The sequence below is a fragment of the Lupinus angustifolius genome, chromosome LG12, assembly GCF_001865875.1.
Source record: "Lupinus angustifolius cultivar Tanjil chromosome LG12, LupAngTanjil_v1.0, whole genome shotgun sequence".
Lineage (NCBI taxonomy): Eukaryota > Viridiplantae > Streptophyta > Magnoliopsida > Fabales > Fabaceae > Lupinus > Lupinus angustifolius.
The window spans coordinates 13,552,788-13,621,261 of NC_032020.1; the positions used below are offsets into that span (position 1 = coordinate 13,552,788).

The 68,474-nt window shown below is 33.1% G+C and overlaps 8 protein-coding genes and 2 pseudogenes across 8 annotated transcripts; 4 read left to right on the plus strand and 6 right to left on the minus strand.

The window, feature by feature from the left end:
* The window catches only part of LOC109362014, a 9,920-nt pseudogene extending 5,298 nt beyond the window's left edge, over positions 1 to 4,622 (plus strand).
* On the minus strand, positions 5,219 to 5,783 carry LOC109362442 (histone H3.2). The gene has a single exon (XM_019608238.1). It carries the CDS (start codon positions 5,707 to 5,709, stop codon positions 5,299 to 5,301), a length of 411 nt encoding a protein of 136 aa, XP_019463783.1. The 5' UTR covers positions 5,710 to 5,783; the 3' UTR covers positions 5,219 to 5,298.
* On the minus strand, positions 7,676 to 10,571 carry LOC109362441 (actin-7-like). Its single transcript, XM_019608236.1, has 5 exons — positions 10,446 to 10,571; positions 9,343 to 9,413; positions 8,848 to 9,241; positions 8,152 to 8,765; positions 7,676 to 8,072 (listed from the first exon to the last, which is right to left on the minus strand). Exons 2-5 carry the CDS (start codon positions 9,400 to 9,402, stop codon positions 8,007 to 8,009), a joined length of 1,134 nt encoding a protein of 377 aa, XP_019463781.1. The 5' UTR covers positions 9,403 to 9,413; positions 10,446 to 10,571; the 3' UTR covers positions 7,676 to 8,006.
* LOC109361903 lies at positions 13,829 to 14,753 on the minus strand (annotated as a pseudogene).
* LOC109361904 (RING-H2 finger protein ATL78-like) lies at positions 17,099 to 17,746 on the minus strand. Its single transcript, XM_019607431.1, has one exon. The coding sequence runs from the start codon at positions 17,648 to 17,650 to the stop codon at positions 17,099 to 17,101; it is 552 nt and encodes a 183-aa protein (XP_019462976.1). The 5' UTR covers positions 17,651 to 17,746.
* Positions 25,264 to 26,068, minus strand: LOC109362052 (RING-H2 finger protein ATL78-like). The gene has a single exon (XM_019607624.1). The coding sequence runs from the start codon at positions 26,003 to 26,005 to the stop codon at positions 25,331 to 25,333; it is 675 nt and encodes a 224-aa protein (XP_019463169.1). The 5' UTR covers positions 26,006 to 26,068; the 3' UTR covers positions 25,264 to 25,330.
* On the plus strand, positions 31,234 to 36,174 carry LOC109361451 (autophagy-related protein 13b-like). Its single transcript, XM_019606906.1, has 4 exons — positions 31,234 to 31,516; positions 31,915 to 33,343; positions 33,427 to 33,605; positions 35,548 to 36,174. The coding sequence occupies exons 2-4, from the start codon at positions 31,973 to 31,975 to the stop codon at positions 35,903 to 35,905; spliced, it is 1,908 nt and encodes a 635-aa protein (XP_019462451.1). The 5' UTR covers positions 31,234 to 31,516; positions 31,915 to 31,972; the 3' UTR covers positions 35,906 to 36,174.
* LOC109362916 (dnaJ homolog subfamily C member 2) lies at positions 39,514 to 40,704 on the minus strand. Its single transcript, XM_019609007.1, has one exon. It carries the CDS (start codon positions 40,639 to 40,641, stop codon positions 39,721 to 39,723), a length of 921 nt encoding a protein of 306 aa, XP_019464552.1. The 5' UTR covers positions 40,642 to 40,704; the 3' UTR covers positions 39,514 to 39,720.
* LOC109363024 (probable serine/threonine-protein kinase WNK7) lies at positions 45,188 to 48,844 on the plus strand. The gene is made up of 8 exons (XM_019609183.1): positions 45,188 to 45,289; positions 45,439 to 45,549; positions 45,665 to 45,702; positions 46,201 to 46,428; positions 46,525 to 46,745; positions 46,937 to 47,094; positions 47,183 to 47,612; positions 47,684 to 48,844. The coding sequence occupies exons 2-8, from the start codon at positions 45,445 to 45,447 to the stop codon at positions 48,607 to 48,609; spliced, it is 2,106 nt and encodes a 701-aa protein (XP_019464728.1). The 5' UTR covers positions 45,188 to 45,289; positions 45,439 to 45,444; the 3' UTR covers positions 48,610 to 48,844.
* LOC109361447 (U-box domain-containing protein 28-like) lies at positions 66,016 to 67,471 on the plus strand. Its single transcript, XM_019606903.1, has one exon. It carries the CDS (start codon positions 66,120 to 66,122, stop codon positions 67,374 to 67,376), a length of 1,257 nt encoding a protein of 418 aa, XP_019462448.1. The 5' UTR covers positions 66,016 to 66,119; the 3' UTR covers positions 67,377 to 67,471.

Sequence of the window (68,474 nt, forward strand, 5' to 3'; positions counted from 1 at the left end):
AAGTGCCAGATCCAAATCCATACAGCCGAGAATGATTTCTACTTATTTGAGCAGAAAAATTTGTCTCATTCAGCAGTGGGATGTTACTGATTTGAGCAGAAAAATTTGCACCATTGGTAAAAGACACTGAATCCATATAACAAAGAATTAATAACATGTTCAAATCTAAACAAACAAGTCATGTAATATATTTAAAACAAGACATGTTCACATAATAGATCCATCATAAGATACCTAGCACAACATAAATTTCTAGTCTTCGGACAGAGAAATTAATTTGTAAGTGGTACTCTTAATGTAATGATCAAATATTAACAATTAGTTCTGTCAAATAATACTCTTTCTTTGGAGCGACTATTATTCACATGGAAAAAAAACTTTATAATTGTTACATATTTATCATCACATGTATGTTATTATTTGGCCAAATTGTGTCTTCCTTTGGGCCGAACACATTTCGCATTCCACAATAGAGGTTACTTTGACAACATATTGCATCAATTAATCCAAAATAATTACTAGACAAAAGAATAAGCAATATGGGTCCATTACAAAAAATTAATATCATATATGTAGAATAATGAATTCAGGGAATAAAATTCACAGTGTTAAATATCTATCAATATCATATGTACCCAATTCACGAAAAGTGCAGCAAAAGAAACTTGGCGAACAAAGTCAGCATGCACTGTGTTGTATAGTGCCAAAAAAATACCCCTTCACTGTTCAATATACTCTTTGGCTTATAATTTTTCACCAACTGCTGTGGCTGCATTTAATCCATGATTAAATGTTCAAGTATGAATAGCTAGTTATATTAAAAGAATGAGTTATCGCACTCTGGAAGCATGTATCCAAATGTTACAACAAGATGTATTGATCTTTCAAATTAGAGATGTGCTTTAAGTCTAATATGGTTTCGGTCAAGGTTTCTACTTTGTAACAATTGTATGAAGTCGAAGGATCAGTACCACTGTTACTTTTGGCAACAGCCATAATAATTTTCTTATCCCCCAATAACCGACAAATAACAATCAATTCACCCTATGAATTCTCTTTTTGAAATCTCTTTCAGGCTTTCAGCATACAGAGAGAAATCTCATGCTTGTAATAAAACAAAACAAAGAATTGTGCCCAATGCAATATATCTCAATTTCATTCACGTTACTTCAAAATCATGTACATCAACAAGGTGTAGAATATATAATTCATGTCTATCAACAACAACAAAATTCAACAACAATCAGATTACATAAATTCTCAAATTAAACCCTAAATTCTCAATCTTTATAACATAACAGCGGAAGCATAATTCAATAATCCTCAAATTAAAATTAGGGTTCATACAAGATTTGGGAAAACACCTTTAATGGAGAATCATAAAATTCAGAACTTATGCTCTGATACCATTTGTTGGAAATTCCTTATGATTGGTAAAATACCAATAATAGGATCTTGAATTTCATGATTCTCACGCACATATATGAATCAAAGGGTGCAATGTCATACCTGAATCCATGTTCATGGATGTGCTCATTTGATCAACGTTTTTGAAATAGGTTTTGTGGTATGATGGCCTTCCTCAACCAAATCTCTGATTCCTCTTGGGACTTGCGTTTTCACTCTGATCGAGAGAAGAGAAAACTGAATTTTGATTTGGTGTATTAGGATCATAACATTCCTTATGTGTTAACTTATAGGGTTCTCATTATCCCCTATGGGTTAACCTGATGGTTATTCACTCATTAAGCTCATATCTGTTATAAGCTTTTAGAAATCTAAAGGGTGTCACTAATTAGATCACTTATAATATAACCCCGAAAATAAATAGTTGATATCATTGTATCAAATATATGATGCTCACCTTAATTAGAAATTTATAATTTCTAACAACACGTGCTATCACTTGCAGATTGCGTCAAGATGGCAGCCTTGTTGGTAGAGATGGCAAAACGGGCATTGTCCACGGGCGTGCCCGCATAGTCCGCATTTTTTGCGGGCAGGGCGTACAAATTTTACATATTTGTCCCTTTTGCCCGGCTCGTTTTGCCCGCCAAGTTCACGGGCATTTCCATTGGGCATGCGGGCGGCGCTCGTAAACATAATTTAAGAAAAAATTAAGAAAATTTTAAATAAATTACGATGTAATGTGATTTTTAATCCCTAAAAAATTATAATCTAATGTAAAATATCAAAAAAATTGTTAATTTTTTATCTTCAACTACTTTATTTAATTTCATTTCATTTATTACATGAATTTTTTATTTTTTTTAATTATTCAACAATGTTTGCGGGCCGCCCGCAAACCCATTAAACCGTTTTAAAACAGACAGGACATTGAATTTTGTCCGTTAAACTAATGCGGGCATGCCCACGTCCACTTCAATTTTTGCGGGCATTTGCGGGCGCGAGCTAAACAGGTTGGGCAACCCGTTTTGCCATCTCTACTTGTTGGTGTCCTGAGCATTGACAACTCGAAAAGTGACAGGGAACTACTTCAGATGTCTCATTCATAGGACATTGTTGGTAAGGATATATGAATCCTCGAGTTTTTGCAGACCATTCTTAAGGCTATGTTTGATTGGGGGTGAAAAGTGAAGGAAAGAAAAGGAGAGGAGGGAAAGTTGATGGATTTATGTGTTTTCCCTCATTTGGTTTACAAAGAAAAGTGGGATGGAAAGTAAAGTATTGTGTGGCCCCACAAAAAACTTTTCCACCCCATTTTGGAGAGAAAGTGATGAAAAAGTAACCATCAATATGAAATTACAATCTTACTCATAAAGTTATGATGTACTATGATACAAGGTAAACAAATAGAACAGATTAAGTGACTTTGGAATTTACATAAATAATATTTTAATTAATTTATTTTAATATGAATATATTTTTATATATCATTATTTATAGAAATATTTAATTCTAAAATAAAATTGAATATTTGTATTTCTTTAGTTATGAATATTTATGTCATTTTTTCTCATTATATGTTTTCTTTCCTCTATCTATTTTCTATTTTTCCTTCGTACCAAACAATTAAAAAATCATTCTACTTCCCACCATTTTGCTTTCCTCAAACTTTTATTCCTTAAGTATTCTTTATCTTATTTTCTCTTACAAGCCAAACATAGTGTAAAGTTGAAGTACATGATTCCTTTTTCATCTAACGTATTGATCTTATACGTGGGGTATCATGTAAGACATCACATGAATGGGTTGATAAAACAAAGGACCTGGGAAGAATTTCCACGTAAGTATATGCAGTTTGATGTCAGTATTGCCCCTTTCCTTTTTATTTATTATTGGGCCACTTAATTTACATTTCATGCAGGGGATATATTGTAGGTTGTTGCTTATGATTTTGGAATGAAGCATAATATACTAAGGCGCCTGGCATCTTATGGCTGTAAAATCACTGTTGTGCCATCAACATGGCCGGCATCAAATACTTTGAAAATGAAGCCAGATGGGGTACTTTTCAGTAGGAATGGCAACAGGGCGGATCGGGTATTTGTTATACCAAACCCGAAATTTAAATTCAATCCCATCGGGTTTTCCCCGTTAAATTTGGGTTCGGTTCGGGTGGGTAATCACGGGTTCGGTTTTTGTTGTCATCTCTATTTTTTCAGCAATGGCCCTGGGGATCCATCAGCCGTTCCATATGCTGTTGAGACGGTACCTGTTTTTGGAATTTGCATGGGCCATCAATTGCTAGGACAGGATTTGGGAGGCAAGACCTTTAAGATGAAATTTGGTCACCATGGAGGAAATCATCCAGTCCGTAACCTTCGAACTGATCATGTTGAAATCAGTGCTCAGGTATATGATGGAATGAACTTCTTTACTTTTTTTGCACTAATAATGTGAAATGAGTGTAATTAAAAAATATTGTTTGGCCGGATCATTTATTTTTACCAATAGAAAGCAGCATGAAGTAATCTATTTATACAAATAAAGATTCTGCTTGATTGTTGTAGCTCTTTGATATGTCTCTGTATAATCTTGGTAGTTAATATGTGAATTGGCAGAACCACAACTACGCAGTTGTCCCTACAACGCTGCCAGAAGGAGTGGAGGTTACTCATATCAATCTTAATGATGGAAGTTGTGCTGGTCTTGCATTCCCTGCTCAACGGATAATGTCTCTTCAATACCACCCTGAAGCATCCCCAGGGCCTCATGATTCTGATTACAGTATGACACTTTTAACTTCTGTGTGTGAAATGATGAAAATCCACACTCTTGAGAAATTTTAGGTTGAAGAGCAGGATTTGTTTTTAAGGATAGGATAGGATGCCACTTCAACTAACTGCATTACTTCTTTTTGTTATGGTTTACTTCAAGTTGGATTTGAATTTGGTGAATTCATACTAATGATATTGTTCATATCTGCAGCATTTAGGGAGTTTGTAGAACTAATGAAATGGAATATCGACAAGAAACGTGACCTCCAATTATCAGCGGTGTCTGCTTCGGGTGCATAATGCTCGAAGCAGGATGAAAAGAATTTAGTGGAATGTGTAGGTTGAAGTTGGTCTTCTTCTATTATATTGTCCAAAGAGGGTTGGTTGAGGTTTACCTTTTTCCCATTTTTGTACCAAGGTCAAGCATGTCTAAGATTGTTATAAGCACCAATTGAGGGCTCTCTGTATTACACTACTACTGTTAAGAGAGTTATAACGAGTTCAGAAGTTTTATTATCTCCAATCCATTGATAGTGTGCAACAATCCAACTATTTTAACTTGAGTTCAATTCAAAGAATTATTTTTTATTCAAATAGTAATTTAAACACAAGAAAATGAGCAGTGAACTTTTTTAGCTCAACTTATACAGTGAAACTTCTGCAAAGCTCCAATTAACTTTTAACAAAACAAATTTCAAGAGGGTAAAAGTTGGCGAATAGACGGTAACCAAATTATAACATTACTCTTGGGATTTGTTTCCATAAGGGATTTAAAGGGTGTATTTTTTTCAGAGCAAATAAATTATAATTTTCATGAAATTTTCTATTGGGATGTTTGATAAAAGGGTTGTGAAAACTCACAAACATACTCTAACTGGGGTTTTCAAACACAACGCACATCAAAGGAGAACGGCTGTTTTGATAATTAGGCATTAACAGGATACTTCAAATTAAACCAAGTCAGTAATGAACAAAGGTAACATTTCATCTTGTTAAGAAGCCTGGATTCAGGCATAAACAGCATATTGGTTTCAAAGCACTAAACATTAACACATTGCAACAACATGGTTGAGATAACCACAACAATAAATCCTAAATTATGAGCACGAATAAAACCCTAAGCCCTCTCTCCCCTAATTCTCCTAGCAAGTTGAATATCCTTAGGCATAATAGTAACCCTCTTGGCATGAATAGCGCAGAGATTGGTATCTTCAAAGAGGCCAACAAGGTAAGCCTCAGCAGCTTCCTGAAGTGCAGAAACAGCACTGCTCTGGAATCTCAGATCCGTTTTGAAATCTTGAGCGATTTCACGAACAAGGCGCTGGAATGGAAGCTTTCGGATCAAAAGCTCAGTGCTCTTCTGATACTTCCTGATTTCTCTCAATGCAACGGTTCCAGGCCTGAATCTGTGTGGCTTCTTCACTCCGCCGGTTGCCGGAGCTGATTTCCTGGCGGCCTTGGTTGCTAGCTGCTTCCTTGGAGCCTTGCCTCCGGTGGATTTGCGAGCAGTTTGCTTGGTACGTGCCATGGGAATTTCGTAGAAGGTTGCAGAATTGATTTGAAAAGTGAATTAATGTAAGAATGAGAATGGGTGATTTGGTTTATGAGGGAAAGGGTGTATTTATAATTTGGGAGATTTGGATTTTGGAGGGATTGTGATTTGGGGGATTTTCGAAACCAAAATTTGGAATTGGAGCGATCCGAGTGAGGATGAATCGGACGGTTTTGGAGATGGGATTGTTGGTGTTTAACGACGGTTGGGATTAAGTTATGAGATATCACACGGATTCTTGTATTTTTTTGTTTTTGGAGGGTTCACTACTTAACTTTGGTTTCGCGCTTGCCTGCACCTATTTCATCTTTTGGCCTATTTGAAATTTTAAGGTCTTTTGTTTTCCCGGCAAGGGATACGCGGGCTCTTTTCCTTTAATTTTTGTATTTTATATAAGAATATTGTTTTAATTGTATTTATAAATGAGTTTAAAACAATTCTTTAATTTTTTATTTCTCAGAAAAAAATTATGTGGAGAGGTTGATATTAGATCAAGCAAATTAAAACATACAAAAACTAAAATCAAAGTATTGTTCGTGGTTTGCTGAAACTATTTTTTTAAATGTTTGGATTATTTTACATTTTTTAACATATAATCAAACTAATTCATATTTTGCATTAAGGTTGGAGTCAATGTTATTTCAAAACTTGATTAGCTACTTAACTTGATAAACTTGGTTTATGAATGAATTTAGTTGAATATGAGCTAAAAAATAAAGATCTTTAAATAAGTGAAACAAACTTGAGCAAAATACAGTTTGACTTATTCGGTTTATGAGATCACTCGATTATATATATATACAAAGTGTAACTCAAGTGTAAAAAAAATCATATAAAAATAACAAATCAATATCATTAATGGATGATTAAAATAAAATTAGTTAATAGTCATTTCACTTAAAAAAAGAAAAGTCATGTACACTTATCTTATATTGGCAATTTGAATAAGCTATTGTTGTATATATTAGTGTTTTTTATTTCCCATCTAATTGTTCTCACTTGATTTATTTTTAGACATATCCATCTAAATAATCTTCAATGCATGAATTTTAATTAGCAACTATATATTATTAAAATTCACAATCTTTCTGAAACCCACTATAAAGAATCCATCAAACAGGCCTTTAAATTTGTGTATAGTGATCAATTAGGGCTAACTTTAAATTGTTCTATTCACTTTAAATCAGCTAGAAGTTGATATTCAGTAAGTTAGAGCCGATGGAAATTAGTGAGCAAAAAGTACATGAGCAATACACAAGGAAGATTGATTGCAACGACAATGCACCTCTGCACCCATTAGGATTGCTTCATTCCTTTCGATGCTGCAGCCTAGTGCTACTATCATTTGTCTTGGGGCCACAATAAACGTGATTGAATGTGTTAGAAAATTATATGATTCACATCGCGACATTAAGATTCAAAGACCCCAAAAAGGCAAAAAGTGTCGTTGCTCTAAATCTTGGAAAGAGAAATGGGTACAAAAGAAAAGTTTGATGTTTACTTCATGTTACCTTTTTTACTACTAATGATATTGTTCATCTTTTTGGGTAAGAAACTAATCCATTTCTTTGTGATTACTCCTCCTAATAAGTATTACTCTCCGAAATTGAACATTCGACTGTAATGTTTACGTCAATGTAGTTTTTGTTCAAGATATATACTAACTAGTTTTTCTAATACCACTTGCCCTCTGTCAACTTGGTTAGATTGTAAAAGCGATAGTAGTTGTAATTTGTAAATTACGGATCGTAGAGGGACACAATGTCAGATCCAAAGTCGCAAATATTGCAACGGATAAGCCCAGGTAATGTTAAAAGCATAAGAGTGAAGACCTAAATTTCTCCAGACCAAGTACTTCATCATATATAAACCAAATGTGAATGTATGAGCAAAGTAATTGAAAATATTATAAAATTTCTCGATACATATCACTATTAACATTAATGTAAAAGAATCCTTATAATATAGAGTTCAAATAAACCAAAAAAATGGGAAAAGAAGACATCACAATCACTCTCTTGCCACAAACAACATACTTCAGAAGTTGGCATGGATGAACCATGGATAGCCCAAGGCAAGAAATGTCTCTACCTCTCTGCCGAACACAATCCAGAGCGCCAAACATATATGAAGCATCATGCTGAGAATAGACCCTCTTTATATGATATTTCCTCAACTCTTGTCCGTGGCAACATTGTTAACATTACATGACAGGAAAAAGCAACTAGAGCAAAAAATAAATCACCATGAAAGCAATAAAGCATGTTTTGAACTTAGAAGCACTTCCTGTGGACAATGGATGGACCAGACTCGTCATATTCACCCTTTGATATCCACATCTGCAAAACCAAAACATGTTTTAGATCAATATAAAATGGCTCAAACTTGGAAGATATAATTAATGATACAATAAATCACCTGCTGGAAGGTGCTGAGGGATGCAAGAATCGATCCTCCGATCCAGACACTATACTTTCTCTCTGGTGGAGCCACAACCTTAATCTTCATGCTGCTAGGAGCAAGAGCTGTAATCTCCTTGCTCATCCGGTCTGCAATGCCAGGGAACATAGTAGAACCACCACTAAGAACAATGTTGCCATACAGATCCTTTCTGATATCCACGTCACACTTCATGATAGAGTTGTAGGTGGTCTCATGAATTCCAGCAGCTTCCATTCCAATCATAGATGGCTGGAAAAGAACCTCTGGGCAACGGAATCTCTCAGCTCCAATTGTGATAACTTGTCCATCAGGAAGCTCATAGCTTTTCTCAACTGCAGAACCAGGCTTGGCAGTCTCAAGTTCTTGTTCATAATCAAGGGCAATATATGCAAGCTTCTCCTTCATATCACGAACAATTTCTCGCTCAGCAGAGGTGGTGAACATGTACCCTCTCTCAGTGAGGATCTTCATCAGTGAATCAGTTAGATCACGACCAGCAAGATCCAAACGAAGGATGGCATGGGGGAGTGCATAGCCCTCATAGATTGGGACAGTGTGACTCACACCATCACCAGAGTCCAAAACAATACCTGTTTTAAAAGGAACTGATTCAGGGACAACTGATGCAATCATGATAAAAGAATGAGTTAAAACATATGGTAATATACAAACCAGTTGTGCGTCCACTTGCATATAGAGAGAGGACAGCCTGGATGGCAACATACATGGCAGGCACACTGAAGGTCTCAAACATGATTTGGGTCATCTTTTCTCTGTTGGCCTTTGGGTTGAGAGGAGCCTCAGTGAGAAGCACCGGGTGCTCCTCAGGAGCAATACGAAGTTCATTGTAAAATGTGTGATGCCAAATCTTCTCCATGTCATCCCAGTTGCTGACTATACCATGCTCAATAGGGTACTTCAGAGTAAGAATACCTCTTTTTGATTGGGCTTCATCACCGACATAGGCATCCTTTTGACCCATCCCAACCATAACACCTGTGTGTCGAGGACGACCAATAATACTGGGAAACACAGCCCTGGGTGCATCATCACCAGCAAATCCTGCCTGCATCACATTTAAATCAATGGTTCAGTAATGAATCAAGACTCACAAATCACAACCATAAACACATGAATATATAAAGCCACTAACTACCAAATACTAACCTTGACCATTCCAGTTCCATTGTCACAAACAAGGGGTTGAATATCCTCTGTGTCAGCCATCTTTTATCAACCTGCATAAAGCAACAGGCGCCACAATATCAGTACAAACAACATTCTACGAACAACTGGTATAGAACCCAGCCATTTACCCTTTACATCAATCTTCCAAGATTAGGATTTATTGCAAAGATCTATTTCAAAACAGATACAACAGTATTTGTAATCAACTAGAAAAAGCGGCATTGTATTAGTAGGAAAAAAGTGAAATGATAATTGAGGATACATGATCTATACATTATTCAAAATGTCATAGAATAACTGTTCCACACTATAGACCCAAGAGTTAAGCATACGGAACTTGTAATTTAAGATTCTCAATTAGAATATGCAACAACAACAGAACACCAATAGGGATGACAAAAATATACTCACCCATGGAAAAAATACATTCCAATAGTTGTACTAATAACTTATGGTGAAGACAAGTATCATGATATATACTCACATTTTAATAAATTTATTTTTTAATAAATATTTTATACATATTATAATTGTTCATTACTTTGAGATTATATAATTTATTTTATGATCCATTTCAGTAATTTAACTATACTAAAAAAATTACCGTATACATTTTTCATTGAAATTATATTTGTTATATAAATATATAATTAAAATTGAAAATGCGAACAAATATATAATTCCTGCATCGTCTCATTTCCATACTAAACTCGGAGAGAGAACCAACATACACATGTAACAGAACAAATCATTCAGGTCTCTGAGCTGTAGTAAACCGGAACTACATAGAGTGGGTTCTAAGCAATATACATCAATAAACTATCCATTTTCAGCAATCAAGTGATGAGAATCATAATAAAAACCAAAACACGGTTCTACTAAAATATGACCTTATCTTACAGAGAGAAACACTTGCAAGCAAATCTAAAGATGCATTTTCGAACTGATACAAAAGAATCGGCAAAATGAAACGCGTAGTTTTGCACCTTTTTTATAGTTGAGAAGTAAAAAGCAAGAATAAAATTGACTAGAGTAGTAGAAAATGAATGGGATCTAAGAGGAGTTGGATATAGAATTATTACCTCTGAGATAAGAGAAGAGAAAAAAGGTGGAAGAAGACGATGAGTTCGACACTTGAGAAAGGGAATGGAGGGTGAGAAATGACACGAGAGAAGCGATGGATTTATATACACATAGATAGTAGGGTGGGTCCGTTACGGTCTGTTCGAAAAGTGGAAAATGATCGTCTATAATGCTATCTGTTATTGTTGGTGAACACAACTACACAAGGTAAAATTTAATACAATTTTAAAAACAAATTAAAGGATAAATATTTTAATATATATCAGATAATTATAATTTTTAGCAATAAGTAGCGTGACAGAAGGAATAATAATACAGGTCATGTTATTTAGAAATGAAAAGTAGATGTATCGTGACCATAAAAAATAAAAATAATAGAAGTAAGTCTATGGTGAATTTGATTGATGTATAATATTTATGTCCATGAATTGGCTTGTTCCAGCTGGATGGGGCACAAGCCCTATGCTGAAATTAAAGACCAACATAATTAGACTCGTCCAACCCAGATAAAAGAGATAAGTTAGGTTCAATAATTTATCCAATCAACTTTTAGATATATGAATCACGGAAGTCTCATTTTCCATTTCATATTTTTCCAAACTAAAATAGGAATGCTGTTGAACGCTGTTTTTTTACTAACAATAAAAACAAGGTATTCCCTCACCTAGTGGCTGAGCTTTACTAGGGCATGTGGGGACAGCTACCTAAGGGGATTTTACAAATTTTATTAAAATATATTTTTTTACCTTTTAAGGATATTTGTTATCCTAAAAAATGTGTTATTTATATGTATCATCTAATTATTAAACTTTTAAATTATAAAAATTGATACATAGAGTAACACGCTTCTTTGAAATCAGATATATAATTATTTTACCTACACTCAAATGATATTTTTACGTAGATATTAGTTGAAACTCACATTTCTTTAATTTGTAACTTAATAAATAAATACAGTCTAACTTATGTGATACTTCTAAAAATTATAAATAATGAAAATTATCTTACACATGTAGATGTTGATATTGCTTATAATAATATAATTTCATTTGAGCTCGTAATGATTTTACATTTGATGAAAATTATTATGTATGTATTGATAATATATACTCTAAGGATACTTATAAGAGTATAAAATCTATGCACTGTCAGTATAAAGATTTATACACATGCATTTCATCATCTATCATTTATTTATATTAATTTTTTTGAAAAGTCAACAACAATTAAATATCAATGGTAGATAATGCAGTAACAATATATAAAACTCATACATTGTCTACTTATAATCAATTAATATTGATAACAAATGTATTTTTTGTCTAAACATTTTATCCTATCAATGACAATAAATAAAAGAAGATTAGTTTGATATGCCCAATTTCAAAATATGACAAAGGTTTTAAATAGCAGTTTTAAAATTTTGCAAATTTCTATGTTTCAAAGTTCAAACAATTATGAGTGTTTGTGGTTGATGGGTATATAGTTACAATACAGTCTAAACTACTTGGAAAACTTTGACATATCCGATGTTTATAATTAATTATGGTGGACTCATATTTAAAACCTTGAATAGGAAACAAGGTAAGAAACCAGCAAAGCTGTCAAGTTTGGACTTTGAGGGAAGGGCAACTGTGCACACATCATCATCATGTCTTTTTAGGAGGAAGAAAAAAACCACTTCTCACCTGGAGTTGTGGTGTGCTTATAATTGCATCGTGTTGGCCTATTAGAGTTTGATACACTTAATTAATATTGGACTCACAACAACAATATGACAAATTTAAGACTTGGTTCAAATGTGAATTTCTTTTGTTATCAAATGACCTGTAATCTAATTTTTAATGATTACCAATATAATAAATAGTAGAGTTTACGAGTTTAAGTAGTTCAATTACATTACTTTGTTACTTTTTTATTCTTTATAATAAATTTCATCCAACTAAGATATAATAATCTTCCTGAAAAACATATCCATCTTGCTCAAAATAAAAGATTTCTTCATTGAAATCAATAATTGGTTACAATTTTAAAACGAATAGATCGTGTCTCCCATCATTTATCACACTTTCCATTATATGCCCGATTCTTAATTCTTAAAGAATATGTTGGAACCCTTATTTTGATTCTATGGTCGCCGCTTGTCACGGATACCACGTCTCATCTACCCAATTACATGCGCTGTCTTTTATTGCATGTCCACCTGAATTGCTAAGGGGAAATGAATCATCTATACCGTAACTTTTTTTGTTCTTAGGTTCTGAATCAATTAAATTTCACAAAATAATATTAAAATATTAATTTCTGTTTTTATAATATTTTTTAAATGAATAAGTTTTCTCATGAAACAGGGTATGCATTAAGTGGATCCATTCCCTATAAAATATAATTTTTAAATTTCCTTTTTTTATAATTATCTCGGACATAGAATGGGAATAGGTGATCCAGTTGGTTGGAAACTCGGAATACCCCAACTTCAAGTCTCCCAACAAGTAGCAAGGTATATTTAAAATTTTATTTATAAAAATGTAGATTGAAGTAATATTAGAAAGAATCTATGATCTTTACAAATAAGCATGTTAAAAATTTAGCATGAACTATACAGTGTCAATTTGAAATGAGAGACAGGTGGGTTTTCAGATTTAGAGGGTTTGCTATATTTTTTGTAAAGGATTTTCGTATAATCTTCTTGGGCTTTGGTTGGACTAAGTATTTCTAAGCTGGTTATAGCTTTTGCCCATTTCATTGTCCATTATGTATGTTTCCCTCAGTGTATTGGCCTTATGTAATAAAATTATTAAATCGGTCCTTTATTTCTTAATTTGGGTATGAAACAGAAAAAAACTTGTAGAATTAATTTAGGATCTAGTTCTGATTAAACCATACTTGGTATGCCTCCAACATTCTTACTAATCCATTGTATTCTTACTTACGATCTAATTCCGATTAAACTATATAATTTTTGCATTGTTATGGTTGAAAGTAAGTTTTACATCGCTCACCTCATTATCTTTAAATACTTGTTGGACTACTTTTCTCATTGTCAATTGGTTTTGAGATGAAACCTTAACATGATATCAGAGTCGGAACTCAGCTTTTTTCTTTTAGTTATGGGTCAAATGTAACCTTTCGTCTGATCCAGCAAGTTTACGTGGAGGGAGCATGTTGGAAAGTAAATCTTACACTACTACTCTCATTGTCAATTGGTTTTGAGATAAAACCGGCTAATAATCCATTGTATTTGAAGAGGTTTGATGTAATGATTTCAACCACATTACCAAACTAAAGGAAGTGAAGCCGATTTAGTTTTTTCACTTGTTAATTATAGCCAACAGAAAAACATGCATGGTGTATTTTCAAGGAGTTTAGTTCAGGTCAATAGGATAATGTTGCCCCTTTCACTACTTCCAGAAAACATTAGAACCACACTTGTATTTATCCTTTCCTTCGCACTCAAGTTCCAAATCATCAGAAATAAAGGGCACTTTCTGCATCAATTAAAAGAAAGATAGGAAAAAAAGAAAAGAGTCAGTGTCAGGCAATAAAGGACAAAGAAAATTCTTAAACATCAAAATAGAGATAGCAAAAGGTGTCTTTTTTACTTCATTATGTATTTTGAAACATGTGTATATAAGAAGATATAAAGTAAGAGACATAAATAGATATATGATATTATGATATTCAGAACTTAATATTTAAATATTCATAACAGCATTATTAAGCACAAAGGATTGAGATGCACCTTTTGCTTTGTAAGATCTTGGCAACCAGTGAAGTTTTCAGGGAATTTGCAAGTGCCATATTGCACAGTCTATGCTCTAGCAAAATTTGTTCCACTTGTAGTGGTTGACACCACGTCCTGAACCAAAACTCCATTAGTTCCATAAACTTTTCCTTCTTATAAACTCTTACCTTTTCATGTCATTCAGTTCCTAGAGAAATCATACAAATTAAACTATACTTATAACGACAATTAACAATATAAACAACAGCAAAAATAATGTAAAACCATGATTATTTAGCATAGGCAACTGAAGGCATGGAAGTCTTAGCATTGAGCTCTGAGCATCCAGCACCAGATATGGTGTAGCTACAAGCCATGACACTAGAGTTCATGGTAGCCATGGAGGAAGGTTTTTGTGATCTTGATCAGTGTTGTAAAGAAAATTAACTTTATTTTCAAATGAAGTGATTAGTCTTGGAGGGTATTCTATTTTTTCCTTGTGTGAGGCTAAGGTATGTGACAAGGAGTGATGTGTTAAAGGGTGTAGCCGATAGAATAAAGATCGTGGTAGGAGTGTGGATAAGGTGATATTGCCTCACTCTTTATTGGCAAATCTTGTTGTCCTTGCCATTGTTAAGGAATAAAAATCTATAGTCTCAGATTTTGTCTCATATGTTGTCCCATAACAATGAAATATATTATATTAATTAAAAATTTACTATTGTTGTTATCATTGACGTAGTGCAGCGTGTGAGGCATGATCTTGAACACCATATCTCTGTTTATTTGTAAGTAACTTCAATTTATATGGTGTATATTATTCTAGGACCCACTTGAAAAAACAGAGATAGCACTTCATACCTTTCCGTAACTATTTGAAGCAGAAGGGCAGGGGTGAAGGTAACATTGTCATTGAACATTGTGAAGTGTCATGAAACCAAATGAGTTGAGCCACTATTGGATATTAGCTAAAAGAAAAATAATAATGAAAAGACTTTCTTGAGCCAAATAAAAAGGAAGTGATTAGAGATTATCTCGAAGAAAGAGAGAATTTCTAGCCAAGTAAAAAGAAGTAGATATGATGAAACCATAATCAATGCTCTTTTTCTTTGCCCATATAACCTTCAAGAGCTTTGACTATTAATAGGAGTTCTTCAAGTCATTGTAAGACACACCAAATACTTAGCTCAGTACAAATTCTCTATTATTGTTATCTTCTTCTAATATTGTGAGAAATACTTGAATAAAAATGAAATTGGGTGTACTCGGGCTTTGGGAAGTGGTGAAACACTAATAATTCTTTTTATCACAGTGAAATATTCTTGTTGTTCTTCAGCCGTGGACGTAGGTAAATTACCGAACCATATTAATTTTTCGGTGTCATTTTCCCTATTATATTTTCTCCATGATAATGACATAATTGTAATAGTTAGTTAGTTGCTAATAGAATTATAGGGGGAAAATTAGATAGGAAAACGAGTTGAACATGTACAAATTCATTCAGAATACACCAATCTTATTGTAATTCTTGTAAGTCTTGCATAATTCAATAAGAAAGTTCAGATTTTATTCTTCTTTTCATTAGAATCTCTACCCTTATTTACTTGAGACTTCGAATTCATCCTTGAATTCTTAGTTTTTCACAAACAACCATATCAATTGGCATCTAGAGCTTCTTCTTTTCTGGGAAGAGAAATGGCAGAACGTACGCAAAGAATGCTGAAGGAAGTAGAAGAGCGTCTGGAACATCGAATAATGGAGAAACATGATGGAACTTGCGGGTGAAATTCAAAAGACATTAGTAGAATCATTGAAGAATCATAGAAGTTTTAATTCTAATGAACAAGAATACACACAAAGTATTCGATGCTTTATTTTAAACCCTTTTTGTAAAAGTTTCTGGTGATTCTGACTCCACATCTTCCACAAGTGTTGAATATGATAAAGTACTTATTCCTGAAGACCAAGAGAACTTCATCCTTGATAGATCAACTTGAAACTCCTAACATAACCTCAGAGGATCCAAAAAATTTAGATGAAATGGTTCGGAATGAGTTTGGTATATGGGAGATCTTCTTGTCAAACAATGTGGATGGTTCGCCAACAATTCTTCATGGTTCTCGAGTCGAGATTCGTATGACTACTTCCTCTGGAATCAAGGACTCAAATCTTGCTTGGATCAAGTTCTTTATACAGGCTCTTGGTGAAATTTCATATAACATAATATACTATGATCCACCAAAAGAGGAACACTCCATGGTTGGAAAAAGACACATATTAAAGGGTGCATCTTATGAAACTAAGATTGAGTTGATTGGAAGCAGTTCAATTATTTTGATCTTTGCAACTAGTTTCCTCAATTCATTTCTTGAGGGCAAGAATTTTTCTATGGGAGGGGCAATGATAAGGACATAATTGTAATAGTGTAGTTAGTTACTAATAGAATTGTGGGGAAAAGTTAGTTAGGAAAATGAGGTGTATAAGTAACTTGTAGAACAAGTTACTTAGTTGAACATGTATAAATTCATTCACAATATACTCATATTCTTGTGATTCTTGTAAGTCTTGCATAATTCAATAAGAAAGTTCAGATTGTATTCTTCTTTTCATTAAAATCTCTACCTTTATTCACTTGAGGCTTCAAATTCATCCATGCTTCTTCCGCTTCAACAAATAACTATAGGTTTAAGCCTCTCTGTCATTGTTGTAAAAAAATTACAAAGAGTTGAAGCCATTTGTTGAACAGAATGAGTTTCAAGAAATGGCACAAAAACTTCCTCATGTATGTACGAGAAGGGGTGCTTATTCTTTTAAAATATTAAAGACGAGTTACATTGGTATAATGTATATATTACTATTTATAATTTATTATATATTTTAGAGATTTTTAAAACTTCTTAATAAGAATAATTTTTGAAGGTTTGTCCACTACAGGAAATTCAACAGTGAAATTTGAGAAGCAAAAGGGTAGTGATAAGTCTCAACGAGACACTGTCTACACTCGGGGCAAGATGAGTGTGAACTCAGCCATTTATTAATGCAAGGAACATAGATACCGTGGTTGCACTCAGTGTCCAAACCTGGAGCTGGAAGATTCATCTCAGTTGAGTAGCTCACTATAGGAAAAGTTTTAAGAGCTTTCTTCTTAATTCCTGTGTTGGCTTCTAATCTTGCTGAAAGGTTGCTTGTGCTGGATGAGTCAATATGAATGAATAAGTCTGAAAACCTCAAGGCACACCTTATGATAGAGTTCAATCCTAGTAAGCAAATAATAAAACACAATATGACTAAGAGCACCATGACAACATTTGCATCAAAATTACAGCTTCCAAGATTTAGATTTGTGAAGTTGTGGCTGTTTATGGAAGCTACTAGGGAATTGGATTGGTTAAGTGGGTTTGGCAAGAGTAACCTTCTTGAGTGGAAGTCCCCAAGAAGTTCATGGATGAAGTGTGAAGTAAAGGAAGTAGAAGCATACATGTTTGTTGAGAGTTTTGTTGTTCTTGATGAGTTAGTTAAATAGCTTATTTAGGTTGGTTGCCTTAGGGGATTTATATATAGCCTAGGAAAGTTAATATAGTTAGGTCCTATATGATATGGTATCTGGCTTTGATATACAGTATATATGAAACTATATTATAAAGTCTTTAGTGACTGGTTGCTTATTAGAATATTCCACAGGGTTGGCCAGATTGTTGAGGTAACTTTTTATCTTGACTGGTTAGCTTTGCAATTAAATTAATAACAAATCATCCAAATGGCAATATGTTTAAGCCATGGATTTGATCTGCAATCTGATTCTTATAGTCCACAACTGTACTTTTACTCGTATAGTGGTGTATGATATTATAAATTTAATGAAGAAAGGTACTAGGAGACAAGTAGAGAGGCTTGAGTATCTTCAAAGGTAATGCTTTTTGCTCTGGATTTATTATAAGTACAACTATATGGATCTGTATCTTTTTGGGTTAGATCTCAGTACAACTGTGGCTTCTTTGGACCCACATCCAGGGAGAGATAAGAAAATGAAAGTGACAGAGAGGTTAGATGAGTAGCACTATTAGGCCGCATAATACATAACATAATAATCAATATAACTAGATATTAGATGATCTTGTGTTCATGCATGTTGTTCTAGTACAATAAGCAAATTGTTTGTTAGATGTCTCTCATTTCTATGCCTTAAAAGAATTTTATGACTATTTTATGGCTCTCTTTAAGAGCATTTTATGTCACTTTTATGGCTTTGTTTCCAAGCATCCAATGCTTTATATCCAAGATACCAAGACTTTGCTTGCCTATAAAAGGACACATATAGAGAGCTTCAAAATCATCTTCACAACACACAACATCTCTTTCATTTACACATATATTGTGAGTGCATTCTTGGTGAGAATTCTTGTTCCATTTGAGAGAGTATTTGTGAGAAAAAATATTGTCATTTGTCCTCATCATTATAAGAGGATTTCTTGTACTCTTCTTTTTTACATAGTGGAATTTTGCTCTTGATCGCCCGTGGTTTTTTTCCTCTCACACTGAGGATTTTTTCCACATTAAATCTTGTGTGTTATTTTCTTTATCCTTTACTTGCTTCTCTTTTGTTCTCAATTGATTCAATCCTGTGCTTCCGCATTGTGCTCTAACCTTAACAAGTGGAATCAGAGCTCTTACTAAATTGAGAATTTCAAAATGTCTGCAAAATTTGACATTGAGAAGTTTGATGGCAAAATTAGCTTTTCTATTTGGCGAGTCCAAATGAGGGCCGTTCTTATCCAGAGCGGATTAAAGAAAGCTTTAGATGGGAAGTCAAAGAAACCAGTTTCCATGACCGATGATCAATGGGACGAGTTGGATGAAAAGGCGCTTTCAACAATTCAACTTTGTTTGTCGAAGGAGGTTCTTCGTGAGGTTGCCAATGAAGAAACCGCTGCGGCTTTGTGGCTGAAGTTAGAAACTTTATACATGACCAAGAGCCTCGCAAACAAGCTTCGTCTCAAAGAACGGTTATACACCATTCGTATGGTTGAAGGTACTCCTATTCAAACTCATCTTGATGAGTTTAATTCTATTATTATGGATATGCAAAATATTGATATTAATATTGAAGATGAAGACAAAGCTGTTTTGTTGGTTGTCTCTTTACCTTCTACCTATAAGCACTTCAAAGAAATCATGTTGTATGGAAATAATGATACCTTATCCTTTGAAGATGTTAAATCTAATTTATTGTCCAAAGAAAAATTTGATCTTGAAGTTAATTCTGTGGACAAGGGTGAGGGCTTAAGTGTTCGAGGTAGAACTCAAGAAAAAGGGAGTACCAATTATAAAAAGTTCAGATCCAAATCCAGAGGTCGCAAATCCAACAAAACTTGTCGCTATTGCAAGAAACCGGGGCATGACATTCCTGATTGTTTTATCTTAAAGAAAAAACAAGAAAAACAAGATAAGGGAAAATTTCAACAATCCTCTGAAGCTGCTAATATTGAAGCCAATTCTGACGGTGATATTCTTTTATCTGTTGTCTCTTATAATAATAGGAGTAAAACAGAATGGATTCTTGATTCTGGATGTACTTTTCATATGTGTCCTTATAAGGACTTATTCACCACTTTTGAACATGTTGACAGTGGTGTTGTTTTGATGGGCAATGATACCCAATGCAAAGTTGCAGGAATAGGTACTATTCAGATCAAGGCTCATGACGGTGTTGTCAGAACCTTGGCTAATGTCCGCTATATTCCAGATTTGAAGCGGAACTTAATTTCTCTTGGCACCCTAGAGTCTCTCGGGTGTAGGTATTCAGCTGAAGGTGGAGTTCTAAAGGTATTGAAAGGTGCTATGGTATTATTGAAAGCTAACCGGATTGGTAGTTTATATGTCTTGCAAGGTTCTGTTGTGACAGGTTCAACAGCTGTATCTTCTTCAATGCATGATAATGACATTACCAAATTATGGCACATGCGCCTGGGCCATATGAGTGAAAAAGGTATGCACCTTCTAAGCAAACAAGGTCATCTTGGTAAACATGGCATTGGTAAATTGGATTTTTGTAAACATTGTGTTTTTGGGAAACAGAAAAAGGTTAGTTTCTCCACTGCAACTCACCGTACCAAAGGTATTCTTGATTATATTCATTCTGACCTTTGGGGGCCTTCTAAATTTCCTTCTCATGGAGGATGTCGCTATATGATGACCATCATTGATGATTTTTCTCGCAAAGTTTGGGTTTATTTTCTGCAGCATAAAAATGAGACTTTCTCCACTTTCAAGAAGTGGAAAACTCTTGTTGAAACCCAGACAGGGAAGAAAGTGAAGAAGCTTAGAACAGACAATGGATTAGAGTTCTGCAATGGTGATTTTAATGAGTTCTGCACAAAAAATGGTATTGCTAGACACAAAACTATTCCAAGAAATCCTCAACAAAATGGTGTTGCAGAACGGATGAACAGGACTCTACTTGAGAGAGTTCGTTGTATGCTCTCAAATGCTGGGTTATGGCATCGGCGTGAATTTTGGGCTGAAGCAGCATCTACTGCTTGTTACCTGGTTAATCGTTCTCCACATTCAGCACTTGATTTCAAAATCCCAGAAGAAATTTGGTCAGGTAATCCTGTTGATTATTCTAACTTAAGAATCTTTGGATGTCCTGCTTATGCACATGTTAATGATGGTAAATTAGCTCCAAGAGCTGTTGAGTGCATATTTCTTGGTTATGCATCTGAGTCTAAAGGATATCGCTTATGGTATTCTGATGCAAAGTCACGGAAATTAATTCTTAGCAGAGATGTGACTTTTAATGAGGATGCATTTTTATCTTCTGGAAAACAATCTATTGTGTCTTCTTCTACTAGTACAGGTAATCTGCAGGGTACTAGCGAGAAGGTGGAGTTGATAGTGAAATCTACCGTTCCTAATGTTGATGTTCCATCTTCCTCTACAAATCAATCTAGCATTGATGATCATTATGTTGATTGTGATGATAGTACAACTTCTCCTATTCATCATCATCTTAAAGATGATTATTGTATTGCTCGAGACAGAACCAGAAGACTAATTAAAAGGTCAGCTAGATACACTGATGGTTATAATTTAATTGCTTATGCACTGTCAGTTGCAAAAGAGGTAAATGATGTTGAACCTGCCAGCTATACAGAAGCTGTTTCTTGTGTTGATTCGTCACAGTGGCTAGTGGCTATGAATGAAGAGATTGAAAGTCTTCATAAGAATGGTACTTGGGCTTTGACAGAGCTTCCCGAAGGCAAACGACCATTACGATGTAAATGGATCTATAAGAAGAAAGACGGTATTCCCGGGGTTGAAGATCCAAGATGCAAAGCACGACTAGTTGTTAAAGGTTTTAATCAAAAGGAAGGTATTGACTTTAATGAGATATTCTCACCTGTTGTTCGTCATACTTCTATACGTGTTTTGCTTGCTTTTGTTGCTTTATTTGATTTGGAGTTGGAGCAACTTGATGTAAAGACAGCTTTTCTACATGGAGAGCTGGAAGAAGAAATTTACATGGAACAACCTGAAGGATTTATTGTTCCTGATAAGGAGCATCTTGTCTGTCGATTGAAGAAATCATTATATGGCCTTAAGCAAGCTCCCAGACAATGGTACATGAGGTTTGATTCTTTTATGATTGGGCAAGGTTATTGCAGGAGTCAATTTGATGACTGTATTTATTTCCAGAAATTTCCAAATGAATCATTCATATACTTGTTACTGTATGTTGATGATATGCTAATTGCTTCACGTGACAAGTCTTTGATCCGGAAATTGAAAATTCAACTCAATAATGAGTTTGAGATGAAAGAATTAGGTGCAGCCAAGAAAATTCTTGGTATGGAGATTCACAGGGATCGTCAAGCTGGTAAATTGTTTTTATCCCAAGAGAAATATATTGAAAGAGTGCTTGAAAGGTTTAATATGAATAATTGTAAACCTGTTTCTACTCCACTTGCTGCACATTTCAAGTTATCTTTAGATCTTTGCCCACATACAGAGGAAGAGATGGAGCGTATGTCACATATTCCTTATGCTAGTGCAGTTGGTAGTCTTATGTATGCTATGGTGTGCACTAGACCTGATTTAGCATATGCTGTTAGCATGGTAAGTCGATATATGCATAATCCTGGAAAGGATCATTGGAGTGCTGTAAAATGGATTTTTCGGTATCTAAAAGGTACTTCTGGTATTGGCTTGGTATTTGACAGAAACAAGGCTACAACTGATGACGTTGTAGGTTATGTTGATTCGGATTATGGTGGTGATATTGACAGAAGGAGGTCCCTTTCTGGTTACATCTTTACTCTCTATAATAGTGCTATTAGCTGGAAAGCTACTCTTCAGTCCATTGCTGCATTGTCTACGACTGAAGCAGAATATATTTCAGCAACGGAGGGTGTGAAGGAGGCTATTTGGCTCCGAGGTTTGGTAAATGAACTTGGTCTAATACAGGGTGTTCTTACAGTGTTTTGTGATAGTCAAAGTGCTATTCATTTGACCAGGAATAATCGTTATCATGACAAGACCAAACACATTGATATAAAACGTCACTTTATCCGAGATATTGTTGCTATTGGTGAAATTATGGTGGAAAAGATTCACACATCAGAGAATCCAGCAGATATACTTACCAAGCCACTTCCGAATACCAAGTTCCAACTTTGCTTGGACTTGGTTGGTCTCTACAGCACTTGAGTGCCCTTCGGGGCATTATTTGGCGATGAGCAACTTATCAAATTCGAGCCAAGGTGGAGATTGTTAGATGCCTCTCATTACTATGCCTTAAAAGAATTTTATGACAATTTTATGGCTCTCTTTAAGGGCATTTTATGTCACTTTTATGGCTTTGTTTCCAAGCATCCAATGCTTGGAATCCAAGATACCAAGACTTTGCTTGCCTATAAAAGGACACATATAGAGAGCTTCAAAATCATCTTCACAACACACAACATCTCTTTCATTTACACATATATTGTGAGTGCATTCTTGGTGAGAATTCTTGTTCCATTTGAGAGTTTTTGTGAGAAAAATTATTGTCATTTGTCCTCATCACTAGATTTCTTGTACTCTTCTTTTTTTACATAGTGGAATTTTGCTCTTGATCGCCCGTGGTTTTTTTCCTCTCACACTGAGTGTGTGAGGGGTTTTTTCCATGTTAAATCTTGTGTGTTATTTTCTTTATCATTTACTTGCTTCTCTTTTGTTATGAATTGATTCAATCCTGTGCTTCCGCATTGTGCTCTATCCTTAACATTTCATGCATATGCACATTAGCATGTGTCTTAATCTAGGATTTTCTCATAGCCTTGTGCTAGGAAGAAATTATTGCTTGAGTGCATATATACATCAATATTTTTTATTTCAACGATCTCGGACTATGCAATAATTTCATGAGTGCATATAGACCCATTTTAGTTCGCTGACAATTGGAGAACCCCACAGGTCAAACTAAGTCTTCAATGCAACTATAGGTTGTGGATTTAATTGAAGGGAGTGTTTGGTGTTGGAACACATGCATATTAGTGTATATTCCATAAAGATGATTCAGTGAATCAGTGAAATATGCAATTGGATTGGTTTAAACGGATCTCTTCTTATGAGAAGCCACTCACTACTCACAAGTGGTTGATTTAAGAAGTGAAAGGTTGCATTGCATATGCATTAGTCTAGAATTTTGCACTTTCTCCTACATGCTCATTACTTGTTGATTCTGTTACATTAATAATCCATGACCAATTTGTTTCATTAGTAATCATCATTATCTATCTCATGTTTATGTTTAACGAGTTAGTGTCGTGTTTCAGATATGTATCATGTATTAAATGTAATACACTCAAGTTATAAACTATAATGCTAAAAATATTGTTGAAATTGCAAAGAAAAATGAGATGCAGAACAATAAATTTTCAATATTAAAACACCTGGGAATCTCTTTGTTAGTATTCCTGCTTATCGTTTGAGCAAATTGGATTAAGTTTTTTCCTTCCAAGATCTCGTAGTTGATATTTTTTAGGATTGAATATTTACTTCTTTGGCTTATCTCATTTTTGTGTTTGTGTCCTTTATTAGGTTATCCACTTCATACGTGGTTTTACTTTTGCATGAGTGTGACTGTTAACGCCTAACATGGATAAAGCTTTTCAGCTGTTTAATCTCATGTCTTGTTGGAAATAGAGAGGAAAGAACTGAATTATTGTTGTGTAGGATGTACAGAGGTATTCATATTTATAGGATTGATACTGATAAATAGTAATGTGTCTAATTAAAGATGAAGTCTTAGCTTAGTGAAAATCAAATCATATTAAACTATTTTTTTTAAATCAAAACAATTGTGACTATTTCATCATCCAAGACCACAGACTTCTGAGGATGATTATTGGCAAGGGTAACATGTTTGAAGGACTTTAAACTCTATTTTTTAAAGACAGTTAAATATGACAAATCTTCTACCGCTTTTCCTTTTGATAACAATTCTGTTTCTAGTTTCAATAATGTTCAGTTGTGATGGATTCTAGTACATTCTGCAATGACTGTTAATAATCCACAACTGTGGTATGCTAGATTTGGTCACTTGTCAGCTAAAGTATTGACATTGTTTCAATAAAGTTTAGAAGATACATGTCTACACATCCATTTGAATTGGTGCATTGTGATATATGGGGATCTTACATGGACACACTTGATCAAGTATAAATGGGAAACTTTTGCAAAATTGATAAACATTCAATTTGGCATTGTAATCAAATAATCAAGGTCTGACAATGCCAAAGCATTGGCCCCACTCAGTTCCTTGCCAATGAAGGCACACTTCACCAATTCTCATGTGTATAGGAAGGCCAAAGCAGAAATCCATTGCAGAGAGGAAACACCCTGTTTAATGTGGATAAGGCCTTGTTATTTAGTCCAGGGTGTCTATGTCCTCTTCGCGAGTTTGCTTATCCACAACTACTTTCCTCATCAACAGAACTCCGTCTCCGAACTCGATGAGTTCTTCACCGCCAGCTTCAAGAAATCCTAGAGTAACTCTTCACCCTTCACATTTGGCACTGGACCTTTTCTGGTTGTCATATTGGTGTAGGTTGAGTCATGATTTATAAAGTGCAGCTAACACTAGAACAATCTTTCAAGCATTGAGAGTAGTGAATTAAATTAGCTTGATTCCCTATAGTTACGCACTAAACTTTCTGGCTCAAGTGGTTCAATCCTTATAATGGTTTCTGGCTCTGGCAGTGGTACCACACGTCCAGGTTGTGATCCAACAATCTTATGGCGAGTCTCCATTAGGCACTGTCTGCACTTGGGGCAAGATGAGTGTGAACTAAGCCATTTATCAATGCAAGGAACATGAAAAAGATGGTTGCACTCAGGCAAAATGCGAACCTTCTCATCCTTGGTGAACTCTGAGAGGCATATTACACACTCAGTGTCCATACCTGGAAGATTCACCTCAGCTGAATAAGTTACTATAGGGAAAGTCTTAAGAACTTTTTTCTTGATTCCTATGTTAGCTAATGATGGTGAAGGGTTGCTTGTTCTGGATGAATCAATACTAATGACCAAGTATGAACACCTCAACACACATCTTATGATGGAGTTCAAGCCTAGTAAGCAAATAACAGCACACAATAGGACTGAGAGTATCATGACAACATTTGCATCGAAATTTCGGCCACCGAGATATAGATTTGTGGAGTTATGGCTGTTTATGGAAGATGCAGGGGGGTTGGCTTGGTTAAGTGGGTTTTGCAGGAGTAACCTTCTTGAGTGTGAATTACCAAGAAGTTCATGGATGTTGTGTGATGTAAAGGAAGTAGAAGCATACATGTTTGTTGTTGGGAATTTTTGTTTGTTTTTCTTGATGAGGTAGTTAGATGGTTTATTTAGGTTGGTTGCCTGAGGGGATTTATATTTATAGGTCCTACATATAGGATATTATATATGTAAGTGTTATAATATGTATTTTGTATATTAAACCATGGGTATTTGAGTCTTCTCATTAGTACATAGTCATATCCCTTTTCTATTGTAATGGAACACAATTAAGATACTAAAGTTATTATTTTGCCACTTCCTCTCTTCTTTTTTTTGTTACCAAAGGTATCCCTTACATTTTTTGGGTAACTAATTAATTCCTTTCAGAGTTCGTAACTATCATCTCAACAAGTATCGTTCTCAATAATCAAACCTTTAACCTTGAGGATCCAGTGGATCTTACACCACTTCTTTTCTTCTCTCTAACACAATTTAACATATAGTATATAAGAGCCACCAAACTAAATTATATATTATTTGGTGACTTTTTATCCTATGTTATATACTAGAATATGTGCGGACCCAACTTTGTCACATGAAATTGTTTAACAATCATCACACCACCATGCAAGTTGCTAGATCAAAATCTATCGAGTTGTGGCATCTAGTTAAAGCATCATTGTAATTAATAAGAAAAATTATCCAAATGGCAAAATGTTTAAGCCATGGATTTGATACGCAATCTGATTCTGATATTGTCCAGCTCTACTTCTACGGGGAAAGTGGTTGTGTATATTGTAGGATATTATAAACTTTATGAAAAAAGGTACGAGGAGACTAGTGGGGGTGCTTCTTTTTTGCTTTTATTTTATTTGTTTAGCTGTGTGCTGATTAACAGAATGGATCAGTAGCACACACTGATCTAAATTGTGGACTGCATCACTTGATGCGACCACAATATTGTGGTTGCGATGAACGCCATAATTATATCACACCACAATTGCAGTGTGATTCAGACCGTATCACGTGGCATCGAATTCAAAAATATTTTTTAATCACAAAATAATTCATATCATAATGACTGCAATCTACATTGTAACGGCAGGAGTCACAATAACCGCAACCGTTATCACAATCACGATCTAACTATAATTTAAAACACCAGTAGGAGATAGTGATTAGAAAGCAATGAAGACAGTGATAAGAAAGTAATAAGCTCTTGGCCTTGAGAGCATATGCTTTTGCTTTTTGCTCTATCTGTATAACAAGTACCACTACATGGATCCGTATCTTTTTGGGTTGGATCTGACTACTAGTGGGAAATAAGAGAATGAGAGTGACAAAGATTAAGTAGCACAATTAAGCTGCATAAATGAGATATTAGATTATCTTTTGTTCATGTTGTTCAAGACTAATGAACAAGTTGATGCAAAGGCACATGCTACATGTCTTTATCTGGGATATCCTAGTAACCTTGTGCTTAGAAGATATTATTGTATGTTTTGGGACCATTATCTCACGCACGTCCAAACCACTGATATTGCTTTAATTAGTTAAAATTTTACGAGTTTATTTAAAATCAACAGTTTGAATATATATGGAATCAATAATATCAGATCATGCAATAGTTTCTGTGGGGTGCATACGACCTTTTTAGGTTGTTGAAACAGGTCAAATTAAGTTTCCAATGTAACTATTGCTTGTGGATTTAATTGAAGTGTGTGTTTGGTGTTGAAACAGGTCAAATCATGTCTTAAAATAAGTGTGATGTTACAGGACATCAGAGGACAAATATTAGTATTCTTGTTTATAGCTTTTGCAAATTGGATTACATTATTTACTTCCAAGATTATCCAATCCCACATTACAGGATGAGTGATTTGTCTGGTTGGGTTTCATAAAAATATTTTTCCTTTTCTAGATAAACTTCATAAATCACATATATTAGGTAGGGGCATAAAAATTTAGTTCGGTTCAATTTTTGGTATATTTTAGTGACCGAACCGAACAAAAACATATGGTTCAGTTCTGCTCAATTAACCGCAAATTTAACTATAAGAATCGAACCGAATCGAATCGCTCTTGAATGGATCAGTTCGGTTCCACGTTTTTCTATTTCATTTTTTATAAAAAACCTTCCATTCCATGAATTGAAAATTCAAAATGCATTACGAGAAATATTGTTTATCCATAAAAGAATAAACATTCTGAATCATATATAACAACAAAATTCATGATTATGAACTTATATAATTAGTAAAATATATAATAGTTAATTTATAACCTTACATTTCATAATTAGTAACACATGTAACAATATATGTATAACAATATATGATATATGTTAGTTTCAAACTCAATATCACAAAAGTTGTAAATATGTTCCAAATCATAAGATACTAGGAAACAATTTAGTAACTAATAACATATATAAAACTAACTTAATAACAATTTAGTAACATATATAACACGACAATTCACACAAAAATTGATAGTTTAAGCTAGAAAATTAGTTGAAGAATTTAAACAATTATAAAACATTATTCCCTAATCCTTTGTATATATTTCTTTAATATACGATTCGGTTCCAACGGTTCCTAAATTTCTAAAACCATAAACCGAACCGAACATAAACGGTTCCTTAAAAAAATAACCAAACCGAACCGCGAAACCGAACCGAACCACATTTGTGGTTCAGTTCCTTCGGTTTTGCGTTTAAACCGGAACCGCTTACATTCCTAATGTTGGGTATTACAACTCCCTAGCATACGATTTATTCGGTTCGTATATATATTATAGATAAAGTTCTAATTATATTAAAGAGATAAGGTATCATATAAATATTGTATTGAACCATCAACAATCAACCCAATTGATAGAAAATTAGATTATTTTTTAATTATTATATCAAAAGATCCATTTTTGTGGAATTTGCTCCGGTAAGAGATTATAGCTATTGGAAGGATGATGTGCGGTCTTAGGAGATTCCTTAGAGAAGACCTTTGTTTGATAGAGAGGAGTTCATTGCTAGCAACTTCTATGTTTTGATTCAGAACCATTCGTGCAAAAAGGAGATGTTGGATAGATGGAGGTGGCGACTAAATGCTTCATGATAATATGTGGTTAAATATACTTATTTGACCAACCTGAATCAAAACAATCTCATTTAGGTAAAGTTTTAAAAAATGGTTAGATTAACTGTGCGCCTTCAAATATTTGTTGCTTTGTCCGGAAACTTCTTAGAAGAAGGCTTCCAAGAAAAGATGAATTGTTTAAGAGAAATATTATAATATGGGTAGATGGTCAGATGTGCATTTTTTGCAAAAATCACGTCGAATCATTTTATCACTTATTCATATCTTACGAGTTTGTTTCAAGTGTGTGGAAATTTTTTTACTATTGGTTACAAACTCCAATTACCACTCCTAATTGTTGAGTTCTTCAATCATCATGGTTCTCTTGGAAGAGGTAGAGTTGCAAAAGTTTAGAGAATGTTGTGATTTGGGGTGATTTAGTCAGTTTGAGTTATGAGAAATGAAATGATTTTTTTGGGAGAAGAGCCTAGTTATATTCACATTTTTTATTTAATCCAAACTATATATTAGATTTGGTTCACCTCTTTTGTAAATAAAAATTCTTTAACTTTTACAAATTGGTATATGGATCCAAAACTTTTTATTTCTTTAACTACTAAAAAGATAAAGATAAGTGATGTTATGAAAGGGCACATAGTTTAGTAAATTCTTTCTTTATAAGAAAAAAGATCTATTTTTTTGTCATGTACACTGAAAAGTTCTTATGGTTGATTCAATGTACTTGCCCAAGGGTGATTAAAGTTTATCAGGGACAAGGCTTTGTTTTCTTTTGTACCAACTTCCCTTTTGGTGAACCTCAATGAATATGACAAAACATGATACTCTTGCAATGAGTCAAGCATGAGCATGAGGTTCAAACCTTGAGCATGATTCTTCCAATAACTATACAAGACAAAAAGCAAAAGAAAATAAAATTGTTATCTGATAATAACTCATCAACAATAGTACTACATTCCCCGCTAATGTTTTGAACCATAGCGACAGCTACTTATTCTTATACTTAAGTTTTATTCAACAACATTGATTAATAGCTCTGCATATGATTGAAATTGAGAGATTTTTTTAAAAAATTTCAACCACTATTTTCTTGTCAAGTTCATTACTTCTGCTGGGTATTAAAGTTCCATAAATCTTACATGTCTATGTCCACAACAATCCCACAGGGCACATGTATATAACCATATTTCTAATATTTTAGTAGTCACCTAACCTATCATGTATACCAGAATATGTTATATGTATAGATCAAATAATGGCCCCAAATCCTTTTTTCAGCTATAATTACAATTTTTACAAGTATATATCATTATTTGGATCAGTATCTGTATTTGTATGTTTGTGGGTTGGATCTGGCTACTATTGTTGTTTCTCGTGGTCCACATCTAAGGAGAGGTAAGAAAATGAGAGTGACAGAGACATAACATAATTATCAAGGAGATATTATGCTATCATCTGAGAATATTAACCGGGTGACTAAGTAGAAAGTTTAGAATAGTCAAAACTTAAATATGATTTAGTCCAAATAATAATTTATTATATAAGTAAAAGTTGTTATAAATGATAAGATGATAAACTTAAATAATAACTAATAGAATAAACTATAAATAAACTCAAATAATAACTAATGGAATAAATTATAAATAAACTCAAATAAAGTGAATATAACTAAATCCTAAATAATATAATTCTCTACTAATCCAAATATATTTAACAAATTCATGGATAACTACTCATGTACCACAAAAAAGGATAACCAGTTAGATGTAGAAAATATTTCTAGATTATTTTATGACTTTTTTATAAATAAAATTATCTTATAGAAATGAAAATTCTCATGTCAGGTCTTTACTCTTAAAATTAGTTTTTGGGTCAAACCAAACTTATAATGAAGTCAGGTCGGGTCCAAGAAAAAACTTTGATAAATAATAATTGATGGTTAAGTTTATATGCACATTTTTGTTGTGGTTAAGATATTTTTAGAGTAGGAGTGAAAAGCTGTGCACCATAAGGAAAAAGACTATTAAATCTACTAGGTTATCTTATCCTTGTGAAGATCTTCTCAATTTCTTATCTAGTTATCAATTACTTAAGTACTTAACCAACATTTAAATAATTATTTTATTATCTAAATTCTTTATTTTGAATTTATCTTATCTCATCCTAAAAGAATGGAAATTTTATTTATTGTTTGCTAGAGAGTAGAGAAGGTGAATGGGGTCCATAAATAGAGATGAAAGTGAAAAAGTGATGATAGGAACTTGATCAAGTGAAGTGATATACTTTCATTCCTTTTTAGCCAACAACACTCTTCACCACTTATTCGGACTTTATTTCTCTTCCCTCTACCCTTTGATATTTCGTTTAAAGATCACTGAAAATAAGATAAGACCTCATCAAACCTTAATATTATAATAATATAAACTAACCACACCATTCTTCCTTTATAATCTCTCCTTAAACCTTTCTTCTTTTCTCACACCACAACAAGGTACCTTTCTTCTCCTTCTTTTCACTACCCTCTGGTGTTTCACCATGACCCCACGTACAATTTGTTTATATAAATATCAAAGTTTGAAAATTTATCATCTTTTTTGAGTTTAGGATAAGAGTGGCATGAGTGTTAATCTATTATTATGGCAAACGCGTTTCTTCTTCTATATAACACTAATGATTCCTTAACATTATGAGTAATACTAATACTTCCTGCTTATTTACTAAATATCGTGTTTTTACTCATTAGCACTGAATCGAATTACCCTTTTTGATTATTAAAATGTGCTGGTTGATTTTATGTTGTTATTGTGTTCTTACTTTCTCTTCTAACAATCTAGTAATTGCTTCTGTTAAATTTGAATTTTGAATTCCTTGTGTTTTATGTTGTTGTAGTGAATTCACTGTTCTGCTATTCGTGGGTTGTTGTTGTTGTTGTTTTGTTGATTGACACATGACACATAAAGCAATGACATCTTCTCATGGTAATGCACACTCGGAAGGTGCAAAGATGGAACAGATAATCACTGAGTTTTTTGCTAAAAGTCTTCACATTATACTCGAATCGAGGACGCTCTACGTGTCCTCGCGTAATTCTCTTGGTGATCAAGTGGTGTCTTCTCCATGTTCGTCGTCTTCATCGACATCCAGTGTGCGGCCGAGGGATAAATGGTTCAATTTGGCACTCCGGGAATGCCCTGCAGCGCTGGAGAACATCGACCTATGGCGCCAAAGCAATCTCGAGCCAATTGTGATTGATGTGGTTTTGGTGCAGAGGTCTGTGGACTGGGACCCTGCGAGTTTTTCCCCAAAAAGGGTTATTTCTAGGAGTTCTTCAATGAAAGAAAGATACCCATTTTCCTGGAATAGTGATCAAGAAGAATTGGGAATTGAAACGAAGAGTGAGACCATTATAGAGAGATGGGTGTTGCAGTATGAGAGCAGGAAAACAAGAGATTCTAATTCCAATAGTAGGAGGTCAAGCAACACTTCTTTGCATACTTTGTATAAGAAATCTACTTTACTTTTGAGGTCTTTGTATTCCACTGTTAGACTTTTACCTGCGCATAAAATTTTCAGAGAGCTTAACTCATCTGCGCAGATTCGTCCCTTTACCCTTGTGCACCGGGTATCTTCTTTTGTTGAGCCCTTCACCCATAGAGAAGAGGCAAAAATGCTGAAATTTGGGTTCACACCTGTGGATACTGCTTCCGGTAGGCTCTGCCTGTCAGTGATGTATTTACCATCAGCCTCAGATGTTAGCTCTGAACCAACAACTCCTATGTCCCCACAAGTTATAACTGATTATGTCGGGAGTCCATTGGCTGATCCTTTGAGGAGGTTTCCATTGACTCTGGTGACAGGATTGCAATCATATGGCTCTCCGTCACCGTTGCCATTCTCAAGGCGACATAGTTGGAGTTATGACCATTTCAAAACTTCGCCTCCTTCCATTACTTGTTCGCCTTCGCCTACATATTCAGAATCACGCACATCGGTGTCTAATGCAAATTCTCGACATTTTCCATCTGCACGTTTGCCTCCGCATCCAACTGAGTTGTCATTGATTCAGAAAAATAATACAGGTTTTGATGAATGTTATCCCTCTCCATCACACTCAATTTACAATTCTGGGTCGTTACCATCTAGAACACTTTTACGAACTGAAAGTGCTCCAGTCAGGATACATGCTTCGGAAGTAGCTAATTCCCCTGCATACCCTAACATGCATTATTTGCCTCCATCTCCTCCCCTTCAAGGTTCAAGGTGTGCTTCTAAGACTGATAGATGTATGAGTATGCAAACAAGTGCAACAGCTGAGAAGGTATGCTGTATGATATCCACAGTGAACTACTTTTCTATATTAGTCATATCAGATTTGTTAAGGGTGTGATCTATTTTCTGCAGTTGTTTTCTCTTGGAAAAGATGAGTCGCGGAAATATTCCAGAGTCAAGATATCAGCTAACAGCTCGCCACAGATTTCATATTCCAGAAGCACCAGTAGGTCTTATCAGGATAATTTTGATGATCCTGATTTTACTTGTCCTTTTGATATAGATGATGATATGACAGATCCGGGTAGCAGGTACTTTATGACTGAAACTTACTATGATTTATGCTTCCTTATATTCTAATTTTGCACATAAGATGTCTGATTTATCAGGTTGATGCTTCCTATGTTGGTGTTTGAATTCTTAAAGAAAATAGCATAATTGAGATATACAATGTGGGTAATCAGGTTGATCAGGAGCACTTCCAACCTACTGGAAGGTCATGCTTCTGGGCTGGGCTAGATACTGAAATAATAAATAAATAAATAAAAGGGTGGATCAATGCACGAGTCTCCCACTTAGTGTGGTCTGGGTAGGATAGATGAACGCAACCTTACCGTTGCAAGTAAAGAGATTGTTGCTAGGATTTATATCCATGACCTCCAGGTCACAAGGCAAGCAACCTTACCGTTGCGTCAAAACTCACCCTCTCCATCACAAGGCAAGCAGCCAATGATATTTAATATTGCTAAAATAATAAGTAAATAATGGAAATAGTACATGCATAACAGTTGGTAACTGTTATGACTAGTTAAATACTGGATAGTTAGTCAGAGATATTGAGAGGTAAGTAGGAATTTATGGTAATCTTGTTTTTTGGGCAATAGTTGTGGGGAGAGAATCGAGTCTCCCTATTACCCAATGTGGTGAGTTTTATCTTCTGTTTACAGAAGAAACAAAATTTAGAGAGAAAAGAAGAACATGCAGCTTAGGGTAGGATAACTTATCGTTTTGAGTAAAGGGAAATACACCAGAGAATGTGGAAAAACCAAGAGTGCAGCAATAATGCCAAATCTTCATGCATATTTGAAATCGCAATTCCTTTGGAATAACCATGGAGAGAATACCGAGAGGCCGCCCATACAATCCTACCCTGTAACAAGTTAAGAGCCAGAGAGACACCCTTAAAGATGGGAGCACTTTTTGCACTGTCACCATTTAGTGTAGATGGTAACAAGTTCAAAGGCTAGGATAATTCACATCTGCGGAAGTAGGGATAATGAGATATCTGTTGAAGTGTTGATATTGGACTACAAGCTTGATACCACCTAATGCTGAGTGGAAGTTAGACATCTCATGAAGAAGGATCCTAGCTGATCAATGGTGAAATCTTGCTGGTCCATTTTAGTAGTGCAGTGTCTAGGAGATCTCATTAGTTGGAACCCTTTTCCATTGACCAACTTTTATTTATTTATTGGGTTTTTCTATTTGAAGATCAACGTTTTGTCAATGGAAATGATTTATGTTAGATCATTATAACATCGTTTCATCTATGTACTTGACCCCATCTTGCTGAAATAAGGCTTGATTATTGTTGTTCAATGGGAATAATTTGTGATAAAGCAAAATGGTATTTGATACATGTAGCCAATCCTGCCTATCTGCAATTGTTTATGACTCCAAAAAGAAAACTTGGCACGACGGTAATGAAGACAAGGATATTAGGTGGTGTGTTTGTGTGAGATTAGAAAAAGTACCTTGGTTCTTGACCATATATTGTTTTTTTGTAATTTATATTAGGAATTAGTTTGTAGATATGGTATCTAGTTTTGCATTTGAACATTGTTTGCTAGATGAAAAACATTTTTTGTGTGGACCATTCTGTTATGTCATTTAGTCACTCTTGTAAATCTGTGAATTATTTCCTCATGCATTACACTAGAGTTTTGACTGAATTAATAAATGAGATGAATTCAAATAGAAAATCATGGGGCATGTCAGGCATGTTATTCATCATAATTTTCATTCTGAATAGTTGTTATCCATCGAGATATGGATGACAGTTCAAGTTTGAGACATGGTTCACAACTTCACTTCGATTACGTTTCAGATTCTCGTGATTTCTGTATGTTGAGCCAAATTTTAGAATTAAAATAGATAATCTATTTTTGCTAGTTTTTGTTTTGCTATGATGACATAAACTTCACTAGCTTATCTTTTATTTAGCAATTCTAATGATTCCTTGTACATAACCAGAGCGGAATCTTTTGATCATGGTCGTATGGCTGATACGCTTGAAGCCGGAGGATACTTTCCTATCAGAAAGTCAAATGATGCTTCTGTTGGTGTGCTTGTACATTTGCTGAAGAAAGCACTACCTCTCCATCAATATCCACCCGCTTCAGAAAACTTGTTGCAAGGCGCACACTCCCAAATCTTGAAGAACAACATTGAAGAGCCCAATCAAATCTCAGAAGCACCGATGCCAATGAGCATGATGTCTTCAGGGCTCATAGCAACTAGGAAGTCAATAGCTGATGCATTGGAAGAGTTCCATGGTTACAGAGAGATGAAAAACTTGTTGCTTGTGCAAGGTAGTAAGAATCAGATATAGTACCCTCGTGTTTCTGCAAATGAAGTTCATGGCTTCACGCTTATGTTAAATCGACAGAAGACATATACAACATTTTTACTTGATAAATCAGGCTGGTATAATAATTCTTTTTAAAATATGTGTAAATATGAATATCCAGTCTCTATATAACTTATAAGATTTTGATCTAATGATCAAGTCTGAGCCGTTTGGCATGGTACAACACTACTACCTTATATTGTGCAAAATACATGAAACTGCTAATAATAGATCATTGTATATTTAACAATGCTGAAGCTTCAGTTACAGATAGTAGAATAATTGCTCTTTCTCTTTCATAGATTTGTTTGCTTGTGTTAGTGCTATTTGATCTCTTCCTTGGCAAGTCTTATATACTACACTGCAATTTCATGAACCTGGGTAAGGGCATCCTCTATACCTGTGAAAAAGGATGAAGGGTATATATTCATATCATCAAGTAGTAAAGATTATTGTTTAGGTAATTAGTATTCACACGTACAACTTCATTCAATAATGACAGTTATGTCCTTTTTAACTTCTTTTTTTCAGATTTAGATTGTTACCAAGGGTTCATATGAGAATGTTAGATTCTCATATTTGATGCATGTGAAGAATGTACCCTGTATTACAACAGTACAATTACTTCTCAATGCTTATATATAATTTATTACAATATATGTGAAGGAAGTTTCAACTTTCCCAATGCTTTGCAATTGTGGATCTATAATGCATTAGGTTGTATTATAAATATGTCTAGTCATGGGCGTGGGCCACCATTTTTCCTCTACACCGGCTTAACAACTCTATTCTCTACGGTTCATGTGGTCGTAGCTGCAACCAGCATTCCCACCATGACCGACTTTACCTTATTTCAGAAGCACCTACATCGTTGTCACATAATCATTCGTACCATTACATAACCATTCATCATCAAGCATGTCACTAACATTATCGTTCATGTCCATTCGTTGAATATAGATATGTTGTTCCAGATCTTGTCTCATCTAATGTTACATGTCAATGAAAGTATGTCATATCAACTCGAAATTTTAAAATTTCATTATCATTGTTTTTTTGTTTTATTGTTATCGATACGAGGGACAAGATTTGCGATAACAGATCTTTCTTCTTGTTCAAAATCCCTTAATCTCTAATGGGTCTTTGCTATTCCACACTATCTTTTGAGTTTTAAACCATGCAGATACATATCTACTGCAAACAACCACACCCATTACAAGAGTTCATTGTCACTTTGTACTTATCATTTCATAAATTATCCCTCCCAAAATTTAAACTTATGGTGCCATAACTTTTATTTATATAAAAAAATATGCAGAACAATAATTAATTTGTAACTAATATTTCATAGGAAGGAGCCTTCTGCAATTAAATATCAAGAATTGTGGACGCCAAAATGTTATGATGGTGCATGAGATGTTACATACAAGGCTAAACGTTTTGAATGTACAACTACTACCGCATGACTTTGTTAATTTTTCTAGACTCAAGTCCATGTTCCTTGTGGAAATCTTATGTGAGGCTTTGCATCACTACATAGCACTTTCTGGTTCACTTGCTAGTAGTTTGAAGGGCAGATACAAAATGATCCTTATAGAAAAGGAGGTTTTGGGGTTCAGAATTTTAGACAGTGTGAAGCAGTTTCCTTGTGAAAGAGAGGAAAGAGTGTTGTGGGAAGAAGGATTTTATTCCTTGAAAGGGTTTAAACTTTAAACGTGCTGCTATGAGTAGGGTTTAAGGCCTTCAATGCCCAAACAAGCCCATCACATTTCTTTGGTGGCAGTTTAAGAAGGGTAGGTTGGCTTTGTTTTGGAAGTCAAGGCCTTCGACAACTGCTTCAATATGGGTACCAATAACAACTTATCCGAGTGACAAGGTCAAACAACAAACCTTGTTGTTGTCTTTCCTTTTCCTTCACATTTCTTTTTTGATGTGAAGTTTATTTTTGCCCCGTTTATTGTAATTACTGAGCTTGTGATAAGGTCAAACAACAAACTTTGTGGGCTTCTCCACTCACTAAATCAGTAGACATTTCAATGTATTTGTACAGATTTACTAGTTGAGGCTCTGTAAATTATTGAGTCTTTCTTTTCCTCTCTGCACTTTGTACACTCTATAAGCAATATGCAAAACCAGACGCGATAACTATTATTGGTTAATAATCAAAATCTAAGAAGATTCTAGTTGAAATGCTTGTGGGTCAACTTCCCTAGTATCAAAACAGGTCATGATTTTGAGTTATGCATTTCAACTGCGGGATAAAACAGTCACAAAAACATAAAGTATGAAATTAAGCAGAAAGTGGCCTTGTTTTCATGTTTCAGCCAAATTGGTACCGAATGGATGCACACGGAATTTTCAGAGTAAAAGTGTAAGTGTTAACTGTCCCAAAAATCAGTTGCTGCTGTGTGACATGTGTAACTGTTGTAGCCCAAATAGGACCCCAAAAATGGTCACAACAGTTACTGCTGCCCAAAGTATGACATGATCCAAAAATGACACAGATTTCTGTAATAATGCCAACCTACATCTTTGAAGCACCAAAATACCTTCTACCATTCAGTTATGTAACGCATCAAACCAAGAGTTTGCAAATTACTATGACATGAACACTATCCTATAACCGGCCAAAAGAACCAGAGTTCATTATAAAGCCATAGCCACCCAAAAAGAGAGGGATGGTGTTTATTCACCTTTTCCGTAAATTGCAAAACAATAATGGAGAACATGCAAGGAAACTTCCAAAACAAGAATGCAACCAACATACACTAAGCACACTTATCAGGTAAGAGCCTTGGAAACTTTCAACAATAGAAAAAGATGCAAGTTGTCAATAGCCAAATACATTCACAGAACTGTTACTGCAACTTAAAACCCAATAGTAGTAGCAGTGCAGCATGCGGCTGGTTTCGAGATCATATGCGACAATAAAACATAAACCTATTTCTTTCCAGACTCGTTCCAGTAATCCACAGCAGCAAGTCAATCAGGGTACTGGACCCTTTCCTGTTGGGACCAGGTAACAATCCCCCAATATATATGTGTGGGTAGCGCTAGCAATTGGAGGTGGAACACTTAACATAAACTCGGTTATGGACAAAAGAGTAATGTTAAGAAGGATATTAAAGCTACCAGCTGGTGAATATATGACATGCCCAAACTTACATCTACCACTGGAATTAATCATGTTTGAAATTGTAGAGACTACCTAGCACAAAACCAACTGAAAGGCCCATAGCACACATTCACACTGACCAATTTAGATGCATATACAAAATATAACTGAATACATATCATAGAATAGGAAGCATTTACAAAAATGCTTGAAAATCCAAGAGAATCCATAACAACTAGAACATTCAAAACCCCAAAGCACTAGAACATTTAAATGAAATTTTCAAAAATCAAAATAGAGAAATTATTAAAATCCAAGGTTGATCGCCTTGTGACCTGTAGGTCATGGGTTAGCTTGCGATATGAGACTCTAGTTTCCACTGTTATCCTTATATCATCGCTCAAATACGCCAATGGACCCAGTCATGTAACACAGCTAAGGCAGGCTCAAGTAAATATGTTCTCACAATAAAAAAAATCTAAGTAAACAATTTTTGATAATTCAATGCATTCAATAGTGTTACAGAAACACATTTCCCGTGCTTTCTCAACGAGAACTTCCTGGTTCTTCTAAAACAATGGGTCATGAAAACAAATTATCAGCACAAATCATAGCTGAAACAACTAATAAACAAAATTCTGATTAGAATACAAGTCCATGAAAGGTTAAATATTTTTCATATCTACCCATCAACTGTAGCTTTAGCAGTCCGAAACCCTTTCGTCAATTCAGCAACTCTTTTAACACAAGCAGCCTTAGATTTCGCTGGTACCGCAGCCGCGATCTTCTCCCATCTCATCGGAGCTTCCTTCGGAAACGCTTTTAAAGCATTCAGCAGCGCAATGTCTTCCCCTGAACTCCATTCACTACCACCTTTCACATCTTCACCATCACCAACAGCATTATTCTCAACTCTCTTATCCGTCACTTTCCTATTCTTCAAGAACTCTGCATAGGAATCCGAATCATCAACCTTCTTCTCCGATAACTCCTTCGCCTTCTTGATCACACTCTCTGCTTTATGTCTCCCTCCGAACGCTTCCGCAATCACCTCCCACCGCCGTGGCTTCCCTACTGGATTCTTCAGCAACTGCTTCTTCAGAATTGCAACATCCTCTTCCCTCCACTCCTTCTCCTCCTCAACCACCGCCGCAGCAGCGACACTGTTCCCTTTCCCATTCGCGGTAACCGCCGCAACCGGTACTACAGCAGGGACAGGGAATTCATCGGATCTGCGGGTTTGAACTTTGGATCTGCGATTAGAACCTCTCTTTCTGGAATCATCGTCGGTGGTGGCGGTTTCTTGTTCGGGGAATTCAACGATGGGGCCTTGGCCGACGCGGATGTCGCCGGCGGTGAGGGAGGTGGGGGCGAAGGGGCCAACAAGGAGAGAGATAGAGAACCAGAAGAAGAGGGATTTGAAGGGTTCGGATTGGAAGAAGAAAATGGAGAGAGCGAAGAGAAGGGAAGAGAGAGAAACGGTTACGAAGAGGAGTGGCTTGGTGGGTTTGTTGTAAGGGAGTTGTGGATCAGTGATTGTTCCTTTGGGTGCTCCTGCTTGGAACACGAATCTTGGCTTTGCGTCTTCGTCTAAGAACTCCATTGTTGAAAGCTTTGCCGCAACAACCTCCTTCAATCAAAGCTAATGAAATGGAAAGAGATCTAAAACGTAGTTCATTGTTATTATTTCTGATTATTTTATAATATAATAATTATTATTATGAATATGGTATCAGATCTTGTATGGTAAAATGCATCTTACCGGTCAAAATTATTTATTAATAAAAAGTATTTAATAGTTTTAAAATATGATTAATGATTAATTCATTAAAATAATTAAGTTATAAATAATATTATTTATATTTATAAATTTGTTATATCTATACTACTTAATAAAGAGAAAATACAAAATAATTATTTTATCATTGTGTAATATTTTGTTCTCGTTATCTTCTTATTTCTACAAAAAAATTATATAACATTATGTTATATTTTACCCTCATTATCTTTTTATTATTTTGAAAATGTATTTAAAAAAGTTGAATATTACATTAATTGAATAAATTTAACTGTAAATTATAAATATTTAACACAAAATATTATATTTGTCATTTATAACATACTGAACGATAGGATTTACAGGCTAGTATATGTTAATTGAGAAAGTAGATGTTAAATCAGTATACCACTGACACCTAATAAAGAAAATAATGAAACATTAAAATTTATATTAAAATAATTTTAATATCTTATTTCAACTATCTAAATTTAACAATTTGCTTCATAATAAATCAAAGTATTTTTATACTCACCTTTCATCTTTTAACGGGTGTAGAATAGACTCTACTTTATCATATAATTACTATTACCTATATAATTGATATATTTTTGTTCAGTTTCAGTCAAACAATCTATTTTTTGGTTTTACTATATAATTTTATATACAATAAATTAAAAATACATATACTTGTTTGCATAAACTAATAATATTCATCCCATCTAATAATTTCTTACAAAGTACAAATCTTATAAGCACTTCTCCAAAATGTTCATATCTACTTAAAAAAAGTATACACCCAAATTTTTTTATCATATAAACAAAATTTTCAATAATTATATTTTAAAGCTCCATTCTTTTAGGGACCACATTTGGTTATGTAAATTTTTTGAGTCTTTCATCTATGGTTCAGAGATTAATCATTTTACAACTTTGAGATGATTTTGTAGTTAATTTTAATGCTAATTGGATGAAAGGAGTAATTCATTGGACCGCCATGTGGAAGGGGATCAACTTTCTCATTTAAGTCATCATTTATATCTTTATCAAATCAAAAAATAATATTTAAAAGTTATAAAAATAAAAGTTATTATTTGTATATACATCATGATTTTGGGACAGAAAATCTAATTCGTTATAGTGTTGTTTGTGTTAAATGAAGACCAATTATCCCAAAATTTGATGTTTTATTTTATATTAATTCTATCAAAAAGTGTTAATTAGTTTAAAGAAAATCATAAAAATAGGAAATATTTTTTTATTACTTATTGTAATGTGATTTGTTTGAGATATATTGATATGAATTTTTTTAGAAGATACTATCCTCGATTATGTTAGGAAAATTTAAAACATATGTACAATCAAAGACACACAAAAATTTGATACACATTTTTTGAATTATTATGTTACTGGCACAACTTTTTAAACGACTGGTATATACTTTATTTTTGACATGTAAGTTGTAGTTTTGCCATTAACATAATACGCCACTAGTATATACTTTATGTGCAATCAAAGATTAAAAAAATTGATGCACATTTTTTGAATTATTATGTTAATGGCACAACTTTTTAAAAAATTGTGGATGACATACCCGACTAGTATATACTTTATTTTTGGCATGTAAGTCGTAGTTTTAGCAAGAATTTCATGTTATTGTAGGTAAATCGTTCATGCAGATATGATTTCCCTTCAAAAAAAATTTATGGGTACTCGTGCATGAGAGATATGATTATCCTTTTCCCTTACAAAAATGTCCATTGGATCAACTATTACAACGTAACTTCTTAATATCATATGTAGTAAGCAATTCATAGAATAAAAAGTTGTCCCTTTCTCTATGAGACTGTTATCAATTTTTTCCTATTTTTTTTGCTCAAAGTGCTTTATTTTATAACTTCTAATCACACCAAATCTGCATTTTTCTATGACCAGGTATGGTGTAGGATGACCTGGTCAACCATGTTTGCTTGAGAGAATCTGTTATTGAAATTGTTTCAGGATGACGCATCTTTTTTAGGTTTAGTTTATCCCTCTTATGTCTTATCCGCTTGTGTTAAAATAGTGTTAAAATATGGATATTTATCGCTGATTCTTAATGGTATCTCATTTGCTTCGTTATCCAAACTAATAACATATTGTCACATAAATAATAAATAAAAAATAAAATTTGGATTACCCGGAACAAACATCATTCAATGTCAGAGATAAATAACTTGTGTCCATAAAATATTAACTTAGTAGTGAAATGCCTAGTAACTCATAATATTATATCCTCAATGTTTTCACGAAGATTCTTATTTATGATTTTTTTAGTAAATGTTAGAAACGATTTTTCTATCATGTACTAGAAGATGCAGTCATGCATAATAGGAGATTAATTCTTTTCTTATTAGATAAGATATCTTGACCTAAAAAAACTATTTTTTATAAATAAAAACTAAACAAATGATTATTCATATCCACACGTCCTGGGTTAGTTGACATTTTATAAGTACTAATGATAAATATAAGCCCTTTTACATCCTAGAAATAAGGAATCACACCACACTTATTATAAAAAAAATCTCAGTATTTCCACCTTTTATATAATTTTAGAAAGTGATTATCTCTAGTATTAAAAAGTAAAGTTATTATTATTTTATTTAAAAGTAAATGAATTATTCATTATATTTAAAGGGTAAGGTTGTCACATCATGATTATATTGCTTCTTCACCGCTACAGTTTCATACAAAGTGCATGGTTTTTTCTTTTAACATGACCATATGAAACTATATTTTATTTTCTTTTTTTAGTAAAGTTCCAATGGAAGTGTAAGTTTTCAAGAAAATTTAATACAACACATTCATATGGAACTATTCTAGATATTTTCCAAATTTTAATTTCATTTGGATGTGTATTCCCCCAAATTTAATTATCCACATTCATATGAAATTACATGAATGTGTTGTTTTTTTTTTCTTGATCAATTTTTCCTTCTAAAACTAAATTCTACATATTTATATGGAGAGTGTAAAGTATTGTGAGTGTAAAGATTAATATATATGAACTATATTATTCACCATCTATTTGGATCATTTATTTTAAAAGTTAATTATAATAAAATATTAATAATGAATGATACAATAATAGTGTATCAAACTTATACACTGTATGAAACTCATTGGTATATATATTTTTCTATTACCTGCAACGATACATGTGTTATTTTTGGAGAAAATACTTATGCATGCATCGACAGGTTTTATGCATTGATCAGTTTATCTTTTATCATTCATTTTGTATTATCATTAACATTCAAAAATAATACTAATAATAATAAATGATGAATAATATATTGACTATTATAAATATTTATAGTAAAATTGAACAGACGTTGCACTCTATTTTTTATTTGCACAGTGGCATACATGGGCGTATACTTTTTTTTATCTGAATCCATTTATTTTCTTCTTTATCAATACAACAAGCCTTCTGCTATATCATTGCATCCATAATATACAAGCTAAACCTTTTAATCCATATTTCATGTAATATTTTTCGTTTGGTAAACAATTATTAAACCGTGCAATAGCATGAAGAAGTTTTATCCCACACATTTCTAATATTTTGTCGCATATATTTTAATATTTTATTTTTTATGTTATTCTAAACTTTTAATGTATTAAAAACTCAATATATATTTATAATTACTTCTCAATTACACTTTTATTTATTACTTTTCTTTTTCACTCCTTATTTATTCATTTTTAGTTTAATTTTCAACATGCATTAAATAAGATTATTTGAATTACATTGTATCAAATTTTTATATTATTTAAGTCAGAAGTTCAACTTCTGCGAGTAACACTTGTTGAGAGAGATAAACCATACAACCAAAACACGATTAGTTCATTGGCGAGACACTAATTTTACATCATCCAAAAAGTTTTTAAACAATGTATACAACCTTAAATATTAATTCATATACCAAAAGAAGAAAATACCAAATAAGTATTTTGACCAGAAGCTATATAGTAATGTCAATCATATCATTTTCTTCCCCTAAGATTATGATTTAATAGACTTTTTTCATGTTTATATAGAAGTATATAAGTGATTGGATTGATTTTTTTTTCCTCCATAAATATACAAATGAATATCATAATAAAAAAAAATACACATTCCTAGAGGTCCACACCAATGAGAACTTTGTTAAAAGAATTATTCCGTAGCACACCACACCACACCACACAATTTACATGGAATTATTGAAAGAAATAAACAATAATTGAGAAGACAAAGAGAACAAACACTAAATATATTTGTCGGAAGATTGACAAGTATAAATACTACATAGAGATAGGAAAAACGGTTTGGATTTTGTTATGTTTTTCAGATAGAGAGAGGGATTTGGCTTTCCAACACCATTCTCTCTCTCCAATTCCCTAATTCATCTACGCTTTCATTTCTTCTCTCTTCTCCCAGTCCTAGGTATGTTCATCAACCTCAATATTTCGTGATTGCAACTAAATGCATTGTTGAGATTCATTCTATATATTTTGTTTGATTTTAATTTTTATTCATAAACTAGCATGCTAATATTTATTCAAATTTTGATTCCTATATATTCGCAAACCTAGGTTTAGATGAGTACTATGACCGACCCTGAAAGCTCAGAAGAAGGTGCGGAGGTTCCAGAGCCTCCCGATCCAGATGTTCTTGAAACTGATCCTACTTGTCGTTACATTAGGGTAACGTAATGTATAATTCTCTGTTTGTGCTTTATTGTATTTGTGTAAGAGGGAAAATGTATTTAATCTATATCAGTGAACTAAGCTAATGTTTTTCTTTTTGAATTTACAACAGTATAAAGAAGTGGTCGGCAAAGGAGCATTTAAAACTGTGTGAGTATTCATTGTTTTCAATATCTTAGCCATTTATGTTGCAAAGCACAAATTAGAACATAATGTAATCATTGTAATGCATTACGAGGTCTGGTTTGAGTATTCCTGGGAGTATGTTCCATGTGCAATCAGCAATAGCATCATTTGTAGTTTATGTGTTGATTTTAATTTTAAAAATTAATAATCTTTTTATATATGAATGATGAACAATACACTAATAGTGTAACAAACTTTCATGGTTTTAGTACAGACTTGTTAAACTCTTTTACTTTTACAAGAGAAAAAATCTTTATATTTCATTTTTTTAACACATTGATGTTTTACCAATATGGACACTATTAGTATAAAATTGTGTAACTATTTTTACCAGTTATAGAACATAATTTCTTCAAGAAAGTTGGTGCTCCAAGCATAAGCAAGGAGCACAGAAGTTTTTATCATTTAAGTTAACCTTGTCTCAAGGTGCATATGTTTTCCTCTGTTTTTGTGATTAATCAGTTACAAGGCATTTGATGAAGTCGACGGGATTGAAGTTGCATGGGGCCAGGTTCAAATTGATGAGGTTCTACAGTCACCGGGTGACTTAGAGAGGCTGTACTCAGAAGTTCATCTCTTGAAATCACTGAGGCACAATAACATAGTAAGATTCTACAATTCCTGGATTGATAACAAGCACAAGACTGTTAACATGATTACTGAGTTATTTACCTCGGGTAGCCTCCGACAGTATGTTCACTATCCTTTTTTCTATTATGTATCAGTAATTTATATTTGTCCTTTTAATGTGAGATCAGCCTTTTCGTTTGTGGATGCATGATTTAGGTACCGCATAAAACACAAGAAGATAGACATGAAGGTTGTTAAAGGATGGGCAAGACAAATTTTAACGGGTTTAAACTACCTCCACAATCATAACCCACCAATTATACACAGGGACCTGAAATGTGATAATATTTTTATAAATGGTCACCAAGGAGAAGTTAAAATTGGAGATTTGGGACTGGCAACTTTCTTGGAGCAGAGTAATGCCAAGAGTGTAATTGGTATGTTCATCTATTACCTTGCATTTACTTTTTCTGTTGATCATTTGTAGTCTGTCTGTATAGCAATTATTCAACATTTTTGCCCATGTCATATCGATAAGAATAGTAGTAGAGTTTTATTGCTTGCTTGTTTGTCCCAATGCTGATTATTTTGTATGTAAGTTTTATTTACATGTGTGGGAACCTGGCAGGAACTCCAGAGTTTATGGCACCTGAGTTGTATGATGAAAACTACAATGAATTAGCTGACATATATTCATTTGGTATGTGCATGCTTGAGTTGGTGACTTCTGAGTATCCTTATAGCGAATGCAAAAACTCAGCTCAAATATACAAGAAAGTGTCATCTGTGAGTAAAAGTATTGTAACATTGATAATTTTATTTTTCTATATGCTATTACTGGGATTCTTGGTTCATATAATATTTGATTTTGCAGGGCATAATGCCTGCTGCCCTTTCTAAAATCAAAGATCCAGAAATAAAATCATTTATCGATAAATGTCTTGTCCCAGCATCTCGAAGATTGTCAGCAAAGCAGCTTTTGATGGACTCCTTTCTTCAAGTGACTAATTTGGCAAAGAATCAATCTTTTCCATTGTCGAACATTGTTATTCCGAATATGGTAGCTTCTGAAAACCAGTGTCTACTGTCAGAAGGTGGTGTTAGTGCACGTAATGGAGCCACTTCTATGGATCTTGATGACACACCACCGGTAATCACTGTATTTGATAATTCTTCTAATGGTGCATCAACCTTCTCATGTGTTGAGATAAGAAGGTTGAAGGGAGATTATATATTCTTTTTAAAAGGCGAAGAAAATGATGAAAGTTCCGTATCATTAGTCCTCCGGATAGCTGATCAGAGTGGTAAGGATAACTAACAACAACTCATTCTACTTTAATGATTGAAACATATTTCATTTGATATTTAAATGCAGGACGGGCAAGAAATATCGATTTCACGTTCTACCTTAACAGTGACACAGCTGTCTCAGTTTCAAATGAAATGGTTGAACACCTTGAACTTGCTGATCAGAATGTTAAGTTTATCGCTGAGTTAATAGATTTGTTGTTGATAAATTTGATTCCTACTTGGAAACCTTGTGTAGTGATTGATCATTTGATTTCGCCATGTGGTAAAGGGACTCGTGCAAAGCAACCAGCAGACTCAGAGTTAGCAAAATATAGCGAAAGCTCAGAATACACTGGTCAAGTTATGACGGAAGACATAGGTCCCTCGAATTTGCCTGTATTGTCAATTGAAAAAGAAGACCCATATACTGTAGATCTTGATGATGTTTTATCTCATCGGAACACCGATCTTGGAATAGCAACCAAGACAAGTGAATCACAGATGTCATATGCTTCTGCAATATCTGACTTCGAGAGTGATAAGTTGTCTGTAGTCTCATTCATTTCTGCTGAATCGGGAGTATCACCCTTAAGCTTAGTTAGAGGGAGTCAATCCTCATTTGCATCTGAAATTGCAGCTTCACCAAGGAGCAAGTTATTAGACATGGGAAGTAATGGTATGATGAGTGTTTCCTCTTCCTTCGACAGTGATAAGTTGTCCATAGTCTCATTCATTTCTTCTGAATCAGGAGTATCACCCTTAAGCTTAGTTAGAGGGATTCAATCCTCATTTGCATCAGAAATCGTGGCTTCACCTAGGAGCAAGTTATTAGACATGGGAAGTAATGGTATGATGAGTGTTTCCTCTTCCTTCGAACTTGATGATGACTTGAAAATAGAGTTAGAAAAAATCGAACAGAAGTATCAAGAGGCAATCAAAGATTTATGCAAGAGAAGAGACGAGGCCATCATGGAAACTAGAAGGAGAATGTCAGAGAAGATGCAATTGTAGAATAATATATCACTAGTCCTTTTTTTCACTGGGTGCAAATTTTACCAATGTTTTTAATAGATAAGGTTTGTTCCCTCTCCTTTCTTTATGTGAAGCAACAACTGTAAATGTGGATGTGTAAATAATAGAGGGCGTGGATGAAATATTTCTCTTATTATGGCGTGGAATCTTCTTTGCAAAGGACGCTTGAAATTTCCCTTGCAAAATCCATTCATTTTGTTTTTCTTCACTGCTACATTTATCTCTAATTTGTCCTGAAGTTGTCTACTATAGTAGACTACATTATGGTTGCTAGCCCCGTTGTTCATAAAACTATCATTTTAGTCAATGAAAATAAATCTTAAATTTTGTAAGAAAACCAATTTACAATTCATTGGATTTTATAGTTAGTGGCATGCATCATTCACATATAGGTGGAAGGGAAGGTGCATTTAACCTGAAGCCATTTGGGAATAATGGGAAAAGATTCAGAGGACAATGTGAAATTCTAGCTTTGAGGGTCGTGTTCCTAATCCTAATGGTCTGGGTTAGCTCTTAATCTAGTAAGGTAATCGGATAAAAACATGGCTATCTTAATAGCCTTTATTGTTATCATTATGGGTGGAGATTGTTTTTACTCAACAAGGTACATAACTAGGGCTCTTCATTCCTACTCTGACAATAATTGCTAACTATTCTGAGATATATCAAATGAGTAATCATAATTCAGATGTACCAAAAAAATGAGCAATTAGATTTGTTTTCCCAAAAAGTGTTCAACTTAATGTTCCATTTGTTGGGATTGATCTAGTTTCTAATGGATGTCCAAAAATGTGCCTATACAAGTCTTACTAACATAAAAGTATTACACTATTACTATGATCCCGTTTAGTAACTAAAGGGAAAAGTTTGTTTTAATTAAGCTATGCACAAACATGTGAAAATTTTCAATTAGTGGATGAATGAAAAACTAGATTTGAAACTTGTCTTTGAGCTCTAAACTTTACACGCTATTTCAGAATTATTTTCGGACTAATCCCTTTCCATATCATAAATCTCACTAAAATCTATCCACTGAAAAAATAACAACGTCCCTTACTAGATATGTAATTTTAAAATATATTTTTGAAGCACACCTAAAAATTTAAATAATTTGGCACCGCAAATTATAATATAGTCTTGCAAGTCCATTTTCCTCTCTTGAATCTCGAGAAACAATAATAGCTCCATGATTCATAGCATCTTTGGAGATAATGTAAAACGAGATATAATAAATGACTTTTTTAGATTAAAAAACCAAAACCGAGTTTTGAGATTAAATTTTTTAATGATTTCAACTTATTTGTTAACATGTCATACTATAGGAAAATTTTAGTTGCTCAATTAAATTTTAAGCTTCTTTGATGTGTTTATTGTAATTAAAGTGTAAAATTCGTGTTATTTGATAATGTTTTTAATTTATTTGTAAATTTTTTTAATAAAATATTCTTTATTATTTGTTTAATTATATATTTATATGATGATAATATTTTTAAGTTTGAAGTATATAATTATTAAATACATTAATTACTATTAAGGTTTTTGGAATTTTTAATGTGAATCAAATCAACCGATTAAACTAGCCCAACTTTAACAACAAAACTTTTCTCCTGTATTTTTTGCCATAGCTAATTTAACCATCCATTTTAAAAAAAAAAAAGTAAACTTCTAATACTTACACGATAAAAGATTTTACTAGTTGCAGTAGCTACTAGTTACTACCGCATATATTTTTTCTCTTACAACTGTACTTATAACTACTAAGTTGTTAGTATCTCAGGTGTACAATTAGTTTTTGAGTTTACTATCAATGTCAATGTATTGTTAATATAAAGGTTTATATATATTTAATATGTAGTAATAATATAAAAAAACTGTTATATTGTGAGTTTATACATATTTTTATCTTACTCTTTTTTATGATTACGTGTGTACTATTAGTTAATTACAGCTTCATATTTATGTTTCAAATACTCTCAATCATCTTAGCATGGATTAGCCTCCAACTCTATGATTTCTCATGCTCCAAACATCCGTAATTGTATATCTTTTTTATAAATTCAAAAACTATAACTCTCATGTCAATTATAATCAAATGTTGACATTCTTTCTCATTCGGTGAAAGTAAAACTAGAATATAAATTTGAATGATACCCACCCCATGCTCAATGTTCAACATTATTTCAGCATATGGAATGAATTATGAGCAAGTCTAATTGATTGTGGTAATTGAGCTTCATCATCAAGGTCACTCTATCCAGAAATCATTTTTTGGTGCGTGCACAGCGATTTATTCACTCAGTAGTTGAAAGTATTTTTCTCCATTGATACTTTCGGTATTTTATGAAAACTTTTTTGTCATTTTTTCCTTTTCCCTGATACTTTCTTTATATTCAGGGTACAATGTTGAATATCATTGCTAATTATGTATAGATATGGAAATCATTGGGATAATCACTGTAGTTGCGGTGCTTCCGCTGAGTTTGGTTGCGTAACTCGTGTTGGTTACTGAATAAATTAACTATCATGATTGTCTTCAGAGTATAGTATTTATTTACTATTTCATTTAAAAATTTATACAATTAATACATCATTCATTATTTCTTTGTTACTTGTATAAGAGACAAGTAAATATAAGTGATATATGATGAAATGAGTATATACATTTTTATCTAAATAAGTTATAAATATGAATAAGAGATGTATGATAATGTAAACACCATATATTAGTTCAAGTGATAAATATTTGATTCCCCTTAAGTAAGGTCTTGGGTTCGAGTCTTGTTGATGAAAAATATTCGTTGGGAGAGTTAATTTCACATACTTGTAGATATTTCCGACTCGAGTAAGATTGTCTCAAGTGCGATGATACATGTGAGAAACCAACTTCATAATATATAAAACATTTCTTGTGTTACCTTAATTAATTTATTTGAGTGTAATGTCTATGAACAATCATTCACCATTTATTTATATTACTCTATTTGAGATGTTAATAATAATTAAATATGAATGATGAATAATATAATAACAATGTATAAAACTTATACACTGTCAATACATATATTTGTTTTTCTCAATTAAACGTATTTTTGGCCTCTCAACCTTGAATAGAGAAATATTTCTATAGTCATAAATTGTTAGGATTTCCCGAAAACATATATGAGAAGTTCAATGTTGTCTAGGATAGGAGTATAGGAGAAAAACAAAAACTATATATTGGGCTCAAGAAGATATTTATTATATCTTATACTAATTAGGAACATCATATGAGTATTGTCCCGTGTTATTGAATTGAGGTACTAATATATATAATATAGAGAAAAAGTCTTGCTCAAGATATTTATGATATCTTCCGAACATCACATGAATTTTGATAATATAACAATACAGAGAGTAAATAACAAAAATTTATATTCAGAGAATAGACTATCTCCATGAGAAAGTCATTGAATTTCAACATTGAGTGTTATTTTCTTACAATGATAGAGACAAATATTGCAGCTTTCCTTTGTATACTAGAGAATTTTTAGACTAGGTCTCATAACTGTTTATTTATCAATTTCAGGATATTTTTCATGTTAAAATTTCTAGTATCATTATTCCACTTTTGCTATATTTTATTTACCCCTTTACTGTATCTACTAGTACTCATTTTACATCATATAGAAGAAAAGAAAATTAGTCAAATTAGAGAATTGAGCCAAGATATTGCATATGACTAAAAAAGAAAGATATTACATCATCTCCATTCTTAATCAAACTTTTTAAAAAATGATTCAAGCTAATGCTCAATTAAAGTATATTTGCAGTTGAATGCCCATCATTCCCTTGCTTTAAACGACAAATGTGGGGAAGCATGCGTCTTAGGTATTCGAAACCATGATTAGCATCAATTTTAAAATCACAGTTGTAGGTATGGACTATTTTTCTCTGATCGAGAATTGTTAATATGTTATTATTTATTGTGGGTGAGATCTGAACCCTCAATCACCTTCACTTCACCTATATCATCAAATCACTTCATAACTTTTTTTTTAATTTATTATGGGTGAACTCGAACGCACACAACTTGTTTCACTTCATTCCTTAAATTCTCTAACCTTAACCATCATACTCCCTAGTTATGACTCTTTTGATCCAATAATCCTTATTCAATTGACCTGTATTATTTCTTAATTGGCTAAATAAGCTTACTCTTCTGGCTGCTATTGAATGCCAACAAAAATAAATTTGTAGGAGCCAAAATGGAAGGACCTTATTAAAAAATGTTTAGTCATGTTTGACTAGGTAGGACACACAATACTCAATTAATTAGTATATACACATAGCACATGATACAAAAAAAAAGTTAAAGATAGGGTGAAGGGACCCCTAAACAAGTTGGACTAGAGGGGATAAATCAGAACAAAGTTTCAGAAAATTCCTTTTCCAAATTGGAACTCAAAGATTCCATTGACATTTTTTTATTTTTCTATATCACATAGGAAATTCGGGATAAGGATTTGGCTGCTTAGTCTCACTCTGACCGTCCAGCCACATTGTTGATATTATTATTTGATTACTACTTCTACGTGGGGACATGATACACAAAGGAATTACCTCGAAATAAGGATGCAGATTAATTATTATAATAAATATAGTATTTAATGATTAAAATAACTCCCTACCAATAATAAAAGATAAAAATTCAACCCGAAAAAATACAAATCAATCAGATAAATCAAAACGAGAAAAAGTTAATGTAATGTGAAGATCATCGTGTCTTAATTAGGGTACATGAAGTATGGCCATATGAGGTGGGATTAACAATTTTAGAAACGATATTGTGAGATGAAACCCTTGAAGGATTCAAGCATAGTGTATTTAGGGACTAGGCTATGACATTCTACCGCTTTAGAATGTAGCTTTTCACAATTGCAGTGAAAGTATAATAGCAAATTAAAATGAGACGTCTAATGATGAAAGAAATTTCTAGCACATAAGTGTGGGGAAAAACATCTTACTCATCTCTCTTTTCCTCATAAAGTATTTTTCAGTGGAATCCAATGAAACTTCAATTTGTAGACATTATTATCAAAAGTAAGGTATGTGTTGATAATGATAATACTCCCCCTTTATGTTTACATCTTTAAGAAGGGTAAAACATTCAGATCTCTGTAAGACAAATTAGAATTTTTATACACGAGGTTATTGTATCTTTCAATAAGTTATTTGGATTTAGCTCATCAAAATTGTGGTTTAACTTGTTCAATAAAAGAATTTGAACAATATTTTTTTGTTTGCTCGAGGAATTCTAACCAAATATAAAGTTTGTTTATACCCAAAGTAGCAAATGAAATGGTCATCACTAACCAATTTAGTTTATTCTAACGCAAAATATAGATGTTTTTTTTAGGGTAAAAAAAAATCCACCAAATCATGCAACATCAAATCTAGAAAAAGATTACAAAGGAGTGATTATGCTAGACAACAAAGTGATTCAATTTGTTTTTTAAAAGACCAACACAAAGCAAAGTTGCTTTATATCATTAAAAATGTATGTGAAGCATTCGGTGGTTAAATTATTTATCGTGAAGTCATGTATAATGTACTACCATTATACCATTCGTGTGAACATAACAAGATATAATCCTTCAAAATTTCAAATCAATTATTCAACCACACAAGTATAAATGTACATAATAATAATAATCATGCATATCAAATCAAGAAAGTAATACACGCAACCGCACGCACCGCATGATACTGAGATCACCTCACCACAGTTCAATGGCATTAGGTATGGGTAATTTCAACAGGGGCAGGTTTATTAATTATCAGTCATAACTTGTACTATCAACAAAAATGGTTATTGGAATATTAATCACTTATCTGATTAAACTTAAAAAATAAATTATCTACTTTCTTGTGCTGAATTTCATTTGAAGAATACCTCTCATTGAATTCTGATTCACTATGTTAATCACCAATAAACTATACTTCAGAGAAAAGATACACAAGAAATACAACACATGCAAGTCTAATAGTATAAGTTAATACTACTATAAAATACTGAAACATTTCATTGATTTCAAGTCATGGACAACATCACCTAAAGGAAATTCTATGAACCTGTCGATCCTTGTTTATACTAATTGATTCACACTCCAAAAGAACCAACCAAGAAAGAAAGAACATTAGAGACTAAAAACCCACCACTTTCCCTTCCAAGTAAAAGGGAGAGAAACCCAGCTAATAGATCATACTCATATGATCATACCCCATTGCATCCCAACAATATAAAAAGTACAAACAATGAATTAAACCATTCAGAACCCTGCCATGTACATTAGTTAAAATTGCATTGTTTTCTTAATAAAGAAAATATTAAAAAAAACTCATATATGTCACCTTTGCCCCCAAAAAAAACTAGTATTCTGATTCTTCTTCAGGGTGATCTCACACTTCTTAAGCCAATGTCATTGTGTTTTCTTGAGGGAGTGGAATAAGGCATGTGTGACCTTTTAGGCAAGAACCCAGAAAAGTGACCGTGGTGCTGTGATTTTGGGTTGAATTTGAAAGCTGTTGTAGTTCTTGAGCCATGGCAGTGGCTCATGAATATGAAGAGGAACAATAGCAGCCAGAGAACTATAATTAGAGGTCTCCTACACATAACCATAGTGAGTCAAAGTAACACTATGTAACTCACAAGGTGCTGAAGAATGAAGATGTAGCAGTTCAAATGGCTAGTTTTTGAGGAAACTAAGGTGGAGGAAGGATCAAGAAACATGGGAAATTAAATGCATAGTTGAAGCTGTGAGCTATGTTTGAGAGTTCATGAGTTATGTGGTGTGTAATGTGGTGTAGGGAGAAAAGGGTGAGACAGAGAAGGTTAAAGATATTAAGTCAAAAAGAATTCAAGATGGTTCTCCAAGTAGTAGAGCAAAGTTAGAACTTGGAGGCAGAAAGTTGAAAAGCCTGAAGAAAGCTTTTCTGAACGGGTCTTATGGGATGGAGTTATTATTATATTCAAGAGAAAAAGATAAGTAAAAAATGTTAATTAGATTATTTATCCAAAAGCTAGCTTAGAACAAAGCATTTCTCAAGCTACTATAATCTCTCTGAACTCCTATTTTGAATGTTAGGCTTTAATACTTTAACAAACATTCTTATGTTTAACATGAAGTTTATAAAACTATATATTTAAAAGTGGCTTGATATTTAAAAAGTTGAACCTAAGCTAGCTCATATAATTAGGATGAATGAATTATTATAAATGACTGATGAGAAGGTACTTGAATGCTTTAATATAATATTTATTTAAAATGAAAAGAAAACAGCATGTAAGGTTAAAAAAGACAAATAAATATGAGATTTGCTTTCCTTTGAATGGCTAGAAAAGAAAGGAAAGTAAAGGGTGAAGCAAAAGGGTGAGTGAATTATGTCATCTTTTTTGTTTTGGTTAGGTAAATGTTTGGGACCTACACCATATTAATTAACCCACTAAGGAAATAGAAAACTGTTGTTTTAAACCCCTCCCTCCATTGCTGGAAAACTTGTTCATTTGTCATGGAACCTTTTTTAGGGTCTGATTTGAAATGCTTTTTCTGATTCTCTCTGTCTTAACCCATTCCCCTAATTAAAGGACCTAGTCCTGCGTTGCCTTGTCAATGTACAACAACAGTAAGTGAACTCTTACTAACTCACGTACATTCTGACCTCAAACTTGCACCTCTCTGTTACGATTTTCGATAATGCCTAGATTTTCACATTTACAAGTAAACTAACAAGTTTCAAATTGACTTTAATGAATTGAACCCCACTTCTCAATTTTAATGTTGTGAAATATTATTATTATAAATTTAATATGCATGCGTTCATCTTTGTTAATCATAATTAACTACAAAACAAAAAAATAATAAACACATCATTTTCAATACAAAATTTTATTTTTTACTTATTTAAACAATTCCTCAAATATATCATGATTTAGTTAACAAATTTTGGGAACAATTAACTTATTTTGTAATATTGTTTACTTATTTTAAGTTATATTTTATAAAGACGTGAGTTTAATTTAGTTATCACTTATCAATATTTCCTGACAAATCTAGAGGGCTAAACCTGCACAAAATTTAGATTATAAAAAGGTAATATTTATATTTTTCAACCTAATGAAAAACTTGTAAGAAAGTTTAGAGAAAGGGCAAGAGAATGATAAAATGGGGAATGCATATCACGGCTTTGAACTCATTCTCACAAATCAACTTCAATAATATACTAATCAACTCAACTACAACTCAAGAAGGCAATAAAATTTTACTTTACATACAACTTAATCATTTAATTGCAACATTTAAATAGCTTATCTTCTAACATCACTTTTTTAATAAATTAAGTCTACCTAATGTAAGATGATGTGTTTTATAACAAGTTATTGTATTTCAGCTTCACTCAGTTTTGTAGAATTTAAAATAGTAGTGTTATTTGAACATCTAAAATCTAACCATTCTTATAAATAAATTAAACTGATTTTATCTTTTTTTTCATCTTTTATATCTACACAAATGCCAAAAGAGAAACATGTAAGAACAAAAATCTAACTTAAATTTGTCACAATTTAATTTTCAAAATAATGATTTTAATCAGGTTCTAGCAGTACTATACAACTCTAATCTCAAACCCCAACGCAATCTATTTAATTTAGAATTTTAACTTGGTCAAACCTGTTTTGGAATACTAACATTCCGTTTCAGGGAGACAATTTTAGTACTATACATGATGAATTAAACTCAAGCTCAGAGTGATTACTGTAGCAAATACTAGCAGGTAAAGACAGAAAAGTGCATGCTCCAACTTCAGGCTCCAAACAGAAGATAAATAAATGTAATGTCAGGGCTTTTGGGCGCACCCATTCTTCTTCATATCTAAGCCCAGAGCTTCCCTAACACTTGTGCTAATGCCAGTGCCAGATCCCTCTAGACCCTAGTAATTAATAACAAGGTCATATAGGTTTAGGTACTCACTTTATTTATATATATCATCTCATCATATTTTATATTACTATTCTTATAATAATAATTTTCTTTAGAATAAGCTTGATACATGATATAATGAAAAAAAATTGTGGTAACTATCGTCTCTTCATTTTCAAATTATAGGATGGTACATGGCTTGGTGGCTCAAGTATCCCACAATGCATCATGCATGCAATGGCATTTCCTTTCTGCTTATTTTTTCTTTGTCTATACTTTACAAGTTTAAGCTGCATTGTGAAGCTTTTAATGACAAATGAAGATTTCAATTTATCTATATCAGTATTCAAATACAGATGTTGAAAGTATCAAGGTTACTTTTAAGCATTCACCATATTTAAGGCACATCACCCTACCATATTCGATAAATGATTATTTTCTCACCCACACTAGGTCATCAACTTACCTTCTATGACGTCAATGGAGTTGAAATTAATTGACTTAGATGATCAAATTGAAGGTATCCCATCCTATGAGAAAACAATTGAAGCCTTATGGCATTGGATATTATTGATGAATATATTTAAGAATTTATGATGCTACTGAATTAACCATTGGATCCAATCCAACAACTATAATATTGTACCAAAGTGACACGCTGAACTAAATTTGGTGGTCCTAGATACTCAAACGTTGGAGGAGAACATTCTAATGAAAATGGGCACCAAAATCTCTTGTTTCAAGTGGCAAGTTAATAGCTTGATTCGGTTTTAAGAAAGATCTTTTTATATGAAGAGAGAGAGCCATACTTCTCTCTTTGTACTCCATGTGGAAGTATTGTGCAAAGCAAAAGACAATATAAAATATAAATTATATCATTCTATTTACATTTATAATGACTTTTTTATTCTTAAAATTAGAAATAAAAACATTATTTTTCTCTCCGGAAGACCTTGCCACTAATTTGGTGGCATGTTAATGTTGGACCCTTACAACCTGTTGCCTCACATGTTTTCCGTTTTCTTTATAGCTCCCATGATTCATGGGACAATGTTTTTGTCCTCCCTCATCTCCACCATTACAACGTACGGAAACATGCCTCCTGGTCTCTTTAATTTTCTCTTTCATCGATTCAATTTTGTTTTCTGTTTTTTTTTTGTGGTATGTAGCAATGTGATGTGTCATATGTGTTTAGAAAGTAGGCACCCTCAAGGGAAAAATTCTATATTACTATTTTATGTCGATATCAAATAGTTACCACTAAAAATAATTTAAAAAATAAGAACTAAATATTTCTTACCATTTATACATAAATTATCAATATTACCATTTATGTCGATATTAGAATGAACTAAATGTTTTGTGGTAGTTTCACATTAGTGCTCCAAAATCTCCGGTCCCATAAATGACCAAATACTTGGGAAGTGTGAAGGAACTTATGAGATTTTGTGGAGAAAAGACTAGATTATAGAAATGACAAACTATTCTTTAAATTTATAACATGATTCATTTGAACTTCACTTAATTTCGTGAGAAGTGTATATAGTCAAATATATTTCATAATTTCGTGACTATTTATGCCGGATTCTGGTTAATGAGTGAGAAGGGAAAAAGAAGAAAGCAGAAACAAAACAATGAAGAATCGTGGTAGTAAATATAACCATTGAAAAATTTCTTACCATTTATACATAAATTATCAAGCACATAATTCTCATGAGTACAAAACAATGTAGATGCCAAGCTGGATAATTATCTCCATCAAGCTTAATATAAAGTTGTGAGCTTGAGAACAACAAGTCTATCAATGTTGCCGGAAGGAGTGTTGTTTGGAGTGGCCAAAAAATGCATTTATGCTTAGACTGCTCTTGATATCATGAAGAGGATTGATTTTGCATGTCATTTAAAATGTGTACAACATGTATATATAGAGATCCTTAATTAATGATTGAATCAATCGTAATTCTATGATGAGGATTTCCTATGAATTAGTGATCATGAGTGCTAGGATTACTCATATGCTTTAACTGCCATAACTAATTCCTTATATCAAAGAGTTTGATTTAGTTGAGGAGTGATTTCCTTCATCATATACCCTATCAAGCACATACTAATACTATCATTGATTTGTTGCAATTACATGATTTTTTGTGTAAATCTCGTAAAGGGTAATTAATTTAGATAATGTTATGATTTTTTGTGATTTAATTTGTATGGAGTATGAGGAAGGAGGTAATTTTCAGGAGGGAATAATCTAGTTTTATCTGAATTATAGATTTGATTCAAATTAGATCTTAACTCTGATTTTCAAAATATATTGCTTATAATTCTTACTCTTTTACACAATAATGCCTTAATTCTAGTGCTTGTATTGAGTTTTCTTGTAACTTGTAATGGATTGATACCTTTGTATCGTTTCTAATAGAGTAAATTACACTGACACCTAATTTTAGTGAAATTATACAAACTATTCCTCATTTTTTATACTTACACAAACCTCCCCTAATTTTTATACTTTCGTTACACTGACCACCTCTGCATGAGAAATAAGTGTAATATTTTAAACAAAAAATGTGATAAACGCAATTAAGTTAAACAAAATATGATATATTGTGGAGACAAGTCCAAATAATATGAGTCAATATTTCTTTATTATTTTTGATTCGTTACACTATATTATAAGAGCGATTTAAACAATATTTCTTTAAAATTGTTGATGCATTTTGTAACCAAAAATAATAAAGATACATTGATTTGTATATTATTTAGACTTGTCTACACAATATATCATGTTTTGTTTAACTTAATGCATTTATCATATTTTTTTGTTTAAAAGATTACAATTTCTTATGCAGGGGTGGTGTGTAATGAAAGTATAAAAATTAGGAGAGGTTTGTGTAGGTGTAGAAGAGTGAAGATGGTTTGTGTAATTTCACTAAAACTCAGAGTGTTAATATAATTTACTCTTTCTAATATGTGATTATAAAAAAGATAAGTAGTCTCTATACACCATGTATATTTGATCATGGAACATTGGTAAGTATTTCAATTTGGATACAACCATATATGTGGGCATTAGCCGTTAAAGTGATTCTGCACGGAGTTATATGCAATCAGGGTGTCCTTATCAGGTCATGGGGTAAATCCAGTTTTTTCACATGAAAATAATACTCCCTAGCTTACGCTATCATGTACGGATGGTACCACCATAAAAATATTGCATGCTCATAGCGTGTGCAGTAACTTTCAACACCACTGCAAATAGATTCCAAATTCAATTTTGTATTACTTGATCTGAGTTTTTGTATATGAATTTTGGTAAACAAAATTGACCAAGCATGATAAATAATTCAAAACTTTACCATAATTTTATTAAAAATGGGAAATACTTTAGAAAAAGTTATATGAAATAACTAACCAATTCTATGGGTAAATCATATCTATTAATTCTATTTAAGAATAAATAATCATTGATATATGAATGATTGACATATTGATAGTGTAAAAAAAATCTTACATTATAAGTATATATTTTTCATTATATATATATATTACAGAGTTAGGTTTATGTTTAACCTCATAATCCACAATATAAAAAATAGTGACTCATGATCATTATTTTATTTAATCAAGATTAAATATCTTGCCAAACCATATAGAAAGACAGCATATTCCTGCTTCAGGAACTTATCCATCTGTCTAATTAACATTTTTCTTCTTCTAATTTTCAAATTTATAACGAAAATGCTATTTCTTTTTGAAAATAAGAAAGCAGTTCTTGAACATGTAATAAGCCAAAATGGGGTAGCGCTCTTAAGAAGTTAAGATACGGTGGAGAAAACTTGATTGTAAATTAATTCAAAAACTGATCATTAACTTCTATAATACAAAACACTGTCTAATTGATATAATGATATCTTGATTTAGTTTTGTTTTAATTAAGTCTCGGGTGAGGGAATGTAATTTCATATTTATTCTCTCTCTTTTTTGTCTTCAATGAAATTTCATATTTCTTACCACAAGAATTATTAAATTCGATTTTTCCAATAATTATTACTAGCTGAGTCAATTTACATTTTTACTCATATCATTCATGTCTTGGTATCTTAAAGAAAGGCTAAACATGATGCTATCAGCTAAACACTTTTGGTTCTAAAAGGTCGATGAATATTATTGCTTTACGTGGAAGTAAACATACGCACCCTCATATCCAAACCAAACCCAACAAAAGCGGCCATCAAATTCTGATTCACCATCCATTTTTTTGCTCTTTACCCACAGCTTAGGAATGCACATTAGTTTTGAATAATTTATTGTTAAAAAAGATTTTAGTAAGATGAGCATTATTGGTAGTTTTAATCAAACGGATTTTCATATGTGTAATTAACAAATTGGGATATGAATATTGAAAAGAGATTAACATTATAAAATTCTTTTATCTCTTGAATGGAAAAATCTCAACTCAACTAAGGTTGGTTGTTGTTGTAATTAGAAAATGATATTTTACTAATGAATTTGGTAACAATGGTATAGGAAATACAAGAGGTAATTGAGAAGGATTACATTAGCAGCTCAAAAGCAAGCAAATAATTTTTGTCAGTGCAATAGCCCAAGTAAAATATAGGGATCTGCACATATATAACTGATACAAATTGATGAATCAAATGAAAACAGAAAGTCCATGCATCTGAATTTTACCCCGGCAATTGAACAATACCTGAATATGTTTAGAGTGTTCTGTAGAATGTGTATAATCAACTATATCAGCAGCTTAATCAAACTTTTACGAGTCCCTTCTTAGTAAAAAAATAAATAGGAAATTCCGCAATCCAAATTCAAAACAAAATAAACTTTGTTTCTAGATCAATTTGGAAACCATTGTTTTCCATATAAATATTTGCACTTTACTTAAACACGAGGCAGAAAGACATCAAAAGATACATAAGTTTTAACGTCATATATGGAAGTCCAGAGACTTCTGTTCCGGTTATTGGGCCTAGATTGATACCTTACGGGTGAAACCCAATAATAATAGTATTGTCCTGTGAGAACACTTGAGGAACCTGACATCATTAAAGATAATCAACAATAAGTCTTAAATTTATTGTTCTCACAATTTTAAATGAGATATATTTTCACAATTTTATATGAGATATGTTTTCAATTGAGTTAGTCTAGTAGAAGAGAAATTATGGTGGCCTTGGTTGTAATAGTCTTATCGCTATACTAAAAAATTAAAAAACTACAAACTGTACCTTATAATAATAAATAATAAAAAAAGATCCCATCAGCTTTGCAGTTACAGTTGAACGTCCACTTTTGGTTATGAGTATGTGTCGTTGAAAGTTTCCAAGATTGACTCAATTGGAACTGGTAGCCAGTGCCATTCGGTGCATTTCACCAAATTGGACTTTAGGTTATATGCTTTTGGTGCTTAATGTGGACGCCAAAATGGGTTTTGGTTAGATTAAAGCAGAAGCTGAAAATGGAGGGAAATTCAGATAAATGATGTACTACTTAAAAATTACACAGTTTTAGTGTATCTTTTGAAATATTTATTAAAGTGGTACATTTTCTACAAACTTGCCAAATAAAAGACATGGATAAGTGTAGACATAATAAATGTATACAGTTTAGAGTAAATTAGATTTCATCGGAGGCATTTCAAAATTATCACATATGGCAAACTTAGTCATAAACACTAATTTTTCTCTTTATATACTGCTGGGTTAACACTAATAAGTATTTTTCAAAACAAAACGTAAACCGACATATTACCATTTATTATTAACTAGTGAGCTCTGTATACAAGTATCTAACCACTTTTTTAAGGCCCTTTCAAAGTCTAATTAATTATCAAAGTTAGAACAACAAAAAACACCTTAAAGCATGAGCCCATAATCGGCAACCATGTTGCCGATTATATTAAAGTAATCATATATAAAAAAAATTATTCAATACACTCGGCTCTAAGTTACCGATTATGATAAAAAAATTGTAAAAAATATTTTAAAAAAACAAACACTCCATTTCGGTTACCTAATTTGGAGAGATGATAAAAAATGAAAAACTCCATCAAGTTGCTGAGTTTGGTGTTGGGAAATTAAAAAAAATTGAAAATTCCAATAGAGTTGTCGATTGTGGTGAAATATGTATAAAAATATAAAAACTCTTACTCCATTGCCAAGCTTTGTAGAACCAAAAAAGTGAAACTCGGCTATAGCATTACCGAGTTTATAGAAAATGCACTACTTTAATAAATATTTTAGAAGGTGCAACAAAAAACTTTCAATTAAAGTTTGCCTAAAATGGAAGCATTAGGTTTGCTCAAATACCACAATACCAGACTCTGTCCCTGTCGTTGAATTTTTAGCTGCAGTGGAAGCGACGTGCCTCCCACAATATTCCTGTCATTTTCTTGCAAATCTACGTACTTCAGGTTTTTGAGAATAAATCAATAATTAATGTTTCTATACTCTTCATATCATCTTTCATAACACTTCACATAGGTATGCTAGTAGTTTGGTAGCTTTTTGCTAGTCATTTCCCTTCTCCTTACATATTTCTTACTTTATGATAAGTTGTTCATCAGGAGTACTACAAATTAAGAAATTGCTTTTTTGGATGAATATTGTAATAATATCTGTAGCTATTACTTTGTTATTTATTTTTTATGATTATGATTGAGTGAATGTGGATTAGGTTCACGTGCTTTCCACAAAGTTTCTTGCGTTAAAACTAAGGTTACAGCTTCCTGAGTTGAGCTTTTGCTCGGACGGTGTATATTGTTCATCATTGCATTATTGTATAATCTTTTATACTTCTTTCTAATTGAAAAAGTATAGAAAGTGTATTAAATTGTGTTTTTTATTATTTAGAAAGGTTTAGAAATAGTATCATAAAAATTGTGTATAACTATAGTATTGTATCCAAAATATGAAGGAGAAAAAAGTGAGATGGATATATAGAAAGAAATGATTATAAGAAAAAGAAAATGATACTGCAGTTAGTCTCCGTGCGAGGGGGAAAAGAATTGTGTTCCTCCCTTACAAAACCATGGTTGCTTTCGGTGCCCATTATGACACTTTAAGAGACGATGAGTCATTATTTTACTTTTATTTTTCTATATCCTAGAGAGGTTTAACCATAACTCAACATTAACACACTTTTCCAAATGAAAATATGGAATAACTTATTAATAGCATAGGTAAATCCGTTTTAGCCTCATTATGATGGGTGTCAATATGGCTGAGTTCATTGAGTCTGGTATCGAGTTCGTATTTATAATTGGGTAAGAGACAAACGTTACTCTTTTTGACTTGATTTATCTCATGATTATTTATTTATCGTGTTTATACTACATTGGTGAAAAATATCATTTATTCTTTAATTTTTTATTATATATACATGATTTATAATATATATCATCTCATATATCAAATTACATATACATAACAATAAATAATATTGAAAATATTTTATCTAAAGTGAATATGCATTATATTTAAGTGAGTCCAGTATGGAAGTCGAATTCAAAGACTAACTCGATCAACATTTAAGATCAAGTTAACTTCATATCTATAATCAGTTTTAGTTCACAAAATAATGTGATCAACATTTAAGACATTTTTACTTATTCCAACTCTACTCATGCTCACACTATTGATTGAGGAATAAGACATAAACTAATATTGCTAAAAAGGTTCAAATTGGTATGAGTAGATTTGATTAGAAATAGAGTGATGTGTAATGTATTGTTGTTAATTCGTTCTTATGAAAATAGTTTTTTATTTTATTTTGTTGTTCTGTAATATTCTTATTTTATAAATTATGTTGAAAAAATTAAAAGACATAAATATTTAATTAAGAATGTCACATATTATATCCAAATAAAAATAACATTTACAAAAAAAATAGATGCAGTTAGACCTAAATAAGTGTGAATATATTATTTGTGATTGGACAGGCTCTAAAGTGGCTGTGGTTCAAATTGTGAAAGTGAAGAAACGAAACCAACCCGATCTGTGGGCCCATCTCCTCACTAGCAACACTGGTCCCCTCCACTGACTCCCACTCCCCACCCCACGTTCTTCTCCTCCATCATTTTTTATTATTATTTCCACTCATACCAGTACCCTCACGTGTCATCCCATCTCATCTCAACCCTCTATCCTATTATCATTACACTTCTGGTGGGATCCAACAGTCCTCATCGCTTCTCCAAAATCCCTTAGACCATGTCCCCACCCACACACCCAAAAGTCCAAAACCCACCCGTATCTAAAAGTATTAAATCCACTCTCTCTTTGACCATAGACCATTACCCAAGCAACGAATACCATTCACCTCACCTCACAAACAATTTTTAAAATTAAAATAAATTTAGAAAACGAAAAAGTGAAGCATCTAACGTCATCGTACCTTTGACTCTCTTTAAACACCCCTGTCTCTTGTGCGCTACATCTCCTACCTCTCTCTCTCTGTGTTTCCACTTTCACTGTTTTTTCTTCTTGTTTTTTGTTACGGAGTGAAACGAACATGGTTAGAGACGATCTATACATCACGGCTCCCAGTTTCTTCCGGTGTCCGATTTCACTCGACGTGATGAAATCCCCTGTGAGTCTCTGCACTGGAGTAACCTACGACCGCACCAGCATCCAACGCTGGCTCGACAACGGTAATAACACGTGTCCAGCCACCATGCAAGTCCTATACACAAAAGATTTCATTCCTAACAGTAATTTGCAGAGGCTTATTCAGATCTGGTCCGACTCGGTCCAACAACGGGTTGACTCGCCCGAGTCCAGAGCCGTGACTGAATCTGATTCAGTTCCTTCCAGGGACCAAGTCCTCATCGCTGTCGCTGATGTCGAGGGAAACAGCCGACTTGACCCGCTCGTGAAAATTGTGCGTTTCGCTTTAGATTCCGATGAGAACCGCGATTTTCTCGTGAAGATTGTAGGCTTCGTGGCTAGGCTAGTTGGTTTGCTTCTCAATGTCGATGGTGGAGTCGAATTTCTCGAGCTGGTTGTGAAGGCTTTGGATTTGGTTCTAGAGAAAATCGAAGATCACGAGTGGTTGAATAACTCGATGCTGAAGAAGCAGCGCGAGGGAGAGAGCAGATGCGACTGCTTAGATTCTCTGCTTCTCGTTTTACAAGAAGGAGGTTCCGATTCAAGGATTGCATCGGTTAGGGTTTTGAAATCCATCGCCATGGACGCAGAATCGAAGCAATTGATAGCAGAAAAAGAAGGTCTACTATCCGAATTGCTCAAGCTAATCACACCGGAGAAAGATCCGTTGTTAATCGAAAACGGCTTGTCATGTTTGATCGCGATAACGACGCCGAAACAAAACAAGGTGAAGCTAGTCAATCTCGGAGCCATCAGAACATTCTCGAAACTTCTATTGGAACCAAATATGAGCGTTTCGATTGTGGAGAAAGTGCTGAAGCTACTGGAAACGATGTCGTCGAGAAAGGAAGGGAGGGTTGAAATATGCGAGGAGCCGGAGTGCGTGGCGGCGATACTAAACAAAGTGATAAAGATTTCAAACGTTGCGACGGAGCACGCGGTGACGACGCTGTGGAGCGTGTGTTATCTGTTTCGGGATCAGAAGGCGCAAGAAGCGGTTATCAAGGCTAACGGCTTAACCAAGATTCTGCTTCTGATGCAGAGTAATTGTTCTCCCTCGGTTCGCAAAATGTGTTCAGAATTGCTTAAGATTTTTAGGGTTAATTCCAAGTCTTGTCTCTCGTGTTATGACACCAAAACGACCCATATTATGCCATTTTGATTACATAAAAGAAAAAAGGTTAAAAGCCTTTGTAAATCAAAGAAAATTTTGTTAGTAAATAGAGAAAAAAGGAAAATAGCAATTCATTTGAGCTCTTTCTTTGTTCTTTACCTTATTATTTTTAAAGAGTGAATTTGTATGTTGAAATTTAGAAATTGCATTGGAAATTCAATACAGAGAAATTTGTTTTGTTTTATTAAAGCTAACAAATAACAATAGGAAATTTGTGAATTTGAAGGGTATATTGGTAACAGAGCCTTAGATTTTCATGAAATTTCATGATTCTTTGAAGCTTGGCAGAGAAACGTTTGGTTATGTGAGGTAGTAAAATTGGTAAACAAAAGTGGCACGGTGGGATTATGATTGGTACAGAAAATGGGTATAGAACTCTAGATAATGACAAGTAATCAAAATAAAACTTTGAAGGGTCTAAATTTGAATTTACTTTTCTATTATATAATTCAAAAAACTATCACCATATTTTTCCTTCACACATTCCCATAGGACAAGGATCTAGTATTTTAAATAACTAGCGGTGTACCCGTGCACTTGTACGGGTCGCTTCTTTATTTATGCATAATGCAAATATAATATACATATATTTTATAATATCAATAAATCATGTATTGAAACATTATACTTCTCATTCATATAGGTGCAATATTAACATTGATTTTTGAGTGTATATGTAGAATATTAACAATTATAAATGTGTGTATAAGCATTTATTTGTTGAAAGTGTGATTATAGAAAATATTTGATTCTTAAATAACTCAATAAATAAAATTCAAATTGTATTGGATAATATCTCACCTCTATATTCTCTATATAAAATTATAAATATAAAGAGTTATTTTTGCATCATATTTTTTGTGCTTACGTTCATAAGTATCGTATAAAGTCATAAGGATTTTTAGCATATCTCTTAAATGCTTATATTTTATTTTAGATTAATGTTCAGTGTGTATAAATATTTGAATATATTTTTAGTATTCAAATATTGTATAATTAAATGTTATTTATTTGATTATGTTTTAGATAACAATCATTGTATGAAAATAACTCATAAATTAAAAACACACTAAGTTAGGATATGAC

Bases quoted from the DNA above. Each gene is read 5' to 3' on its own strand.
- LOC109363024 (XM_019609183.1), top strand. From the start codon at position 45,445: ATGAGTACTATGACCGACCCTGAAAGCTCAGAAGAAGGTGCGGAGGTT. The intron at 45,550-45,664 runs GTAACGTAATGT...AATTTACAACAG, and splicing joins CTACTTGTCGTTACATTAGG to TATAAAGAAGTGGTCGGCAA. The intron at 46,429-46,524 runs GTATGTTCACTA...TGCATGATTTAG, and splicing joins ACCTCGGGTAGCCTCCGACA to GTACCGCATAAAACACAAGA.
- LOC109361904 (XM_019607431.1), bottom strand. From the start codon at position 17,650: ATGTATGCTTCTACTTCCTTTACTTCACACTTCATCCATGAACTTCTT.
- LOC109362442 (XM_019608238.1), bottom strand. From the start codon at position 5,709: ATGGCACGTACCAAGCAAACTGCTCGCAAATCCACCGGAGGCAAGGCT.
- LOC109361451 (XM_019606906.1), top strand. From the start codon at position 31,973: ATGACACATAAAGCAATGACATCTTCTCATGGTAATGCACACTCGGAA. The intron at 33,344-33,426 runs GTATGCTGTATG...TATTTTCTGCAG, and splicing joins CAAGTGCAACAGCTGAGAAG to TTGTTTTCTCTTGGAAAAGA. The intron at 33,606-35,547 runs GTACTTTATGAC...GTACATAACCAG, and splicing joins ATGACAGATCCGGGTAGCAG to AGCGGAATCTTTTGATCATG.
- LOC109362441 (XM_019608236.1), bottom strand. From the start codon at position 9,402: ATGGCTGACACAGAGGATATTCAACCCCTTGTTTGTGACAATGGAACT. The intron at 9,242-9,342 runs GTTAGTATTTGG...AATGTGATGCAG, and splicing joins ATGGAACTGGAATGGTCAAG to GCAGGATTTGCTGGTGATGA. The intron at 8,766-8,847 runs GTTTGTATATTA...CTTTTAAAACAG, and splicing joins TGCAAGTGGACGCACAACTG to GTATTGTTTTGGACTCTGGT.
- LOC109362916 (XM_019609007.1), bottom strand. From the start codon at position 40,641: ATGGAGTTCTTAGACGAAGACGCAAAGCCAAGATTCGTGTTCCAAGCA.
- LOC109362052 (XM_019607624.1), bottom strand. From the start codon at position 26,005: ATGTATGCTTCTACTTCCTTTACATCACACAACATCCATGAACTTCTT.
- LOC109361447 (XM_019606903.1), top strand. From the start codon at position 66,120: ATGGTTAGAGACGATCTATACATCACGGCTCCCAGTTTCTTCCGGTGT.